The 66,126-nt window shown below is 43.2% G+C and overlaps 2 protein-coding genes across 2 annotated transcripts; one reads left to right on the top strand and one right to left on the bottom strand.

Annotated features, from left to right (window-relative positions):
• The first annotated feature begins 20,455 nt into the window (after positions 1-20,455).
• On the top strand, positions 20,456-42,849 carry LRRN4 (leucine rich repeat neuronal 4). Its single transcript, XM_027976826.3, has 5 exons — positions 20,456-20,689; positions 21,783-22,449; positions 23,615-23,819; positions 34,375-34,512; positions 36,344-42,849. The coding sequence occupies exons 2-5, from the start codon at positions 21,792-21,794 to the stop codon at positions 37,557-37,559; spliced, it is 2,217 nt and encodes a 738-aa protein (XP_027832627.2). The 5' UTR covers positions 20,456-20,689; positions 21,783-21,791; the 3' UTR covers positions 37,560-42,849.
• Positions 40,769-63,343, bottom strand: CRLS1 (cardiolipin synthase 1). The gene is made up of 7 exons (XM_012188698.5): positions 62,870-63,343; positions 60,142-60,279; positions 55,557-55,686; positions 46,410-46,495; positions 45,348-45,416; positions 43,707-43,798; positions 40,769-41,765 (listed from the first exon to the last, which is right to left on the bottom strand). The coding sequence occupies exons 1-7, from the start codon at positions 63,173-63,175 to the stop codon at positions 41,678-41,680; spliced, it is 909 nt and encodes a 302-aa protein (XP_012044088.3). The 5' UTR covers positions 63,176-63,343; the 3' UTR covers positions 40,769-41,677.
• Positions 63,344-66,126: the final 2,783 nt, after the last annotated feature.

The following is a 66,126-nucleotide window of genomic DNA, read 5'->3' as shown; positions in this document are numbered from 1 at the left end:
GAGAAGAAGCAGCAAAATCATGTGAAATAATGAAATATACATGAAATACATTCTTTCATTTTCCCACACAAACACATGATTTTTATAAAATCACAGGAGATGATCATGTGAGATAATGACATATACGACTTTCATTCTTTACCCACACAGCATGTGGTTTCCTACTTCCTCCTCATCCCTTGCTATCACCCCTGAATCTCTCTAGATGGTAAGGGTGGGAGAAAGCTGCCTCTTTTTCTTTTTCACCCCCTTTCCCCTCTTCAGGCCCCTTACCTCCAAGAGCCATTGGACCCTGAAAATCCTAGAAAAGCTGACAGTCCCCACATAGCCCTTCCTTGTATTCAAGTTTCCCTATCCCATTTCTCAAGAGCGCATTCCTCCCTGAAGCCAAGGGGAAATACTGAGCTCCAGCAAAGAGAACAAAACCTGCCTGTGGGTTCTCCCTCCTCACAAATGCCTGCACTGCCCTCAACTCTTGCTGGCCTTGGGGTGATGGATTCTCAGATTTCTTCAGAGCAGAAATCTTCTGAGTGAAAGGTCAGATTCCAATAAGCCACCCTGGAGCCCAGAGCTCCCAGAAGCCACTTCACATGACACTAGGCCAGAAGATTTAGAGAGAGCCTCCAGGAGCCTCCCTACGTTTGCCCAGACATGCATGTTGCGTGAAGACCCAGCTCCCTCAGAGCAGCCCTTCTGTGAACAGAATGTAAACAGAATGGGAATGTGAGGTTTCTCTTCAGATTTGCTCATGCTCCTCACTAACAACTGTCAAAAGAGATCTTCAACTAAATGAATTTCCTTCCTCTGACTCGCCACTGTGTGTGTGACCTTGCAGGCCTCAGTTTCTCCAGTCATTACAGAGAGAAAATCCTACAGTCCCTCCTGTACAGAGGACCTCAAATGACAGTGCTGTCCACGACCCAGCAGGGGGTTATTTCTCTTCTCCTCCCTTGAAAGTTGGGAGGCAAGCCTCTGGCTGCTCTCTGAGATCCCCAGAGGCAGGAATGTGCCAGGGGAGGAGGAGAGCCCTTTGTGAGGGGACCCAGGGCCTCAGGGGAGAGCAGGGTCCAAAGCCCCAAGCCTGCATCCTTGTTGGCCCCAAACAGGGCCCATAACAGCGAAGCAAGGTTGGCAAATGAGGTCCTGAAAGAGGGAAAGAATTGTATATCTTTGAGAAAAGAAGGGATGGGGAATGCAACAGAGCCTGGGGGCCCAGGCCCCACACATAGGGGTTGGTGGTGGAGTGGCTGGTTTGGGCCCAGCACCTGCCTTATAAAGGAAGCCCTGACTTGTGCCCACTGTGACTGTTGGGAGAGAACAAGGACGCTCTTTCAGGCAGCATAGTGGAGAGTGGGAAAGCCAGTGCTGAAATAGTGAGGTCTTCCAGGAACGGGTGAGGCTCAGGGATGGAGGTCTGATGGAGGGGCTTACAAAGGGGCTCAGATACCTGCTGCTGCTGCTGCTGCTGCTGCTGCTGCTGCTGCTGCTGCTGCTGCTGCTGCTGCTGCTGCTGCTGCTGCTGCTGAAGTCACTTCAGTCGTGTCCGACTCTGTGCGACCCCATAGACGGCAGCCCACCAGGCTCCCCCGTCCCTGGGATTCTCCAGGCAAGAACACTGGAGTGGGTTGCCATTTCCTTCTCCAATGCATGAAAGTGAAAAATGAAAGTGAAGTCGCTCAGTCGTGTCCAACTCTGTGTGATCCCATGGACTGTAGCCCACCAGGCTCCTCCATCCATGAGATTTTCCAGGCAAGAGTACTGGAGTGGGGTGCCATTGCCTTCTCCCAGATACCTGCAGTGTTCCCCAAAAATTAATATTAGCAGCCAGGTCAGTCCACATGACCCAGCAGAACCTGTGTTTTCTTTTCTAGGACTTAGCCCACACACTCAGCTTCAAAATGGAAAAGCACGCTCTTTGCTATTGAGGGTCGGATACTGAGCACGAAACCCACATACACTGCAGCTTGCGTGCATAAGTGCTAAGTCACTTCAGTTTTGTCCAACTGTGCAACCCCATGTACTGTAGCCTGCCGGACACCTCTGCCCATGGGGATTCTCCAGGCAAGAATACTGGTGAAAGTGTATTGTTGGATCCACAACACTGGTTAGAGACGCCAGATCCATAGGGCCGGGAACAGGGTGAAGCAAGCAAGTCACCCGGGGCACAGTTAAGGAGGTCCTCACCACCAGGGCCTCCCTTATCTCATCCTTATCCCAGCTCCAAGGCCCACCCTGACCTCTTGAATTTTAACAAGACCTTCAAGTGATATGTGTACACAGCAAAGTCTGAGAAGCTCTGGCCTAAGACACATGGCATGGATTTGGCGGAGAGGACATCAAACCCTGAGGCATCATAAACACAAATACCATAAAACCTACTTGCCAGTATATGGGTTGGCTAGTTTTCCCCCAAAACTTCATGTTTACCCAGAACCAGTGAATGTAACCTAATTGGAAATAAAGTCTTTGAAGATGTAATCAGGTTAGGATGAGGTGCACTAAATTAGGGTGGCCCCTAAATCCAGTATGACTGGGGGCTTTATAAGAAGAGAGAAGACAGGTAGAGACAGGGAGAAAGAAGGCCCTGTGGTGACTGAGACAAAGATTAGAGCGGTGTAGCTGCAAGCCAGGACTTCCCAGGTGGCACTAGTGGTAAAGAAGCCACTTGCCAATGTAGGAGACGTAAGAGACGCAGGTTTGATCCCTGGCTTGGGAATGACAACCCACTTCAATATTCTTCCCTGGAGACTCCCATGGACAGAGGAGCCTGGCAGTTGATAGGGTCGCATAGACTTGGACGTGACTGAAGCAACTTACCACGCACGCACACATGCAACTACAAGTCAAGGACTGCTGGCAACCACAAGGGCAAGAACACATTATTCCCAAGACCCTTCAGAGAGATCACAGTCCAGCTGACGTCTTAATTTTAGACATTTAGATTCCAGAACTGCAAAAGAACAAATTTCTATTTGAAGCCAGCAGGCCTATGGTAAAATTTTATGGCAGTTCTAGGAAAATAATGCAGCCAGAATTTTGACATCTTTAAAAATGGGGGTGCTGCTTTCCCCACTGAATCACTGGGTTACTGGAAAGAATATATGACAGAATGACTGCAAAGATGTTTCAAAAACTATAAAATGCAGAGATTTCCCTGGTAGTCCAGTGGCTAAGAGTCCATACTCCCAACTCAGAAGGCCGGAGTTCAATCCCTGGTCAGGGAACTAGATCCCACATGCGTCAACTAAAGATCCCACGTGCCACAACCAAGACCTGGTGCAGCCAAACAAATAAATGTTAATGAAAAAAACTATAAAATGCAATTCAAAGATGACACATTATTTTTTTTGTATTTTTAAATCTTTATTTTTGATCATGCTGTGTGGCATATGGGATCTTAGTTCCCCGACCGGGGATCAAACCCTCAGCCCCTGCATTCAGAACACAGAGACTTAACCACTGGACCACGAGGGAGGTGCCAACATTATTATTTTTAATGAGGACATACTTTCAGTTATAAAATATTTATGTACTTATTTTCAAAGAAGTTTGTGTAATAATTTGCCCCCTCCTCCCAGGGGTTGGTAGTGCATACCTCTTGCCCCATTGTGTGGATTTGGCCATATGACTTCCTTTGGGCAATCAGATGTTAGTTAGTGATTGATGTGAGCAGAGGCCCTCATGTCCTTGTACAGTTTGACTGCCCTTTTGCACTCCCGTCATCCACTGTGAGAACAGGTCCCCCAGATAATCACCTGGGCCACAGAATGGAACATAATGCTTCACTTTTAAGACATTTTTTTTCCCTTTTTTTCTCACCATCTTCACCTATTTCTTCCATTCTCCACTCCCCACTTCTGGAAACCACCAGTTTGTTCTGTTTCTAGGGGTTCAGTTTTTCTAGATTCCACATATAAATGTGATTATACAGTATTTATTAATATCTTTTTCTGACTTATTTCACTTGCCATAAAACCATCCAGGTCCATCCATGTTGTTACAAATAGCAGCATTTCCTTCTTTTATGGCTAATATTCCACTGTGTAGATATATCCATTCATCTGTCAATGGACACTTGAATTGTTTCCACGTCTTAGCTATTGCGAATGATGCTGCAGTGAACATGAAAGGTACAGTTACTGCTTCTAGAAAGTGGTTTTCATTTCCTTCAGATAAATACCCAGAAGTGGAATTGCTTGATCATCTGGTAATTCTATTTATACTATTTATCATTTTTTTTAGGAACCTCCATACTATTTTCCACAGTGGCAACACCAGTTTATATTCCTATTTTAAGATATTTTCCTGCTTGCTTTTCTGATCCCATTTAGAAAATTCTCTTACAGAGTCTGAATTTGATCATTTTTTCACCATAATCAAAAGCTAAAAGCATCAACCTGGTCAAAAAGGAAACTGGAAAAACAATGGTAGAGGAAGACCAAGCCTTGATCTAAGAGTATCTGTCTCCTCAGCTGAAAGGCAAGGGGTAAAGACTGGGTGGTTTCTTGTAGCCCCTTATATCCCAGGTTTTGGTAATTATTGTCCATTCCCCCCACCTCCTCAGTCATGTCCAGGTGCATCCCCGACTCCAGTGTAACACTCCAAGCCTTTCTACCATACGTTTGCCTTTCTCTCAAAACTATCATCATTCTGCCAACACAACCGAGTTATCTGTGTCAGGCCCTATTGTTATATAACTCAAATTTCAGGGTAGGATGACAAGCTGCTGTGGCAGTCAAATATGCCTGAGGGGCCAAAGGAATACTGAGAGGTTAAATGGCTCAGCCATCTTAGAGCCAGTAAAGTCAGCTTCTGCCTCCCCAAAGAGCAGTCTCTACAGTAACATTGCTAATGATCCAAGGCTAAAAGAATTAGGAAACCAACACGTATTAGCGGCTATCACTTGTGCTTCCCACAAGGTCATTCCCTTCATCCTCTGGGTGAGGTAGGTATTATCAACCCCATTATACAGATTTGGAAAAGTACAGGGAGTCCTGGTAAATTTTTAATAACTCCATGGGCAGGAGGGAGCCCCAGTTTGCCAGTTTCCCTGGTTTAAAGATGCCTACCACAGCCAACATGACCCAAGATGACATCAGAGTTGGGAAGAGATTCAAATACCTGGCTTTCTGAGAAGACTCCAGCACTCACCATAACTGTGTACAGAGAGGTCAAGCAACTAATCAAGGTCACCCAGCTAAAATGTGGAAAGCGAGGATGTGAACCCAGACCTCTGACTTTAGTACAGCTCTTGATATTCCCATGTGAATGGCAAGTCCTTGTGAGCAGAGAGCCCTAGACTGTCTTCATACGTAATAATACACCCCTGAGGTGATTTTTCCCAGAACATAATAGGTCAGACCTATAAAACTCCATGGACATTTTTTCCTCCCAATTACATCACATCAGATTTCCAACAACAAAATGATGAAAATTTCTTCTAAAAAAAATCTTAGACCTAACTGCTGACCTACTTGTTCAATATGACATTTGACTGCAAATGGGACAGAGGCGGAGTTTAGGAGGGGAAAGAATTCTGCCTTCTTCCCAATAGCTCGAACACCCAACGGTGACCAGAGACAACCCTACCCACTCCCACTCCACCCCACACAGGGTTGGCCCAGTTCCCGCCATTGCATGTAAATGATTGATGCCAATTCCACCAGAGAGAGGTGACCTTTCCTCAGGGACTGAGCGCCGTTTTCAGAGGCTGAGTGAAATGTTTTCATTCTAACCTTTGCCTCCCTTTATAGATGGTTCTTTGAAACCAGTAGACATCAGGAGAACAAATGGGTAGTCAAACACTCTGTAAGAAGCTGTTGAATAATCAATTGTTTATAACCCAGCAGAGTCCACTCTAGGACTTTGCAACTCCATGGACTGTAGTCCACCAGGCTCCTCTGTTCATGGGATTTCACAGGCAAAAATACTGGAGGGGGTTGTCATTTCCTTCTCCAGGGGATCTTCCTGATCCAAGGATCGAACCTGTGTCTCCTACATTGGCAGGCAGATTCTTTACCACTGAGTCATTGGAAAACAACACTCTAGGATAAGGGGGTGTAAATGCAAGTACATTCAGGGGCAGACAATGTGCATAGTCACAGCCAGTCATGTGAAACCACAGGGCTTCTCGAAGCTTGCCCTGTCTAGTATGCACATATCTTTAAAATATGTGAATATGTGTCTCATGTATCTGAGAATGTGATGCAGCCACTGGGCCGAGAGTTTTCAAGCCTTGCTGTGATTCAGTCAATCATAATTCAACCAATGTAGTTAAATCACACACACACAGTTTTTACATATTTCAGTTAGAATCATAAAGCTATAAGTGACAGAAAACCCAAAATAATAGTGACTCATAAACAAGCAAGGTTTTTCTCTTCCACCTAAAACTCTCAAGGCAAGCCTAGACCAAAAAGGCATTATGTTTGTACCATGTCAGAGACCCACATCCTTTTAACCTTTTCCTCTGCCATCTCATGGTGTGACTTTGCTGTCATCTCTTTGGTAGCTGCTTTAGCTTCAGGCATTATGTCGCACAGCTTCAATTAGCTACAAGGGAGATTGAAATATTTGGTCTTTATTCAAAGTAACCATGAACTCAATTCAAAATCAGCATTCTGGGACTTCCCTAATGGTCCAGTGGCTAAGAGTTTGCATTTTCAATACAGGGAGCCAGGGAATGATCCCTGGTCAGGAAACTAGATCCCACCTGCCACAACAGAGAGTTCACATGTGCAACTAAAAAGGCCTCGCGCATCATAACTAAGACCCAGTGCAACCAAATAAAGAAATAAATGTTTTTAAAAATAGGTTTTTAAAACTAACTTTGCTAGTTGAGGGGGTGGAAACCCAGTTGATTAATAAATATAAAGAATACTGGATGGAGAGAAGGCATAGATAATAATCAGTGGACACAGACGAGTTTTGTTTGGGTGAGCCTAATATCTCAATCACTCCTGGTACAGTGTAATTCTATGAAGTATGTGTGGATCTTTGCAATGGTGGTGCATCATCAAAACTCCCCTTTGGAAATTCTTAGCAAAGCCTCATTCACCTTATTTGGGATATCCTGACTGGATGAATCTTCATTGTTTTCATGGACATTCAGCTTTTGGAAATATCTAAAACTAAACAAGGTGAGTTATGAGATTTTGATAAAATATTTTTGTGAATGCTCTAGTAAATAAAAGAAATTCTGTTGATTATTTTCTGTGCATATCATAGTCCTTCTAAAAGCAATTCCACAACAAGAAACACAAATGTTTTCAACTATGAAAGCATCCTTTACAAAAGGACACCACCTACCAAGTCACTTCACTCAAGACAAACTCTTGCCAGATTTTCTTTTTTAATTACACTCAGGAGTTGGTGATCCAAACATCCTCTTAAATAAAACAGGCAGGTATTTTTCATTTTCTCCATACTCCTAAAAAAAGAAATGATGTCAGAGTTCTAATCTTGGGTTCTTCCTCAGACTTAATTTATGAAATTAATCCTAATTCCCCCAAGCAATAAAACAGAAACAGCAAATGCCTCCCATCGAAAGGAAGGTGGTGAACAAGAATTGGTCATCAACTTCCTAGAATTTAGTGTATCTCTCCTAGTTTACATAAATACTTGACATAATTAATGCTCACCAGTAAAATGGTTTTGTTATTAATATATTATTCAGGATTGATCATCAGATACTTAGGGCTTCCCAGGTAGTGCAGTGGTAAAGAATCTGCCTGCCAAACGCAGGAGACACAGGTTCAATCCCTGGGTCAGGAAGAGCCCCTGGAGTAGGAAATGGCATAGTATTCTTGTCTGGAAGATTCTATGGACAGAAGAGGCTGGCGGGCCACAGTCCATGGGGTCACAAAGAGTATTATCTATATTCTTTTTGGCAATAATAGAAAGGCAGCTCTGTTAAAATCAGCTTTTCAAACAAGTACCTAGTGTTCCCACTTTCTGAAATCACTGTGCTGTACAGCTTGCTGTACAGCTTTTTCTCAATCCTCCTTAGCACCTACCCTTAGCTCATGATTTGTAATGTAATGACCTGTACATTACTGGGCACAGTGAAGTCATCAGAGGGGAGCAGTCTCATGTTTTGACTCCAAATCCTTCCTCACACGTTCTTCTTCCCTCCTGTCCTGGTGAGAACAGTGCTCAGTCTTGAGCCTTTGAGTATTGTCCCCTTGTGACCTGCGAAGGACTTGATTCCTACAGTTTGCTCTTCTCTCTTTCACATCATTCACCTCTCCCTATCTCACGGTGCACTCTCACCCAGCCTGCAAACATGTTCTGATCTGTGGGGATTTAAAACACAGCTGCAAATTCTATGACTGTCCTTCCACCAAAGGGCAGGAACTATGTCCCAACCTTTAATCTGGTTGGGCTTCCGGCTAGATTGATCAATAGAGTACAGCCAAAGTGATAGTCTTTGACTCCTAAACATTAGTCATAAAAGTCCAGGTAGCTTCTATCTTGTCATGGGGCACTCCCTCTTGAGCTCTGAGGCCATCATACTAGAGAGGCCACAAGCAGGCACTCTAGCTGACAGGCAAGTGGAGCTCATACCCACCAGATGCCAGACCTGTGAGTGAAGCCATCTTGAACCCTCAAAACCAACCTCTTCAACAGCCGAATACTACTGATGACTCCAGTTAATACAAACTGGAGCAAAAGAATCATCCAGCCAACCTCTGACCAAATTTCTGGCCCACAGTAATCATGGAATAGAATATAAGGATTATTGCTTAAAGCCACTATTTATAGGGTACTTGCTAGGCAGCCATTGAAAACTACAATATTTCCAACTTTAAAAATTTTGAATTCCACCTTACCCCATTTTTCTGCTCCTTCTCACAGCAAAATTTCTTCCAAGTGTTAAGAAAGCTAAAACTCTCTTTCTTGCACCTTAACTGTTTCCTCTCTGGCTTCTGTTCCCTTGCTCACCACCTCAAACTCTGCTCTCGCCCAGGTCTTGTCCTCCCCTTTATTCGGTCTCTCCAAGCCTGACTGGTCATGCCCTCCTTACCAAAACTCTGATAATACCAAACTTTCCTGAGTTTTCTTCCCCTCCCTTGCTGATCCTTCTCAGCCAGCTAGGTTGCCTCCACCTTCACGTGCTGGTAACTGCGTCCCCTCCTTTTCTCTCTGCACACATTCCCTGGGACGCCTCAACCAGGCTGCTGGCTTTAAGCACTATCTCTATGTGGTGACATTTCCAGAGTGTAGCTCTCCCGCTTTGCCCTCCCCTCAGAATTCCATAGTCGGATATCTGCTTATCTCCTCAACAGCTCTGAAAATCCAGCAGATATCTCAAACAGTATGGCCCAAACAGAGCCTGTGATTTTCCTACCCTGAATCTGTTGATCTTCTCTGAGTCTTCTCTTTCCCAGTAAATGGCATCTCAATCCATTCAGTCCTCAAGCCAAAAGCCTGCATGCATGCTAAGTCGCTTCAGTCATGTCCGACTCTGTGTGACCCTATGGACTGCAGCCCTCCAGGCTCCTCTGTCCAGGGGATTCTCTAGGCAAAAATACTGGAGTGGGCTTCCACGCCCTCCTCCAGGGGATCTTCCCGACCCGGGGATAGAACCCACATCTCTTACATCTCCTAGATTTCCAGGCAGGTCCTTTACCACTAGCACCACCTGCAGATCATCCTTAATACCTTCTTTTCTCTCCCTCATTTGTCAGTTTCCTTCAGCTACTATAACAGATTGCCACAACCTCAGTGATTTAGGAGAAGGCAATAGCAACCCGCTCCAGTACTCTTGCCTGGAGAATACCATGGACGGAGGAGCCTGGAAGGCTGTAGTCCATGGAGTCGCTGAGGGTTGGACACGACTGAAGTGACTTAGCAGCAGTGATTTAACACAACACATGTAATATTCAGCTATAAAAAGGAATGAAATTTTTTAAAAAGGAATGAAATTTTGATATATGTTACAACATGATGGACCTTGAAGACGCTATGCTTTAGTGAGATAAGCCAGAATAGAAGGACAAATATTGTATGACTCCACTTACAGGAAGTATCTAGAATAGACAAATACAGAGACAAAAAGTAGAACAGAGGTCACCAGGAGTTGGGGAGAGGGGGAATGAGGAGTTATTATTTAATGGGTTCAGAGTTTTTTACTGAGATGATGAAGTTTTTTAAGCCAAAGATAGTGGTGATGGTTATACAACACTGTTAATGTATTTAATGCTACTGGTTTGTAAACTTAATGAATAGTTAAATTGATACATTTTAAATTATGTAAATTTTACCACCATAAAAAAATAACATATACATGTGTTCCCTCAGAATTCTTGAGGTGAGAATTCTGAAGTCAGAGTCACTGAGCCAAAATCAAAGTGTCAGCTGGACCGTGCTCCTCCAGAGCAATTAGGAGAGGATCCACTCCCTTGCCTTTTCCAGCCTCTAAAGCTGCGTTCCTCAAGCCAGCAGTGGAGCATCCTTCTTCAGTCTCCACTTTGCATTCTTCTTTGCGGCAAAATCTCTCTCTGCCTCCTTCTGAATAGATAAATAAAAATACTTGTGATTACATTCAGGGCCCATCCACATAATCCAGGATAATCTCATCTTCAAGATCCATTACCTTAACCACACTTGCAAAGTTCCTTTTGCTATATAAAGTAACATCTATAGGTTCCAGGGATTAAGACATGGATATTTTTGAGGGCAATTATTCAGCCTACCATTCCTCACTTTCAATCCACTAACAAATTCTGTGGCTTCTACCTCATACATATCAAAGATGTATCCTTGGCTCCACTTTTATTATCAACACTCTCAAGCCAATATCATCACCCTACTAATGTAACTCCTTAGCTTTGTTGCAGGAAGGGGGACCCCTTCTAGGGCTCAAGATTGGACTTTTATCCAAGGAGACATACATGCTGACAAAGCTAGAGACTTTATTGGAAAGGGGAGCCCAGGCGGAAAGCAGCAGAGTAATGGAACCCAAGAGAACTGCTCTGCCACCTGGCTCAGTCTCAGATTTTATGGTGATGGGGTTAGTTTCCAGGCTGTCTCTGACTAATCATCTTGCTTGGCCCATAGTCTGACTCAGGGTCATTCCTAGTAGCGTGCACATCTCTCAGCCAAGATGGATTCTGGCAATAAGGATTCTGGGAGATTGGTCATCTTCTCCCTCCTTTTGGCCCCTCCTGAATTCTACTGGTTAGTCTTCCAGTGGCAGCATCAAGTTCCTTATTGGGACCTCCTGTTCTGAGACAATTCAAGCAAGCAGTTATCATTGTAACCCTAACCCTGGCCACAGACAGCATTTTGGGCAACAGTTCCCTAGCAACTTTGCTCTTGCCTACAACAAAGCAAAGACAGTGACCTTTCAACACACCAAGCATGCCATGTGCAATTTATTTGCAACATACTGTCCCTGCCTTCCTCTCCCCTCCCCTACATTCCTACAGACACAAAGATCTACTTTCTGCAACTCAGACCCAACAGGTCCTTTCCTGGAGGCTTTTCCCTGGAACATTATTCCTGTGGCTCTTGGCATGACAGCTCCCTCTCATCCTTGGGTCTCAGTTCAAATGAAGCAATCCCTCTTGATGTCCATCTCCACTCTCCTTCCTGATTCCTTTACATTGTAAAGGAATGTAACAGTCACTAGCCTGTTTATTTCCTTTACAGCTCTTACTGCAATCTGTAATTACCTTATCCATGAATTTGCTTGTCTTCTATACTCCCCAATAGGATGAAAGTTTCCAAAATAAGAGACTATATCTGTTCCAGCATTTTGAATAGTAGTTAGTGTAGAGCAGAAGGTCAGTGTGTTGAACGAATTAATGTACAAATGAAATTGACATCGTAACCAAGGTCTGTATCAACCAAAATAGATAAAAATATGCTGCAGTAGTAACAAGCAACCTAAAACTACAAAGTTTATTTCTCACACTATATATGTTCAACCTCAAGAGAACTCTGGTCTTCCTAGGGGCCAGGCTAATGGAGCAGCCACCTCCCAAACAGTGTCAGCTGCAAGAGTGGAAGAGAGAACTCCTTGAAAGTTCTCACTATAGCAGTTAACGACAGAGGATGAGATGGTTGGATGGCATCACTGACTCAATGGACATGGGTTTGGGTGGACTCCAGGAGCTGGTGATGGACAGGGAGGCCTGGCATGCTGCAGTTCACAGGGTCGCAAAGAGTCGGCCATGACTGAGAGACTGAACTGAACTGATAGCAGTTAAATGCATTGCCTAGAAGTGACGCACATTGCTTCCTGTTACAACCCACTGACTGGAATAAAACATGGAAACATGGTCCCACTCAACCACAATGGGCCAGGAGTAAAATCTTACCAAGTGGCCAGAGGGAGAGAACCTGAAATATGTGGCTAATAGCATTAATGGCTACAAGCCTTGTCAAAACTCCATTTCTTTGTACATACTGAGCCCTCTGCCTGGGATGTTCTTCAGAGTTAACTGCTATAGGCCATCATATGACTATACCATGATTTATGTATCTATTCTCCATTTGTGTGTGTATCACAACAAACTGTGGAAAATTCTTCAAGAGATGGAAATACCAGACCACTTTTCCTGCCTCCTGAGAAATCTGTATGCAGGTCAAGAAGCAACAATTAGAACTGGACATTGGAACAGCAGACTGGTTCCAAATCAGGAAAGTACATCAAGGCTACATATTGTCACCCTGCTTATTTAACTGATACCCAGAGTACAATCATGCAAAATGTCGGGCTGGATGAAGCACAAGCTGGAATCAACATTGCCAGGAGAAATATCAATAACCTCAGATGTGCAGATGACACCATCCTTATGGCAGAAAGCAAAGAAGAGCCTCTTGATGAAAGTGAAAGAGAGTGAAAAAATTGGCTTAAAACTCAACATTCAGAAAACTAAGACCATGGGATCCGGTCCCATCACTTTATGGCAAATAGAAGGGGAAACAATGGAAACAGTTGCAGACTTTATTTTGGGGGGTTCCAAAATCATTGCAGATGGTGACTGCAGCCATGAAATTAAAAGAAGCTTGCTCCTTGGAAGAAAAGCTATGACCAACCTAGACAGCATATTTAAAACTATGATTTTCCGAGTTGGACTATAAAGAAAGCTGAGCACTGAAGAATTGATGCTTTTGAACTGTGGTGTTGGAGAAGACTCTTGAGAGTCCCTTGGACTGCAAGGAGATCCAACCAGTCTGTCCTAGAGGAAATCAGTCCTGAATATTCACTGGAAAGACTGATGCTGAGGCTGAAACTCCAATACTTTGGCCACCTGATGTGAAGGACTGACTCATTGGAAAAGACTCTGTTGCTGGGAAAGTTTGAAGGTGGAAGGAGGAGGGGACGACAGAGGATGAGATGGTTGGATGGCATCACCAATTCAGTGGACATGAGTTTGAGCAAGCTCCAGGAGTTGGTGATGGACAGGGAAGCCTGGTGTGCTGGCAGTCCATGGGGTCACAAAGAGCTGGACATGACTGAGCGACTGAACTGAACTGAACTTTCTTATTTGTGTCATTTGGGCTATTTTCAGTTCAGGGCTTTTGAATAAAGCTGTTATATACATTCTTTTGGTGGATATATACACTCATTTCTCTTTCATATTAACCCAAGATTGCAACTGCTGAGTCACCAGGTAGATGTACACTTGACATTCACAGATGGATAGTGCCAGTTTTCCAAAATAGCTGTACCACCTTACACTCTCATCTGCAGAGTTCTAGCTGCTCCACATCTTCCCCACAACTTGGTACCATCAATCTATTTCATTTTGGCCATCCTGGTGGGTGCCTACTAGTATCTCATTGTAGCTTAAATTTGTGTTTCCATGGTGACTAATGATGTTGAGCATACACTCATATACTTACTGGATGGCATGCATTACTTCATTCCACAAAATGGTACTGAACATCCACACTGCATGTGTATATGGCTATAGCAATGGGAATAAATAACATTCAGGCTCCATGAAATCGTATATCATTGCCTTGTTTGTGCAACTTGAACATTGTTGCTTCTGAAAGAATTTTATTCAACATATTAAAAATCTAAATAAATATACAGGCAAACCCTGACAGTCCTTCTATGGAAAATCCTAAATTAGGAAATATGACTGATCAGAAACAGAAGGAGATGCAGTTAATAAACCCTTATTCATTCAGCAAATATTTCTTAAGCATATATGTGCGCAGGTACTGCCAGACCCTGAAAACAGCAAGGAACAGGCTGGACACCTCCAGAGCTAACAGAGCTTGCAGCTCAGCCCTTTGTGACAGGATGGTGCACTCACACTATGCAGGACTGTGTTCTGTCCTCTGCCCTTTCTAGTCTGGGGACTGCGTGAAGACAGAGTCCCATGTCCTGTTCATCTCTGAGTCACCATTTTACATCCTGAGCACCTCAGGCAAATGCTGCCATGTTCTGAGGACTGTTTTTGTTGTTGTTCAATCACTAAGTTGTGTCTGACTCTTTGCGACCCCGTGGACTGCAGCACACCAGGCTTCCCTGTCCTTCACCATCTCAAACATGTGTTGAATTGCAAAGCCTGAACCAATTGATTCACTTAAAAATATGAGACAGGGTCTTCCCTGGTGACCATGGTAAAAGAATCCTCCTGCCAATGCAAGGGACATGGGTTTGATCCCTGATCCCAGGAGATCCCACATGCCACAGAGCAACTAATCCTGTGTACCACAACTATTGAGCACGTGCTCTAGAGCCTGGGAGCCACAGCTGAGCCCATATGCCCTAGAACTTGTGCTCTGCAACAAGAGAAACCACTGCAATAAGATGCGGGTGCACTGTAATGAAGAGTAGCCCCTGCAACTAGAGAAAACCTGTGCAGCAACAAAGACCCAGCACAACCAAAAGTAAATAAACAAATAAAATTCAGCATTGGGAGTAGAAAGAAAATATACGAGACAAGTAGAAGCTTCAGGATGCAGACATTGTACCCAATCAAAGATTAGCTCTGTTATGATGCAAACCCAGTATCCTGTCCCACTTTAAAGAACTTTGTATTTGTGTACTGCCTCTGAAAGTGAAAAAAGTGAAAGTGTTAGTCACTCAGTCGTGTCCAACTCTTTGCAATCTCATGGACTGTAGCTTGTCAGGCTCTTCTATCCATGGAATTCTCCAGGCAAGAACACTGGAGTGGGTAACCATTCCCTTCTCCAGGGGATCTTCCTGACCCAGAGATCGAACCCAGGTCTCCTGTATTGCAGGCAGATTCTTTACCATCTGAATTACCAGGGAACCTCATGCCTCTGAGATGTGGTAAATTCCAGAATGTGTTTTATAAAAGCAGCCTAGGGATTTCCCTGGTGGGTCTAGTGGTTAAGAATTCACCTTGACATCCCATGTGCTGCAACAAAGACCCTAGTGCAGACAAATTAATTAATTTAAAAAACAAACAGCCTACTTACTACCTTATCCCACTTCCTACAGCCACATACAAAATAAAGTGCCAGATTAGAGTCTCACTTTTCAATTTTTTCTCTTCCACTAAAAATTTTAACAGGATCTCAAATGGTAATTTTTTTTTTCATTCTAAGCATCCTATAAATCCTCACGTTAAAACTTCACTGTCACTGAGTGATGTGTCAATAGAAAAATAAACATGAGTCCCAACCTGTTACTATTTCATTCTGTCAAGCTCAGATCAGCCGCATGAGTGGAGCCCCGACCTCTGCTCTGCATACCATTCCGTGAGAGCTGCTGCCTGGAGACTTGACAACCTGGTACCATCTCCTCCCACTATCACCCTCCCATTCCTCCAGCTTATCTCTGGTGTCAGAGAAGAATGAGCCTCAAACTTGTACATTCCAACTCCAGCCCTTGGGGGAAGAACCCTTGGCACAGCCATTTGGCATCTGGAGGCAGGATGGGGAAGCTGGCTGCCCAGTCACCCATCACATAAGCCAGGCCCCTCACTGCACCCAGGCTGGCAGAACCATGCACAGAGCTAGACAGGGTCCCTTTGGAAAGCACCAAATCTGAGTCTCTGGGGCAGCCCCATATAGTCTCGGGGTATTTATCTCTGGCGTACTGGGAATGGTATCAGGACCACAGCGGTCAGCACCCCTAGAAACTCTGCCAGTCTCCTGACTCTCGTCAGGTGTGTTCCATGAGTCACGCCTATGGAGAAAGGCCCACCGTGCTAATGCCAGGGCAGATGAGACCTGGCTGGCTATGCAAACAAGCCCAGAGCCCAAAACAGAACAGTGAGAATTGGGTCAACCCTTCCTTCTCACTGGACTATTGGGACTCAACTATGTAACCCCAGACAAGCCAGTGTTCCTCAAAGGGGTCAGTTCTCTCCCTCTAAAACAGACAGGGAGGGGGTGGAACCAGGCAAGTCACATCTAAGGCCAAGGATCCATGACTCTGATTTCAAGCTAAATCCAGAAAAAAACATGTAGCCAGGTGTGTAATTACTGATTTACTGTTTTTCTTCTGAAGGCTCTGGGTTTACTAACATCTAACCTTGTGATTTTCTTCCAAGAGAACTTTCCCCCCAGTACCCCTAGCTGTACTCGGGAAAAGGATTGGAAACTTCTCTGGGACTCAGTTCTCTCCTTCTATTCCTACCTCCACCACCTCCACCTATACCCACCATGCCCACTCAACCTTCACCTGAGCTCTTCTCAAGGCTGGGATGCTGGCAGACCAGGGATGTAAGTCTCAGGCACTTGCATTTTATAAAATATTCTTTATTTGGCTGTGCTGGGTCTTAGTTGCAGCATGTGGGATCTTTTATTTGTAGCATGTGAACTCTTAATTTCAGCATTTTAGATACAGTCCCATGACCAGGGATTGAACCCTGGGCCCCTGCATTGTGAGTGCAGTCTTAGCCACTAGACCACTAGGGAAGTCCCAAGCACTTTCATGTAACATTCGCTGTTTTGAGTCCTGCCCCATCCACTCCTGGGCCCCTTGGGGGGAATTCTAACTCATTTCTCATCCTGTGTGCCAGCCTATATCCTGGGCACCTGGGCTCAAAAGAAGAATGATGTGTCCCATACTCAGGGAGTTGACTCTTAAATTAGGGAGGCACCACATCAGTCCACAGGACAGCAGTTAACCCCAGGTCCACCTGGGAGAGAACACCAAGTGAAAGCCTGCCTGGGCAAAACCTTGAAGGTGCTAGGCAGATGCTGTCAGTGCCTACCCATCCCCATAGCCCTCCTTAGAGTTCGCAGGGCAAAGCAGATGTGCTGGGCAGTTAGAGCCATAGGAAGAACCCTTGAGCCAACAAGCAGCAGAGGCTGAGGGGGTAAACACCCCACCTCCTCGCCACGGGATGAAATAATCCCAAGGCAGCTGGACACAGGCTCCCAGGAGGGCTGAGTGACCTGCTTGTAGTTAACACAGCTGCAGTACCTGCCCTTCTGGGTCTCACTTCCTTACTCCCTCTCCATGCCTCTCAGGATGGTCTCTGGGGTAAATTACCTGCATGCAAGTCCTTACCTAAAGGCCAACTTCTGAGGGAAGCCACGGGAGGTCTGGAAGAGTGAGCTGGATTGGAGAGTAAGGTGGTCCTGAGGAGGGCACCCAGACAGAAAGCCCACTTTGGAAGACCCCCTGGGGGTGGCATGCAGCCTGGCACACTTGTTGGCTCCAGGACTTTGTCATTGGACCTTAGCATCCTTGTCCAAAGAGGGCAAACACTTGAGTCATCTTTTCCAGAGGTGGTGCTGGGGGAGGAGAAGGGGCAGGAAAAGATGACCAGGGGCTTCCTGAGAGGTGCCCAGTGACCCTGCCCACCCATCTGCCTCAGTCCTGGGGCCACAAGAGCCCAGAAAGTCATTCTTTGGAGAATGAGCTGCTCAACTATGAAAGGAAATACCCCATCTGTCCTGGCTTTTAGAGTGATTTGGGTCCAAGTATTTGGAAGTTTCTCTTGTGCTTACAAAGGATATTACAGTGTGAAATCCTGAAGCCTGTGGAAGGCAATATAAAGCAGTGGGTAAGCCAGGCAGAAACTAGTAGTGTGCTCCAAAGCCTAGAAAGCCTCTGAGAGCCTCAGTTTCCTTACCTGTAGCATGGGAAAAATCTTACCCAGTGAGGATTTGAGTGTGGATTCAAAAAGAATCCACATGCATCCCAATGCATATGGCATTGGGCTCTGAGTATAGTAAGTGCTCAGTTTTAAAAGGTGGAGGGAGGGGGCCAGGATGCTGGTAACAAGCGGAGTGCACCCACTGAGGCAAGGCTAACATACCACCTGGGTGAGACCCCTGAACAAATGCTGCCATTAAGGATCTGCCTCCAGACTCCCTGGCTTAAAGGCCCAACTGGGTAGCCCACCAAGAGTATCTCTGCTTGAGTTGCTGCTGCTGCTGCTAAGTCACTTCAGTTGTGTCCAACTCTTAGTGATCCCATGGACTACAGCCTACCAGGCTCCTCCATCCATGGGATTTTCCAGGCAAGAGTACTGGAATGGGTTGCCATTGCCTTCTCTGGTCTGCTTGGGTTGGGTATGACCAAAGCAACAGAGCAGAGGGCCGAGCTCAGATATTGGGTCCACCTCACCTGGCCAGGCCCTTGCTGCCACTGGTGGGCTACCCAGCAAAAGCAGGAATGAGAAGGTGGCTCAGAGGGCTTGGGGCTCCGGCAAGTGTCAGACAATGACCTCAGGGGGCTCCTCGAATAGGGCCTGTCCAGGCCTCTTGCCCCACTGGTGTCCAGAGGAGCAGGCCAACATCACTCCCTGGTGTCCTCTTTACAGGTCTCCAAGGACAGCCACTTCCTCCTCAGGGTCTCCATTCAAATGGGCATGTTTCAGTGGATTCAGCTCCCCCTCATCTGGGCACCCCAGCCTGAACACCCCAAACCTCTGCTGCCCTCAGGTTGCTGGTCACCTTGAGAGCAGACCCAGCTGGTTATTCTCTGGAAGAAGCTGAGTTGTGGTTGACCTGCTGGGTGCTCTCTGGCATGAGAACCAAGCAAAGGTAGAGGTAAGGGCCTCACCTCAGGCTGCCCACTGACCCCCACACCGGTCCTTTCACTCTTCCCATCTTTCCCTGATCCCTCCTCCCTCTTGACCTCATGTCATTTATGACACAGCATTTCTACCTCTGGGGCCTGAGCCTCAGGCTCCTTGGGTAGTGAATGCAATGCCCTAAACAGTGCTGCACAGAACAGGCATCTCCCTGCCCTCTCGTGTCGCTGATGGAGGTATACTTCTGAGCAGCAAGGCTCCAGGCTAGCACTTAGCTGAAAGGATATTTTTGAGGCTTTAGGTAAAGAAGGCCTCAAAAGAGATGCCCAGGAATTTGCAATTATCCAGTTAAACATGCCAATCCCCAGAGGTCCTGGAGTTCCTCAGGGCTGTTCAGATAAGGACTGACAGGAGGAGGGATGAAATTCTGGTCTCAGAAGTCTGTGTACACAGCGCTGGGAATGATTAACCCCTGGCCGGGGGTAGGGGGTGGGGTGTGCAGATCAAAGACCCTAGATGAACAAACAGTCTTGGAATTCTGGAGAAGAAAGGCACTGACGGCTCTAAACAAATATGCTCAAAGGAACGCACACTTAACATCCCCACAGCTTCGGGAAGACCTGGGCTTGTGGTAACCAGGACTGATCACCCCAGCCATGGGGTGGGAATGATCCTTCTGCACTTCTGCCTTCTTTATTGATTCCCACCCCTTATGAGAGACAAACATTCGTACTTTCACCAAAGTGGGTCCCGGAGAACCCAAGCCATGGGGCTTCCCTGGTGGCTCAGTGGTAAAGAATCTGCCTGCCAATGCAGGAGACACGGGTTTGATCTCTGAGCCAGGAAGATCCCACATGCTGAGGAGCAACTAAGCCCCTGAGCCACAACTATTGAGCCTGTGGTGTAGAGCTCGGGAGTCACAACTACGGAAGCCTGCGTGCCCCAGAGCCTGTGCTCAGTAACAAGAGAAGCCACCGCAGTGAGAAGCCCACGTACCTCAACTAACAGTAGCCCCCACTTACCACAACTAGAGAAAAGCCCAACAACAAAGCCCCAGCACATCCAAAAATAAATAAGTAAATTATTATTTTTTAAAAGGAAACAAAACCAGTCCTTCTCGATTTGCCCCATGCCTGCCCCTGCTCTCACACTCCTCTGAGGATGCCCCTCCTGCCGCTTTTTCTTTCCTGTGGACTGGGGTGCCTTCCTCTTCTGGGAAGGGGGCTTCCTCGTCATACCAGCTCACCATGCAGCCTCCAGGAAATAGGAACCACCTGGCAGGAGGATTACATTCCTGGGAGGTGACGGGGCTGCCTCTGCCCCTCTGCAGCTGTCAGCCCTCAGCACTCACATTGGCCCAGAAGAGCTGACTCCCTCCATCTCAGGCCCCAGAAAGGTGGTTGGCTTGGTGGTTAACTGGCTGGCATGGGGCCAGGTGAAGATGGGGGAGGGCTGAAAGGAGGTGCCATGCCTGGAAAGGGGCAGGGGCCGGCCTAGGTCCAGAGCAGGCAGAGGAGACAGGCAGTGAGGGTGCTGGCTGAAGACCACAGTGTCTCAGTAGGGAAGAGGGGGTGTGGGAGCTGGGGTATCCAAGGCTCCCTGGTGGGTGGGGCCAGGGCCAGGGGCATCTGGGAAACAGACCTCCTGAAATTCAAAGTTGAGCTTCTAGCCACTGGCTCCTGGAATCTACAAGACAAAACTGAAGACTGCATACAGGGGCACCCAGGGCTGCCACACTCCGAAAGGACAGCTTCTGAGTGAGTATGACATACTGCTGGACACGTGGACTCCTAGACTCAGTTTCCAGGATTTTTCTCATTACCTTGACCCGCAACTAGCAAGAGGAGGCCCTTTCCCTGGATCCAGGGTGGTTGCTCAGGGACTTAGCAGTCAACAGAGACAGCAGAGCAGAAACACACACCTGCAGAAATGAGGGGATGTCAAGCAGTGACCTCAAGGCCAGGACCTAGTTGGAAATAGCTTTGCCACTCCCGCACCAGCCCACTGCTGCCTTATCTACCCCAATTTGATCTCCCAGCTGCCTGTGTAATCCTGGGTACTCCAGAAACTCCACACTGAGCAGCTCTCGGCCATCTCTTGCCGGCAGGGCTGACTTCAGGAGTTTTTGTTGAGACCAACCTGGGATGAGAGAATGCTTTTCTCCAGGTTCCCAAGCCCTACAACTGTCTAGAGGCTCCTTTCTTCCCTGAAGGCAACCCTGAGCCTTCCCAAGAAAGAGATCCCAGAACCTGAAGTGTAACCCTCAAAAAAGATCAGAGGCATACCAGACTCACCTGTGGCTGGGCAGTTCTAAGGATAAAAAGTGGGACAACCAATGTCGTTGAAACTAACAAAATCTCCCTCAAGTCCCATGTTTTTACCCCAGTGGAGCTTCCTCCCTATGGAAGCCTCCCATTCAAGTGTTATTAATATATATTTATGCAGCAACGTCTGCGCTCTTGGGGAAGAGTTTACAAAAAGACCACGTTCCCTTCTCTCCAGAAGCTCATGGGATGAAGACAAGCAAAGGGAGCTTTCTGGGTTCAGAGCCAAATGAGGGAGGCCTTCAGCAAAAGACTCCCTATGGGTGGTAACCCTTGAGTTAATTAGAGGGAAGGGGAAAGATTGGGGAAGGAAGGGCAGAAGGTGCCCCGGCGTACATGCAGGAAATGATGGGGAAGCAGGCAGGGGCCAAGTCACTACACATCCCCGACGCAGGGATCAACCCCCGCCCTTCAGGGAACATCCAGGGCTAGGTTCTCCTGGGAAAGGGGCAGCGAGGTGGGGACATTTGCCCCTTCTTTCGGGGTTTCCGCTGCATTTAATGAGCTGTCCCGCTGTTCTCTCCAGACACCCGCCATGTGGTGGGCCCTACTGCTGCTGCTGCCTTTCACGATAGCGCCGCGACCCAGCCGGGCGCGGCCGCTCCAGAACACCCTTGTTTTCCGGCTCACTCAACAGGGCCCCTGGGGGAGCGGGGCCGGTAACTCCACGGTCTCGCCCTGCGAATGGCTCCCAGTCGCGGGGGTCACGACCCTGACTTTCGTGAACCGTGGCCTAGAGCGCCTGCCCGGCTGCCTGCCCCGCGCGCTGCGCAGCCTCGACGGCAGCCACAACCTGCTGCGCGCCTTGAGCGCTCCGGAGTTGGGCCACCTGCCACAGTTACAGGTGCTGACACTGCGCCACAACCGCATCGCTGCGCTGCGCTGGGGCCCCGGAGCGCCCGCGGGGCTGCACTCCCTCGACCTCAGCTACAACCTGCTGGCCACCCTGCCGCCGTGCACCGGGCCCGCCCTGCCCGGTCTCCGCGCGCTGGCGCTGGCCGGGAACCCGCTGCGGGCTCTGCAGCCCGGGGCCTTCGCCTGTTTTCCGGAGCTGCGCCTGCTCAACCTGTCCTACACCGAGCTGGGCCGCGGCGACCACGAGGACATCGCCGACGCTACCTTTGTGGGGGTGGGCGGCGCGCCCCTGGCCGCCCTCCAGGTGCTGGATCTCAGTGGCACATTCCTCCCCCGCGGTGAGTGCCGGCACCGAGCGTCTAAGCCTGCGGGGTGGACGATCCCGGGAGGGAGGGCTGTGAACTTCCTCGAGGGGCGCTGCCCCCCGGGCGTCTTCTTGCAGGAAGGCTCAAAGAGACCCCAGAGATTCCCTGAGCCTAGGGCACCCTGTTCGAAGCGCCTCACTGGTCTGCAATCCTGGAGTCCCAAGAGCTGGGGGCTATCACCTTTGCTCTGCCTGTGAGGAAACCAGGGCACAGAAAGGAGAATGCTGGCCTGCAGACTCCCAGCTCCTTAGCGGTGCCTCCACGTCTGAACTGTGGCGTTCTGGGTCCAGAGCCCACAGGTTTAACCTCTGTTCTGCTCCCCAGCAGAATGGAGAATGGGGAGTGGACGCAGTGCTTTGGGGCTGATGAATGGGCAAACCTGGTATCAAACATTTTAACATGAAGCACCTGATGTTCAGAGGATGCTTTCATTGATTTCTATTAATACTTAGTTGGCTAAAATTCTTTCTGTGAATGTTAAATCCTTCAAACAAGACACAGAAGAGAGGTGGGAATATCTATTCTCCTGTACTTGGGTATTCTGACTCTGATTTACAAGCTTGGTTTTATTGTTTAAAAACGCTTCACATGCTGATAATCACCTGTTCCACCACCACCAAGAGAATAAAAAGCAAGAAGGGAAGCAGAGAAGGGGCACGTTCTCCATTTACTAGGAGAGCGATGAAATGAGATTTCTCAGCCTCCTCCTGCCCCACTCCTCCTCTGAGCCTCCTTCCTTACATTCCTCAAAGATTTCCCCTGCTCGTGGTAGCCATCACACTGAAGCCTGGGGCTTCTGTGTGGGGTTTAACAAGAGGGTGGGACAACAGCGTACTTGGAGACAGTGTCCTAGAGTCAGGCTCAGCCTTGTTCCTTCCTTGTTGTGTGGCCTTTAGCCAGTCATCATCCTCTGGGACCTCAGCTGTCTGGGGCTGGAAAGGGAAGGACTGGTCTTCTCTGAAGGCCCTTCCAGCTGAAGTGGCCCATGCTCCTGAGATTCCTGAAGCTGCCCACTGTCCCCATGCTCAGCAATGACCTTTACCACTCACCTGTCACTCTCACTGTTTCCTTAATGCTGTGCCAGCCTTATGGGTTCATGCCTTCCAGGATAGTGGGCAGTGTCCCATCTGTATTTCAGTTCAGTTGGGATGGATCAGAAACCTGCCGCAGCTCACATCCCTCTACCTGAGGAAGATGCCAAGGCTGAGGAGTCTAGAGGGGGACATTTTCAAGATGACCCCTGACCTGCAGCATCTGGATTGTCAAGATTCGCCAGCACTTACTTCTGTCCATACATATATCTTTCAAGACACGCCTCACCTACGGGTCCTTCATTTCCAGAAGTAAGTGTTTCTAAAACACATGACTGATTTTTGTCCATTACACTAAATTGAATAGTCATAACTATTTTATAGAATAAACTAGACCTTCCTTTTCCTCCCATTGCTCTTTCAAGTCCTCGTTGGGGTCTTGTTCCTCCTTATGCTTTGGAGGATATGGTAAGCACATCCCAGAGAGTCCTTCTGGCCTAAAAACCAACCAACTCAGTGCTGTCCACAGTAATGTTAAAACTTCAAACTCTCACACATGTCAAGTTTCCTTCAAGTCCAGGATGAGAAATTTGCAGTGGGAAGAGGGCATCAGGGTCTTCTCTATTTCTCCTTCCACCTGCTTCCCCATGTGTTTATGCACATCAGCAGCCCCTTCCAGGGCTTGAGCAGCTCCTACTTGCACTGGGACCCAGCGGTGGTTCCCTCTGGGCCAGGGGTTATCCCGAGTCTCACCATATCCACCCTCCTTCCCAAGAGCAACTACTATCCTGACTTCTAGCAGGAAGGGAAGTATACCTTTGAAGATGATCTCAAGCCACCCCCTTTCCTGGGAGCCCACAGCTAGGCCCTGGGAGGCAAGCACCATTGCCCTGCCATCACTCTTAATGTTGCCTTCTCTTTTTTCTTGACTAGCTCCAGAGTACTCACCTTGGGGTTTATCATGAGGGGAAAGGAGATAGAACACACAGAGCACTTAGCTCAGTGCCTGGCGCATTGTGTGCTCTGCAACGTTAGTGAAGATCATGGTGGTTGTGATGATGGTGAGATTATGTTGACAGTGATGGTGATAATGGTGTCTCATGATGATGGTGGTGGTTATGAATGGTGACAGGATGGTCATGGTGGTGATGATGATGGTGGTGATGATATGGATGGGAGAGATATCATCTCTGGCTTAGACTCCTCTTTTGAGTTTCAGACTGATGAAGCATTGTTTATCAGATGTGGAACCAAACTGCTTGGACTCAATCCTGACTCCACTCACCACTTCCTAGCTATGTGAGTTAGGGCAAGTTAACCTATGTTTTGCGGCTCAGTTTCCTCATCTATAAAATGGGAATAATGATCTGATCCTCCCCTACTGCATTGTTGTGAGAGGAACTGCTTTGATATGTATCTAGAACAGTGCCTGGCACAGAACAGGAGGTTTGTGTAATCACTACTGGGCATCTCCACTGGATGTCTCACAGGTCTTTCAGCATCTAGGACATACCTAGATACATGAGCCTAGAGCTCATGGGAACTCTGGGCTGGAGATTCCTAAATGAGCATCCTCAGCACAGAGGTAGTTGAGAAAGCATGAAGTGATGGCAGTGATGATGCTGATGGGGATAGCAGGGAAGACACCAGTAGCAGTGATGGTGTTGACGGCCATGAGATGGTGATGGTGATGATGAGAGCATGGCCTCTGCTTCCAGGGAGTGCACAGTTCTGTAGGGAGAAGACATCTGTCAATTGTCATGATATATTGGGATCAGTAACAGAGGCACATGCCACGTACCATGTCATAAGGCAAGTAGGGTCCGTGATGTCATAAGGCAAGTAGGGTCAGTGATCAGCTTCAGCAGGCTGGAAGAAAAACATAATTGCTCCATATCTTCAAAGGTGAGTCTAAACTCCCCAGGTGGAGAAAGGCAACTGAGACTCCTAGAAAAGCAGGCATCCCTGGATCAGAAGTGGGGGCTGCTTCCTCTTATCCCTACATTTCTCAGTTTGCTGCAGTCTGACCACCCACTTCAGCTTCATGGTTGAATTGAACCAGTGGCATTTCAGCTGCTATGTCCAGTGGACACTTCTCTATCCTCTAAGCCCCTTCTTGAGTCCTTCCTCCCTCTTGACACTCTCTCTTCTCATCCTTAGGATACTGCTCTGGTGCTTCTCCAGGTTTTCTGGATAGGCCTTCTTAAGGCCCTTGACTATTTCCTCTTCTTAAAACTTTTCTGCATGTCATTACTCATCCTACATGCTTCCTCTAGCACTGTTTCCACCCACTTTTCCAATGCCATAGGATTTGACAAAATGTGGGGTGTTGGTGATGTTCACTCTCAATGGAGCCAGAATGAAGTGGGATGAAGAGTCAGTGTAGGTGCAGACAGCTCTGAAGGTTTGCTCCCTGGTCACCAGGTCCAGCCTGGTCTCCATTCCCAATGGCTCTGTGATCAGCCCTTCCCACCCGCCCTGCAGGGTAGTTTGAGGTCAAGTTCTCATCATTCCCTACCCAGCTAACCAAAAGCCTTCTAAACCATGACCTTCAGGAGTACACAGGTTAGTGCAGGGAGTCTTAAACACTCTTGTGCCATGGACTTCTGTGGCAGTAGCTGAAGCCTGTGGGCCTTTCTCAGAAGTACATTCTCATATACCTAATATCCAGTCCCATCACTTCATGGCAAATAGATGGGGAAAATGTGGAAACAGTAATAGATTTTACTTTTTGAGGCTCAAAAATCACTGCAGATGGTGAGTGCAGTCATGAAATTAAAAGATTTTCCTTGGAAGAAAAGCTGTGACAAACCTAGACAGTGTATTAAAAAGCAGAGGCATTTACTTTGCTGGAAAGGTCTGCGTAGTCAAAATTACGGTTTTTCCAGTAGTCATGTATGGAAGTGAGAGTTGGACCATAAAGAAGGCTGCATGCCAAAGAATTGATGCTTTTCAACTGTGGTGTTGGAGAAGACTTTTGAGAGTCCCTTGGACAGCAAGGAGATCAAACCAGTCAATCCTAGAGGAAATCAATCCTGAATATTCATTTAAAGGGCTGATGCTGAAGCTGATGCTTCAGTGCTTTGGCCACCTGATGCAAAGAGCCAGCTTATTAGAAAAGACCCTACTGGTGGGAAAGATGGAGTACAGGAGGAGAAGGGGACGACAGAGGATGAGATGGTTGTATGGCATCACTGATTTAGAGAGGTTCCCTGGCTCAGGTGATAAACAATCTGCCTACAGTGCAGGAGACTTGAGTTTGATCCCTGGATTGGGAAGATCCCCTGGAGAAGGGAATGACAATCTATTCCAGTATTGCTGCCTGGAGAATCCCATAGACAGAGGAGCCTGATGGGCAATAGTCCATGGGGTCGCAAAGAGTTGGACTTGACTGACTAACACTTTTCACTGACTCCATGAACATGAGTTTGAGCAAGCTCCAAGAGATGGTGAAGGACAGGGAAGCCTGGTGTGCTTCAGTCCATGGGGTCAAAAAGAGTTGGATATGAGTGAGTGAGCAACAAAGAAACCAATTATAGTTATCAAAATATTTTTAAGTATGTGTTTCAGGACTATGTATGTGTGGTGTGCGTCTATTTTGTTGTTGTTGTTGTTGTTCAGTCGCTCAGTCATGTCCAACTCTTACAGACCCCATGGTTTCCCTGTCCTTTACTATTTCCCAGAGTTTGCTCAAACTTATGTTCATTGAGTCAGAGATGTTATCCAGCCATCTCATCCTCTGTGGCCCCTTTCTCCTGCCTTCAATCTTTCCAAGCATCAGGGTCTTTTCCAATGAGTTGGCTCTTTGCATCAGGTGGCCAAAGGATTGGAGCTCAAGTTTCAGCAATTCAGGGTTGATTTCTTTCCTTTAGGATTGACTGGTTTTATCTTCTTGCTGTCCAAGGGGCTCTCAAGAGTCCTCTACAGCACCACAGTTTGAAAACATCAATTTTTGGGTGCTCAACCGTCTTTTTGGTCCAACTCTCACATCCATACGTGACTACTGAGAAAACCATAGCTGTGACTATGCTGACCTTTGTCGGCAAAGTGATGTCTCTGTTTTTTAGTACACTGTCTAGGTTTGTCATAGCTTGTCTTCCAAGGAGCAAGCATCTTTTAACTTCATGGCCGGAGTCACCATCTGCAGTGATTTTGGAGCCCAGTAAAATAGAGTCTCTCCCTGTTTCCACACTTTCCCCATCTATTTGCCATCTGTTTGAAGTGATAGGACCAGATGCTATGATCTTCATTTTTTGAATGTTGAGTTTTAAGCCAACTTTTTCACTCTCCTCTTTCACCTTTATCAAGAGACCCTTCAGATCCTCTATGCTTTCTTCCATAACGGTGGTGTCATCTGCATATCTGAGGTTATTGATATTTCTCCTGGCAATCTTGATTCTGGCTTGAGCTTCATTCAGGCTGGCATTTCTCATGACGTAATCTACATATAAATTAAATAATCAAAGTGACAATATACAGCCTTGACGTACTCCTTTCCCAATTTGAACCAGTTAATTGTTCCAGTCCATTCTAACTATTGCTTCTTGATCTGCATACAAATTTCTTAGGAGACAGGTAAGGTGGTCTGATATTTCCATATCTTTAAGAATTTTCCACAGTTTGTTGTGATCTACAGTCACAGGCTTTAGCATAGTCAATGAAGAAGAAGTACATCTTTTCCTGGAATTCACTTGCCTTTTCTATGATCCAACGGATGTTGGCAATTTGCTCTCTGATTCCTCTGCCTTTTCTAAATACTGCTTGTATATCTGGAAGTTCTGGGTTCATGTACTGTTGAAGCCTAGCTTGAAGGATTTTGAGCATAACCTTGCTAGCATGCAATATGAGTGCAATTGTGAGGTAATTTGCACATTCTTTGGCTTTGCCCTTCTTTGGGATTGGAATTTAAACTGACCTTTTCCAGTGCTGCAGCTACTCCTTAAATTTAAAAAATCCAGCAAGAGGTCCAATAACTTCAACAGTTTTGATGATCATTAGGTTCAGCTCAGTCACTCAGTCGTGACCGACTCTTTGTGACCCCATGGACTGCAGTACGCCAGGCTTCCCTGTCCATCACCAGCTCCTGAGGCTTACTCAAACTCATGTCCATCGAGTCGGTGATGCTATCCAACCATCTCATCCTCTGTTGTTCCCTTCTCCTCCCACCTTCAATCTTTCCCAGCATCAAGGTTTGTTCCAATGAGTCAGTTCTTTGCATCAGGTGGCCAAAGTATTGGAATTTCAGCTTCTGCATCAGTCCTTCTGGATTATTTGGGACTGATTTCCTTTAGGATGGACTGGTTGGATCTCCTTGCAGTCCAAGGGACTCTCAAGAGTCTCCCCCAACACCACAGTTCAAAATCATCACATCTTAGGCACTCAGCTTCCTTTATAGTCCAACTCTTACATCCATACGTGACTATTGGGAAAACCATAGCTTTGACTAGATGGACCTTTGTTGGCAAAGTAATGTCTCTGCTTTTTAATATGCTGTCTAGGTTGGTCATAGCTTTTCTTCCAAGGAGCAAGCTTCTTTTAATTCCGCGGCTGCATTCACCATCTGCAGTGATTTTGGAGCCCCCCAAAATAAAGTCTGCCACTATTTCCCCATCTATTTGCCATGAAATGATGGGACCAGATGCCATGATCTTAGTTTTCTGAATGTTGAGTTTTAAGCCAACTTTTTCATCCTCCTCTTTCACTTTCATCAAGAGGCTCTTCAGTTCTTCTTCACTTTCTGCCATAAGGGCGGTGTCATCTGCGTATCTGAGGTTATTGATATTTCTCCTGGCAATCTTGATTCCAGCTTGTGCTTCATCCAGCCCAGCATTTTGCATGATGTAATCTGTATGTAAGTTAAATAAGCAGGGTGACAATATACAGCCTTGACGTATTCCTCTCCCTATTTGAACCAGTCTGTTGTTCCAATGTTCAGTTCTAACTGTTGCTTCTTGACCAGCATACAGATTTCTCAAGAAGCAGGTCAGGTGGTCTGGTATTCTCATCTCTTTAAGAATTTTCCATAGTTTGTTGTGATCCATGCAATAACTTTGGCATAGTCAATATAGCAGAAGTAGATGTTTTTCTGGAACTCTCTTGCTTTTTCTATGATCCAATGGATGTTGGCAATTTGATCTCTGGTTCCTCTTCCTTTTCTGAATCTAGCTTGAATATCTGGAAGTTCATGGTTCACATACTGTTGAAGCCTGGCTTGGAGAATTTTCAGCATTACTTTGCTAGTGTGTGAGATGAGGGCAATTGTGAGGAACTTTGAACATTCTTTGGGTTTGCCTTTCTTTGGGATTGGAATAAAAACTGACCTTTTCCAGTGCTGTGGCCACTGCTGAGTTTTCCAAATTTGCTGACATATTGAGTACTATACTTTACCAGCATCATCTTTTAGGATTTTAAATAGCTCAACTGGCGTTCCATCGCCTCCACTAGCTTTGTTTGTAGTGATGCTTCCTAAGGCCCACTGGACTTCACATTCCAGGAGGTCTGGCTCTAGGTGAGTAATCACACCATTGTGGTTATCTGGGTCATGAAGATCTTTTTTGTATAGTTCTTCTGTGTGTTGTTGCCACCTCTTCTTAATATCTTCTGCTTCTGTTAGGTCCATACCATTTCTGTCCTTTATTGTGCCCATCTTTGCATGAAATATTCCCTTGGTATCTCTAATTGTCTTGAAGAGATCTCTAGTCTTTCCCATTCTATTGGTTTCCTCTATTTCTTTGCATTGATCACTGAGGAAGGCTTTCTTATATCTCTTTGCTATTCTTTGGAACTCTGCATTCAAATGAGTATATCTTTCCTTTTCTCCTTTACCTTTAACTTCTCTTCTCAGCTATTTGTAAGGCCTCCTCAGACAACCTTTCTGCCTTTTTGCATTTCTTTTTCTTGGGAGTGGTCTTGATCACTGCCTCCTGTACAATGTCATGAACCTCTGTCCATAGTTCTTCAGGCACTCTATCAAATCTAATCCCTTGAATCTGTTTATCACTTCCACTGTATAATTGTAAGGGATTTGATTTAGGTCATAACTGAATGGTCTAGTGTTTTTCCCTATTTTCTTCAATTTAAGTCTGAATTTGGCAATAAGGAGTTCATGCATTAAGTGATTAAAGTGAAAGTCACTTAGTTGTGTCCTACTGTTTGTGACCCCATGAACTATACAGTCCATGGAATTCTCCAAGCCAGAATACTGGAGTAGGTAGCCTTTCCCGTCTCTGGGGAATCTTCCCAACCCAGGGATCTAACCAGGAACTCCTGCATTGCAGGCAGATTCTTTACTAACTGAGATATCAGGGAAGCCCTTTGATGATCATAAATGACAGAAAACTACTGAAAAGTGATTTCAAAATATGTGTTTTGTTGGTGATTCACCTGTGGTTTGTTGCCTTCATTCGTCACTGAAACAAATGGTGAATTTCAGTTAGAGATTTGTGAAAGAGAGCTCTATCCAAGTTCATATACCCTGTCTCCAAGGACCTCTGGTTGAGAACCCCTGTAATCGAGTCACCATATTCAGCCAGGAGATCTGTCTAAATTATAATCTGATTGAGTTTTAAGACAAATGAAAACTCTTCCATAGTTGGAGGAGGAGGTTTACCTCTTTGGCTGGCTCATCCCTGGACTCCACTGCACGACCAACCCCGCCCCCAACCCCGTGCTCCATCTGGGGAAGGAGCCACTTCCTCTCTGGGAGTTCTCAAGCCTCTGAAGCTCATCTCCCCTGTCATCTCCCCTGTGGCACCCTCTTCCCTTTTTCTCAAGCCCGCCTTGCTCTTGACTCTCCTTACCTCACCCAAAGCCTCCCCTGGGACATTATCTGTGATAGATGCTGGCAACATGTTGGTTCCTTGGCACAGCCAGCACTCTCTGGAGAGGAGGTAGCACCCTCCTGGCTTCTCTGCCAAACTGGCACACCCAATGTCTTTCACCGTCCCCTCTGACAATGCTACATGCAGGAGGGAGAGGCCTTTGGCAATATTTCAGCAAAAAAAGAAAACAGGGATTATTTAGAAGATAAGTAGAAACTTCTTCCATGTTAAGGTTCTGTCAGTTGAGATGCAGAGAATACCCAGACGTGGACACGCCTCAGGACATGAAGCAGGCTCTCCCACCCTTGGCATGTGAAGGGAATGCAACATGTCTTTATCATGTGCAAGTTGCAATGTGTGGCAGAAAGAGCCCCCAGAGAAGGAAAAGACTCCTTTTCCTTATATATAAAAATGAATGAAATATTGGAAATTCTAGTAGTTACTCGGCAGTTTCACTCCCAGGGGCCCAGGTTGAGTCCCTGGTCAGGAAACTAAAATCCCATAAGCTGCCAGGTTGGCCAAAAACAATAAATAAATAAAAAATAAGTGAGTGAAATATTACCTACCTCATGATCTGACATAATGATATCAATGAGATAATGTTATTATCTGAAATACTAAGCAGTGTTGTGTGTGTTCAGTCACTCAGTTGTGTCCAATTCTTTGCAATCCTCTGGACTGTAATTCAACCAGGCTTCTCTGTCCATGGGATTTTCCAGGAAAGAATATTGAAATAGGTTAACATTTCCTTCTCCTAAGTAATGTTAGTTAGTTAAGTCGCTCAGTCGTGTCTGACTCTTCGCGACCCCGTGGGCTGTAGCCCACCAGGCTCCACCGTCCATGGGATTCTCCAGGCAAGAATACTGGAGTGGGTTGCCATTTCCTTCTCCAGGGGATCTTCCCAACCCGGGGATCAAACCCAGGTCTCCTGCATTGCAGGCAGATGCTTTAACCTCTGAGCCACTTACCCCAAAATATGGTGATCTTTTCTTCTCCCACTTCAGGCAAAAAAAAAAAAAAAATTTCTTTGCAAAATTAAGTGTTAAGTAAACTCCCTTCTAAGATTTCCACTCTAGCTCTGTGAAACCTGCTAAAAGCAAGCATTTGCATATATATGTGTGTGTGTGTATATATATGTGTATATATATAGACACATACATACATTCATACACACACATATATGGGGCTTCCCAGGTGGTGCTAGAAGTAAAGAACCCACTTGTCAATACAAGAGATGTAAAAGATGTGAGTTTAATCCCTGAGTCCAGAAGATACCCTGGAGAAGGGCCTGGCAATCCACTCCAGTGTTCTTGCCCAGAGAATCCCACGGACAGAGGAGACTGGTGGGGAATCTATAGCTTTGCAAAGAGTCAGACACAACTGAAGTGACTTAGCATGCACTCATGCATACACAGAAGGCAGCAATGGCACCCCACTCCAGTACTCTTGCCTGGAAAATCCCATGGACGGAGGAGCCTGGTAGGCTGCAGTCCATGGGGTCACTGGTCGGACATGACTGAACAACTTCACTTTCACTTTTCACTTTCATGCATTGGAGAAGGAAATGGCAAGCCACTTCAGTGTTCTTGCCTGGAGAATCCCAGGGATGGCGGAGCCTGGTAGGCTGCTGTCTGTGCGGTTGCACAGAGCAGGACACGACTGACAGGACTTAGCAGCAGCAGCAGCAGCAACATGCATACACATATATGTGGGTTCCACTTAAGTGTCAATATAATGGCACACACATATGTTCAGTGCTCCGCAGGGGACAACTGTCAGGTGCCCACCAGCCAGGAGTGTTAGAGCAGATCTGGGTGGTGGGTCCTTCCTTGCCCAGAACATCTGCATCTCCCCCAGAGCAATAGAAGAAGGTTCCCAGGTAGATGGACAAAAGCTAGTCTTCGGTTAGAAGAGGCCTGTGGATACAGTGCAGTTCCTGTTGCTCACGATTCTCAGATTGTAACTAGAATGTGTACAAGAGGCTGGGAGGCTCTAGGAGTTGAGGCGGTTGAGGCCAAACACTTTGGGCAGAAAGAACAGAAAACCAGGAGGGAGCCTGCCATTGCTAGGTGTGGTATATTGTTGGCAAATATGGCCCCAGTAATTCCTCCCCTCATCCCTGTATACATAGCCCTTTGCAGATGTGACTTTGCAGCTGTTCCCACTATGAAGTAGAGTCTCTTTTCCACCTCTTAAAGCTGGGCATAGCCCTGTGACATGTTTAGGCCAAAGGGACATTAGCAAATGTGAGGTAAGCAGAGACTTGAAAGTAGTTAAGCAAACTGGGGCTCACCCTCTCTTGCTGGTAAGACTGGCACACTGACATGTGCACAAGCCTCTGGGTGATGAAAGACACAGGCAGAGAAGCCCTGGCAAACCAGTGGAGACTCCATATAGGTGAGGCAGTCCTAGATCTTTCCAGCCCAGGTGAGCCGGCCCAGACCACGAGAACCACTGAGTCAACCCATAGAATCATGAAAAAGAATAAACATGTATTGTTTTAAGTTAAGCTAGTAAGAGCTAACTGATACACTTCAGTGAGGCATCTTCCAAAGGACTGGTGTGGAATGCCATCAGCTATAGTCCAACTGCAGTAGTATACAGAGTGTTCTCATTAAGAACATATGGATACCTACGGCTGACTCTTGTTGATGTTTGACAGAAAACAACAAAATACTGTAAAGCAATTATCCTTCAATTAAAAAATAAATTTTAAAAAATTTCTGCACTTTCTTCATTAGTCTATAATAACAATATCATACTTTAATGTAGAGATCTACATTTATAAGTTCTTTTATAATCACAGACTCTTTTTTATATAGCCAGCAGGGAGAATTGTCTCCATTTGTTATGAGAGGTGATACTGACTAGGTTATGTTGGTATTGCCACAGATTTTTAAAAAAATCCAAAGTTAATCTGTTAATAGTTTTCTCAAAGCAAACTAGCCCCTAACAGAATGGTTTTCCCATGACGCTACTGTGGCTCTCTGGGTTTAGTGTTGACCTAATTGTACAACCCTGCGTTAATTAATTTTTGTGTATTTCAGCTGCAACTTGAGTACCTTCCATCCTTGGAACTTGCATTCCTCCCAGGTTCTGTCCATCAACCTCTTCGGCAACCCTCTCGCTTGCAGTTGTGAGTTGTCCTGGCTCCTCATGGATGCAAAGAGAATTGTCCTAAGCAGGTAACACATTTAAAAAGCAGATGACTGAGGGGTGAGGATCAAGTCTCTGGGCCTGAAGTTCTCACAGTTTGTATCCTGCTCATGTAACAATGCTGGGCAGGTTGTCAGTGCTAGGTGGGGCAACTGTTCCCCCTGTAGTCACAGTCAGGGACCCAGGAGATGAAGGCTCTGCCTCCATCCCAGCAAGCCTGAGGAGCAAAGAGCTGGAAGGAGCCCACTCAGGAGGCTTTAAAGGGCCAGGCCATCACTTTCATCCACATCCCATTGGTCAGATTAACTTAGCAGGTCATGCCTACTGCATTGGTGGCTGGGAAATGTAGTGTAGCTGTGTGCCCACTAGGAAAGCAAAATGGGCTATGTAAACAGCTAACTCTTTCTCCTAAAGTGGAGTTATCGTTGCTCATTTTACAAACAAGCGAACTGGGGCAAAAAGAGGAAGGTACTTGCTTAGATTCATGAAGCCACTGGGTGGAGGAGGCAGGATCTACTGTCTTCCAAAATTCTGCTCTTGGGACTTCCCTGGCTGTCTGGTCATTAAGACTCTGCTTCCAATGCAGGGGACCCCGGTTCCATCCCTTGTTGGGGAACTAAGATCCCATGTGTGGCAAAAAAAAAAAAAAAAAAAAGACACAAAACTGTGTTCCACTGAGTTCCCAGCACAGAGCCTGGCTTTCTGTAGCATTCAGTCCAGTGTCAGTGGGCTTATAGAGCTCTCATGGGACAGAAGCCTGACTATCAAGTGGGGCTCAGTCTGCCACCCCTCACCCCTTCATCTTGCCTATAGCACCAGTCTCTTTGCAGTGAATGAAAAGGTTGAGAGTTCAAGCTCTTCACACCACTTACTACTATTGATTTTGGTTGTTACTTAATCTCTTTGTGCCTCTACCTCCTCATCTGTAAAATGGGTATAATAGTGCCTATCTCATGAGGTCAGTCAGTCAGTCAGTTCAGTCGCTCAGTGTGTCCAACTCTTTGTGACCCCATAGCACACCAGGCCTCCCTGTCCATCATCAACTCCCGGAGTTCACTCAGACCCACGTCCATCGAGTCAGTGATGCCATCCAGCCATCTCATCCTCTGTCGTCCCCTTCTCCTCCTGCCCCCAATCCCTCCCAGCATCAGAGTCTTTTCCAATGAGTCAACTCTTCGCATGAGGTGGCCGAAGTATTGGAGTTTCAGCTTTAGCATCATTCCTTCCAAAGAAATCCCAGGGCTGATCTCCTTCAGAATGGACTGGTTGGATCTCCTTGCAGTCCAAGGGACTCTCAAGAGTCCTCTCCAACATCATAGTTCAAAGGCATCAATTCTTCGGCACTCAGCCTTCTTCACTGTCCAACTCTCACATCCATACATGACCACAGGAAAAACCATAGCCATCTCATGAGGTAGTGGAGATTAAATTGGGTTCTACATAAAAGTGTTAGCAATTGTCCCTAGCATGTAACAAAGTACTCAAAAAAATTTTAGCTAGTATGAGTGTTGTTACTAATACTCACCACCAGGAAGCAGAGAGGTGAGAATAAAATGACAGACCACACTTAGAGCATCTGGACTGCCCTTCACCATGCTCACCCTGGGCTTAGGCTCTGCATTTGCTAGCCATGCTATCTTGGGCAGTTAGTTCCTCTTTCTGAATTCCCATTTCCTTCTCTGTCCAATGGGACTTACAAGGGGAGCCTCCTTGAAGGTCACTGAGGTGACCCATGTTGAATGTGTACCATGTGGTATCTGGCAGATGTGTTAAACAAGGCTTGGGAGAGGGATTATCTGCCCTAAGCACTCAAAGCCCAGCACAGAAGCAGCCCCTCTAACTGACTGACCTCTCCTCTAGGGCGGCAGACATTGTGTGCAAACCAGCTGCAGGATCCAGTGGCACCTTCTCAGCGCCTCTTTTGCTGTCCCAGCTGCCAAGTGTGTGCCATTCAGATCAAAACACCACCCTCCTTGATTCCAACCCACCCTTCTCGGCCATCTCCACCCACACGCCATCTGCTCAGGGTTCCTCCACCTTGCAGAGCACAACACCCTCCACACATGCGGGAGGCCAACAGAGCGTCACCAAGTTTCCCTCCCTCCCTGTGGATTCCCCGACAGGAGCCGCCGCAGGGCTGCGGCACAGCATTACCAAGGATGGGGCCGCTCCCTCCACTACTGTCTCTCCAACAGGTTCGAGCAACTCTGGGGACCCACCTAAGGCTGTGAGCACGGCCTGGACAGAGCACCAAGAATATGCTACCGGGCTTATCCTGGAGCCTAATATCTCAGTGGCCTCCATCCCATGGGCCAGCAGACACCCTGGTCTCTCCCCTGCCTCCCGGGACTCAGTAAGCCTGCCCCAGCCCGCCTGGGAGACACGAGCCACCGCGCAGGCTCCCCACCCGCCTCCTTCCGAGCGCGGGATTCCTGTCCTGCTGCAGGATGACTCCAGGGAGGAGGAGGAAGAGGAGAGTGGAAAGGAGGAGGTAGGGGCGCCAGCCTGGGATGTACCCTGCGATTACCACCCCTGCAGGCACTTCCAGACACCGTGCGCAGAGCTTCAGCGACGCTGGCGGTGCCGGTGCCCCGGCCTCAGCGGAGAAGACACCCTGCCAGACCCTCCCAAGCTGCAGGCGGTGGCGGAGACCACCGACAAGTCGGCACTCGTGCGCTGGTGCGCCCCCAACTCAGTGGTGCGCGCCTACCAAATCCGCTACGCACCGGAGGGCTGGCCAGGGAACCAGTCGGTGGTGGGGGACGTATGTGCCACCGCGCGCCAGCACACCCTGCACGGGCTGTTACCAGCCACCGCCTACCGGGTGTGCGTCCTGGCGGCCAATGGCGCGGGGCTGAGCCGGCGCGGGGCGTGCATCGCCTTCACCACCGGGCAGAGCCCGGTGCTTGTCACAGCGGGGCTGGGCTCCGCTGGCGGCCTGCTGCTAGTCAGTACAGCGCTGCTGGCCACCGGTCTCTGCCGCCGGGGCCGGACGCCACGCACCCCACCCTGCCACACGCAGCTGCTGGCCTACCGCAACCCCGCCTTCGTCCCTGTGCCCGCAGCCCCGCTCTGACAGGCAGGTGTTCACTGAGCATCCACCACCAGCGTGGAGAAGGCGGTCCCGGGGTCTGGAAAGACCCGTCTGCCTATTGCTTCCTCAAGGCTTGCGCTCCTTGGGCACATCCGTGGCACTGGTCGAGCTGGGATCCTCAGCCCCGGAACCTCTGCCTTCCCTTCTTGCTTCTTCTCTCTGTTCCCACAAAAGTTATGGGTCGCCTTGCTGGGCACCCTGTGTCCCTCAGCATCCAGCCACTACTGTCCTGTTGGAAGCGACATCTTCAAGTCATTTCCGTAAAGTTCCCTCAAGGTCAAACTCTGGCTAAGGCTCTCCGGCTAGAGATCGACTCCAGCGGATTCTCTCCCGGGCTCCCTGTTCCACACACCCTGACCGCCCCCCTCCCAATACTCCCCCTCCCCCCGGACCCCTGCCAGTGGATTCTTAACCTGAGAACCAGTTATGCTCCCTGAAGCCTTCTGTTCATTTCAGGGTATGGCAGCATGTGTACTTCTAGCTTTAAACTGCAGTCTTCTCAGAACATCTGTGAAACACAGGCAGGGGGAAGGCTGTCCTTTCAAACTCAGTTAATGCATTTCACTTAAGACCAGCTGGGTAGAGGAACCATGAACTGCTTTTTGAAGGAAGCATGTTCAAGAACTTTTCTGAGAGAAAAAATGAACAAAAGGAAATCCTCAAGGCTCTAGCTAAATGCCAAAGCACTTCTCTGCTCAAATTGCATCAAACTTTCTTCTATACAAACTTAGGAAGGAAAGTGATTTTATTAAATTAAAATTGGGTCATAGTTCTAGATTTCAGTTTTCTACATTATCATTTATGTAAGTTTCCTGTAGCAGCCGTAACAGACTACCACAAACTTGGTTGTGTCAAACAACTGAAGTTTATTCTCTTACAGGTTAGGCCAGAAGTCCAGAGTCAAGGCATCAACAAGGTTGGTTCCTTCTGGAGACTAAGGGAAAACTGTTCCATTCCTCCCCTCTCCACTGGGGTGGGGGTGGGGGGCGGGGAGGGATGGCAGGGAGCCAGCAATACTTGGGTTTCTGGGCTTGCAGGTTCCTTATCCATGCCTCCTTGTCTTCTGACAGTCTCTAAATCCTGCCCCCCTTTTTTTCCATTATCTTTTCTCCAGTCTTGAGATATAACTGAGGTATAACATTGTTTAAGGTGTACCATGCAACAATTTGAGACTCCTATGTATTGAGAGATAATTACAATGACGTTAGTGAATACATCTGCCATGTCATACCGTTATCTTTGTGTACATGTGAGATAAGAACTTTTAAGATCTTAGCTACTTTCCAATATACAGTACTAACTGTAGTCATAATGAACTTTCTTGTACCATTTGACCACCTTCACCCATTCCCCATCCCACCTCCCACCTCTAGGAACCAACACTCTAACTCTTGAATTGGTTTTGTTAGATTTCACATATGTGATCATGATGAATTTGTCTTTGTCTTATTTCAGTTAGTATAATGCCCTCAGGATCCATCCATTTTGTTCCAAATTGCAGCACTTCCCTCTTTTTATGGTTGAATAATATTCTGTCATATATATTTTTTCTTTATCCACTCATCCATTGACATTTAGGTTATTTCCATGTCTTGATTACTGTAAATAACACTACAATGAACATGGGGAGTGAAGATATCTTGAGATAATGATCTTACTTCCTTTGGATATGTACCCAGAAGTCAAATTTCCCTCTTCTTGTAAGAACACCAGGTATTGGCTTAAGGCCCAGCCAAATCCAGTATGACCATCCTAATTTTGATTACATATGCAAAGACCCTATCCCTATACCCAAATAAAGTCACTTTCATAGGTACCGGGGGTTAGAATCTGAAAAATATCTTTCTGAGGCACAGTTCAACCCCAAACAGAATTTACTTCTAAGAAAAAAAAATTAAATTTGATTCTCATGGTATCTTTTGTTTCTATAACATGCTGCAGCACAGAAACTGTGCTGCAGAAACTAAGCATATCCAAGTTTGATCTGGATAATGGAATTGTACTACATATTTCTAGATGTTTGAAGTTTTAAAAAAGCTTCCCAAAATTCTAAGGTGGGTCCCTAGTTTTATCACATATGTAACCAAGAAAAATGGATTGATTTAAAAGATCTACCAGCTCCAAATTTAAAGCTGTAAGGCAAAAGCCCAAAATGTGACTAATATAAAAGCCCTCAGGCATGTAATTAAATTATCCCAGTGCCTTTTAAAGTTTAATATCAAGATTGAATCTGTTAGGTAGAGGCACCAAAATGAATGTCATGCTTGGAGTCTGTATGCATGACTCAAATATACCTAATACAATTCCAGTGTTTTATAAACCAGCAGAATTTGTTTTATAGCAATTCAGTACCCAAAAACCTACAGGCTGTTGGGGGCGGGGGAGTATATTAACAAGAATGAGATTAAGACTTGACTACTAAAGAGACTACTAAAGATCCAACTATAAGTCACTCCAAATAGTACCAATGCTAGACCACAAGTCAGCATAACAAAAAATAAAATTTTAATTCCCCCCCTACTTTATTTCAAGTTCTCCCTTTTAAAAACATTTTCACGTGCTTATATTTTGCTAGTACTGAGACATGTTCAATGTGCCTCTTGGGTAGTCCAGCAATCTGACTTCCACTTCTCACTGCCACCCAGGCCATTAAGAGACATTAAAGGAGGTTCCAGAAGGGGAGAATGACTAGCCTCACACAGCCCTTCTCTCACCCACTTCCACTGGAGTCCATAGCAGTGTCCCTGGCTGCAGGCTTCCGTACTTTTCAAGCCAGGGGTGACTCAGCAGCTAATCTGGGAACAAGGAAGCCAGGTCCAACAGGCAACAAAGGACACACTGATCCAAGGTTGCCACAACTGAGGCATGGATTTGGCTTATAACTCCTTATAATTTTTAACACAGCTTAACAGGCTACATTTAGATAACCTCACAGTATGAGGCTATATTACAAGGCCTCCACTCTGAAGAGGAAGCAGCCGGCACTAGCCACATGTCTTCCTCTCCTTGTACCTTCCATTCTCTTAAACATGACAGTGTAGTAAGAAAAGGACTTTTAAATCAGATGATCCTAAATCAATTATTTTTACAATGTAAGTGCAAGTGACACAGCTAAATGGACTTTATGAATCATAAAACTTCCACAACAGCAGATGACCATAGGATGCTATACAAACAACCCAAGTTGAGGGTCACTTTTTTCCCAGCTCTTTTATTCCTTTAACATCTTAACAAAAGAACATTCCTCAAGTTTAAAAAAAGAAAAAAACTTTGAAAAATATACAGTTTCGTATTATTTACATAACATACAAGTACAGGTCCCAGTATCATACAAACATATGTTAGAGATATAGTGGGAAGGTACAATATAACTCACTGCCTCCTGAATGGCTAGGGTAACGGACAGGTTTGCATTTTCCAACTACCTTTGTCACTTATTATCCTGATGCAAGGCACCTGAGAGGTTGGAAGACTTCTGAATGGAAACTTCAATAGCTTCCATTTTGATCTTATTGACTTCAAAATCGACTACATTTTAAATCTCTTTACAAGTTTATTTTATCCAAAACTAAGCTACCTTTATAGTCATTATCCTAGATAATCAAATATTAATGACATGTACTGTTAATACACACACAGATCTAAAAGTCAAACATACAACTGTGCACCTAAGTTATACAGGATTTTATATGTAACCCCAGGACACTCTCTAGTGCTTTGTGAGCAATCTAAATTTATTAAAGTGACAACTCTTCAGTTTCCATGCTCTCAGCTGGCTTTTTCAATGTATTTTTTTAAATGGCTTTTAAAAAAAGACTGAAAATAACTAGAATTGCTACTTATAAATTAATCAAGAAACCTAAGATAAAAAAATCCTAAATTATAGTTTTATTTGTATTTAAAAATATGTTGGAAATTCTGTATATGCCCATGATCAAGCTTATTGTCAATGCACATTACTTAAAATTTTGATGACATGGTTTGTTCTGACAAGTCCTCCTTCAAGCTGAACACGAAAATGAGGGAACTCCTGTAGACTTCCACTGGCCCTGCCATTGTTGATGTGTACTGCTTCCTTGTTAACAATAATGGATGACTTTTCATCTGCCTTTTATCACCTGGACAGTTTTCCGGCCATAATGATAATAACTGTAAGCTGATGCAGCTGTGGTAAAAGCTGTAAAACACCTTTTATGGAAGAAAAGAAAATTTAGTTTAAATGGTAACTATAAATATACATAAAGAATACACATAATATATACTAAAGAATACATTTAAAAGAGTTGTTTAAAAGTAAAAAAGGCTGTTAGTATAATTTTTTTTAACAAGAATCTAAATATATCGCTTTTCCTTAAGACTTCATTTGAATCAATAATGTCAAACAGAATTAATCTAGTTAACGAATCTGAAAAAATAACAGCAATTGTCATTTTTACCCAGACATTTTTGTATGACAGGTGGTTTTATTTTCACAGCCTCACCTTCCAGAGGAGACACTGCCCCAGAGAGCTTGCTCAGGGCCACAGAACTATGAGTCTGGCCTGGTTCCAACTCTAGAGCACTTGTGCTTCTCCCACTGTTCCATGCTGCTTAGAGTATTAGTATTAGAAGCTATTTCTTGCACGTTTGGGGAATTCTAATAATCTGAGTCATTTTTAATACAATTCATCTTTCTTTACTTAAAATTAATAGAAATTAATCATATTCTCTTTGAAACGACATGTGTGACGCTCAGGGCTCGCTGACTGTATGCAGCTAATAGGTTCGTTTTTATGCACATATGAGCTTCTGCTTCTGCCAGGTGAGGTGCAGGTTGATCAAGACCATTTTTGTTTGACCCCAAACCTGTTTATGCCAGTTTAATATCCTAAATTCACACATAAATTTAATGAAATATACATGTAGGACGAGTTGCTATTTCTGAGAATTAAGCTAGAAGCCTTGGAAAGGCAAGGCAATCTGCTAAACACTACTGTTGAAGTAAGTAGACAATATGGGCTTCCCTGCTGGCTCAGTGTAAAGAATCTGCCTACCAATGCAGGAGACACAGGTTTGACCCTGGGTTGGGAAGATCCCCTGGTGAAGGAAATGGCAACCCACTCTAGTACTCTTGCCTGGGAAATCCCATGGACAGAAGGAACCTAGCAGACTACTATAGTCCACAGGGTGGCAAAGGAGTTCAATGCAACTTAGTGTCTAAACAACAAGTAGACAATATAACTGCTAAAATACTGGAGAAAATAATAAAAATCTACAAAGTTTCTATACTCTACTCCATAAATGTCTTACATTCTTATATCATTTGAAAAGAAAAGAAAATGAAAATCAGAGTTTGTATTATGGATGCAGTTTTTTTGCAAGAAAGAAAAAATATCCTACTGATGAGCCTATAATCAAAGAAAATGAGTTGGGCTTATACCAGAAGATATAGGACGAATGAGAGTACAATTTATATTCTAACAAATAAAATGTTCAGCATGTGTATCATTTTTAAAGCTTCTTAGCTTAGCTGACTTTAGTTAACCATTTTCTGGCTCAGACTGCATCAAGCAATGCTTTAATTATTAAGTTAGAAATATAGTTAAAATATAGAGCTTTAGTATCGGTGTGATGTACATGGACTCAAAGTATGAATCTGACACATTTTCAAGGCTACACATAATCTTAACAAAATAAAATTCAAACTCCTTTCTCCAAGTTTCTTCCCCACTCTGCCCCCTCATTAGGCCGGGTGCACTTCCTTTTACCCACTCTCCTATACATCTGAGTTTGCCAGGGTCTGTCCTTCACCAGAAAGGCTTCCCCTCAGTCTCTCTCCAACTGGACTTCATGGCTCAAATGCCACTCCTCCCTGCAGCTTTTCCTCCTCTTCCTACTTGGAACATTTTTCTCTTCTCCAAAACCCCAACATAATATCTCTCATCCCTTATAACTTGCAGGAAAGCCCCTATAACTTCTACATCCTATAATTGATAGTAAGCTTCTTAAAAATGGTATCAATCAAAAAATATAGCTCCTACAGCTTTACCCAGTGTTTAAGAAACATGATTAAGGACTAAGTAATTCTAGGATTGTCACAATAAGCCATTTTGTTGATGTCCTCAGAGAGTAATTCTAAGTTAAGCTTACCACAGGATCTGAAGGTAAATGCTGTCAGCATAATTGAAAACTGGAGCTGCCAAAGAAGCCGCCACCAAGATTAACTGGACTGCTGTGTTTACCTTTAAAAAAAGAAGTCACAAATGAACAGTGCCAACCCAGCCATGTTTCAAGCTCATGAGAGAAAGGCATAACCCATCACAGTATAACACAACAGACTCTCAGCATGCCTGATGTTGTAACATCTCTGCCAAAAAAGCTGGCATTCACACAAAAGGCTGAACTTCACTAACTGGCTCATCTGTCTGCACAGCTGCCCTTTGCAAAAGGTGGGGAAGGGCAACTATCAGAAAACACCATTATCTTGAATTTTCATAGCAATTCAGTAACATTGTAAAGTTCTTTGCCTTTTTCTCATTTACCCATTAAAACAGACCTGAGAATATGGAAATAGTGAGGCTACTCTTCACAGGTGAAAAGGTCATGAGTTAAGTGACTTGCCTACAGTCTAGCAGGTTACAGATCCAAACTGAGAACCCAGATTTCCCAGCACTTCATTTAATGCTCCTTTCACTAGCAGTAGGTTAGATATGCAAGTTAGAAAGTTGAAGTGCATTCATCTCCATGAGAGAGGCTCTCAGGAGGAAATGAGTAGGTTTCCCTACCCTAAAAGACAGTATGGTGGAGAAAAGGAAGACGACAAAACCACTGGAGATTTTCTCTACTCATCTATAGATAAACATTCTGGGAAAGTAGCTGATATGTTGAAGGAAGCACCAATGTTCTCTCATCCATTCTGCAGCCAGATTACAAGGATTTCACTCCATTTTTAAAAAGAAGTAATAAAAATTGTCTGAAGAACTTCTTGTAAGACCAAGGAGTTGAGGCATTTGTTCCTAGCACCTCTTTAAGCCACTTTCCATATGGTGCTATACTTCAATTGCTATACTTGATACATATAAAAGTCACAGAAATAAATAAATAGGTAAATAAACAAATAACCAACCAACCAATCCATATTTGTAGGTAAAAATTAACCCCAGGGAGTCTCTGGTATAAGAGTAATCATCCTTTTGTCCCAAAGATGACTGGCATTCCTAACCTGTTAAACCTCTATCACACGGATGGAGCAAAATAATTACAGCAAACTTAAGTGCCTCAATAGGCATTAACAGTGTCCTCTCTGTGTGCAAAGACTAGCATGCAGTTATTGTCCTGAAAAGGGCTCAGGACAACAGATAGATAACTAAGAGCAGGAGTTGTTTATTAGTGAATAAAACTTTCTCCTATCTCTTTCCATGTAATTGCATGGATATTGCACCTGGGAGGGGTGGATAATGAAAGCAGAAAGAAATCTTCATACTCTCTTCGTGTCTCAATCAATATGCAATCATACTTCTACTTTCTCCACCTCCCCTATGTGATGGCCCTAATACTTCATTCAGAGACTTGAATTCTTAGACCACCAGACTACTATCATGAAACATACATGTATACTAGAGCTCCAGAGAGCCTGGAGGACAAAAGAACAGGGTTGATGCCTCCACTCTATCCACTATGGTCAATGCATTAAAATCTATCTTATTTTCAGCTGCTCCAGACTGAGGTTTATACTCATTCTAATAATCCACAAGGGAATAATAACTTAAAAGGATGTTGTGTGTCTCTTACCTTACTGATGAAGGTTGGTTTTAACCTAGCAGTGGCATAACAAGGATTGAAATATTTAGAAAGTGTTCGCTGGCAGAGGACAAAAAAAAAAGGATAAACTTTATTCAATGTATTAAGTTTAAAATAAATATATTGCTATTATTAATATATGTAACAGTTACTGAGTGTATACCACATGCCTGGCTATATGCTAGATCTATCACAAAGTCTGGCTGATGACATCTTTTTACTAAACAAATCTCCCTCATCACTGTTTTTCCTTTATAGATTAAAAAATCAAAATGAATAAAATGTTGACATTTTCACTGGACTGGGAATCAAAAGATGAGGCTGTTATGCTCATGTAGTGATTATTAGCTAAGTTATGCTTATCTGCTCAAATATTTGTAAAGCCAATGAACAAAAGTGCAAACAAATTATCCTATGCTTATAAAACTGTAATTTTTAAAAACCAGTTCTAGAGAATCCATAGTAGAAGCTAAGTTACACAGGAAAGGGTGCTTAGTCACACAAAACACTCTTAAGAAGGGACTTCCCTGGTGGTCCAGTGGCTGAGACTCTGAGTTCCCAATGCAAGGGGTCGGGGTTCAATCCCTGGTCAGAGAACTAGATCCCACATGCCACAACTAACAGAGCCTACAAGCTGCAATGAAGATTGAAGACCCTGCATACCACAACTAAGGGCAGCACAACCAAATAAATATTAAAAAACAAAAAAACAAAAAACATTCCTAAAAGAGTTTGCTGCTAGGGACAGGACTAGTTGGCCTGAGTTTTATGGGCTATCAACTAAAACGACTTGGACTTAAAATAAAAACATGCTTTAAAAAAATGTATTAGTCACATGTTCACTGAACAGCTACTATAACGGTGATTCAAAAGCAAGATGATAGTCTGTTTTCTTTAAATTCCTAGTAAATGGATTAAATACATAATTGTCATAAATTATTCCCATAAAATCCCATAAAATTCTCATGAAAATCAGTACACTATAGTGTTTTTTTTTCCTTTTGCCTTAAGATACAAATACTACTAAAAAACATTTTTTTGAAACAAACTCACCGGTGTTGGAAGAGTTCGATACCTGACATAAAACACAGCAGCAATCAACATTACATCTCTTGAAATTATCATATAAGTAAGTGGAACTGAAAATCAAATATAAGATAATTTTGATTGGAATTCTGAAAATTATTTAGACATTACACATAACATAAAGCCTTACCATTAACTGGTGTTTCACCTAAGTAAAAATTTTATAATAAACATTTATTGATGCCTGTCTAGGGTCCTTACCATGAACCAGTAATTTTTATATTCTTTTACCTGCCTTCAGAACAAGGTGAAAGACAGATTATGTTTTTAAGTTGTAATTATCAGTGTCAGCTCTACTCAGCCACCACCATTTCCTTGTTACTTCTCAGCTTTATAAGCTTGGAAAAAGATAACCTCACTATAATTACATGGAATGAGACTGTAAACAGGTTGGAAAAGATGTCAGGACTCAAGCCATTCTGACTTTCAAGAACTGACTGTTTGCTTCTGTAGTCTAGATTATTTTATGGGTAGTCTAGATTATTTTATGAACAGCAAATTTTGCTATATGTACCACTTGTGGAGAAACAATATCTTCAATTTTGCCTGGCCAGTTCCTATCCAAGCAATTTCCATTTTTCCTTCTGCTCATTCAGTCAATGAATTCTAACTAAACATGAACTCAACTTGTTTTCTCATTATTCCTAAGATCCTACAGGATGGCCCCAGAGCCAGAAGAAGGACATTTTAAATGGACACCGAAGGAACTCCTCCTGCTCCCCTGTTCAGTGAGAATGGGGGGGCAGAGGTCTTGTTTCACTTAACATCCTTCCACATCAAAGGAAGTTTTAACCATGACTATAAATCACATTTTATTAAAAAGAAATATTTTTTAAAGGAAAAAATCTTGAGGCTAACACTCAGTTCAAATTGTTTCATTTAGTAAAATAAAAGGATCATGCATAGCCCTTCCATAATACCTTCAAACAGCTCTTCTTGAATTACCTTTAAGGCTATCCTTATGGTCTGCTCCAATTCTGACATTCTATTGGTTCAGCAACTTAAGAACAATCTCACTAATTAATTACAAATTTAAAACTTAAATCTCTGCTGGTTGTGGCTGTTATATACATATAAATGTTGATCTATGGTGTAGTACTTCATGACAAGATGATTCTAAAGAGAAAATGCTTATCCACTCAAATCACGGCATTTAAAGCATAAAAAAGACTCCACTGTATGAACCAAATAAAAAAACAATCCAGTCATGATTTTTAGCAGGGTTTTTGTGCCTGTAAACCCAACTTTTCTATATAGCAATAATCAGCTGCAAAATCAAATAACAGAGTTTAAAATGCAGCAAACTCATGCAAATTATATATAGTAAACACAACATTACAGGAAAATAAACATCTGTTATTGTAGTTCATCACCACAAGTGGAAAAGAATATAAATAAGAGGTTTCTACAGAAGAACAGATGAGGTGATTCAATATACTGCAAAGCAGTGGGTTCTAGTTTTCTTAACTACCAAAATTACCATTTATTGAGCATCTGGCACAATTTAAGCATTATATACATATTATGTCATTTAATCTACATATCATCTCCATGAAATGTGAACCATCATTATCTCCATTTTACCAATAGGAAAACAAGCCTCAGGCAGATTATATATCCTGGCCAAGGTCACCAGTTAGTCAGTGGTACTGCAAAATGCATCTCTGGACTCAGTTCACCATCTGTCAATCTGTCTGACAGAGGAAAGGACTGCTTAAAAAACCAAGTGTTCCCCAAACTAACTACTCATCACAGAATCACCTCATAAAAGTTTTGTAAAAGCATAGATGAAAGCTCCCTGGGGGTTCTCAATACAGCCAGACTGAGACCGGGGCTGCAAGGCCTCTGCCAACTGACAGCCTGTATACTGTACATACAGGCTCTTATCTTTCATTCGAAGGGCAACTTTGTCCAGTTCCCTGGTTTTTGAATCTCCTAACTGTTCTTGCCTTCTTTCTCAGTCTTCCCTTCCGTTTTCTTCCAGGGCTAAAGCAGCTTTCCCTTTGTCTATTAGAGTACGACAGCATGTTAGTGGAGGTGTAAAATGTGTCAGGGAATGCTCCAAGGTTTTCTTCTCTATTTGCTAATTCTGTCTGAAATACAGTTTCTGCAACAAGGAAGTACATCATGGGCAAATTTATTAGTGTTAACAGGGAAATAATAAAATCAAGTCACTTTTACACACAAAGTGATCATTATCAATAGCATATACTGTTGCACTGAAAATTTAACACACAGCCACACTCATTTGTTTATGTATTTTCTATGCTATTTTCACACTACAATAGCAGACTTGAGTAGAAGCAACAAAGACCACATGACCCACAAAATTGGAAATATTTATTCACTATCTGGCCTTGACTGAAAAAGTCTGCCAACATTTGTTCTACATGCTAACCTCTAAATCAGGACCTCCACAATCTCTAAGGAGCAGATACAGAGCTCCTATCTACAGAACAGACTTACAAGTACTGAAAATTCAGGGCCATGTCTGGTCCCTCCATGTCTGTTCACCCTGGAGGGAATGATACCACTCCATGAATTCCACCAAAGCTCAGAGAGCACCCAGTTAACATTTTACGAAGTGAGTAGCCAAGGATCAGTAGCCATTTTAACAAAGCCTCCATCATAAAAGAGAGACCAAAACAAACAGGAAAAAAGAAAGAGTACACACACACACACACACACACATAAACAGAAGATATCCTGAAATGATGATATTCACCTATGATGTAAGAAAAGGACTTTAAAAAAAAAAAAAAAGAACACATAGAACAAGAGCTCTTGGAAATTAAAAATGACATCAATAAAAATGTCAATAAAGGGATAAATGACAAAGTTGAAGAAATCTCCCAGAAAGAGAATAAAAGAGAGTTTCCAATAAGAGAATCTAGAGAGAAATGTTTAGAACTGAAGAATAAGCTTTCAGACTGAAGGGGCCTTCTCATTACCCAGCACAATGGAAGACAGACTCTAGAACATAGACTATTGTAAACTCTCAGGCCAACAAGGTTAAAAAAAAAAGGTCCTCAGGTTCAGCTTCTGTTAATATCTGAGTAGGTAGTAATTCTCCTGCTAACACAACTAAAGACCATTTTTTAAAAAAACTTGAAAGTGAAAAGCTTATAGGATGCTAAGAAAGTATCACAATGAGAACTTGAGAAAATAAGCCTAGGCACTCAGAGCCACTGTCTGTGACCCTAGAGAAGTAAGCAACAAAACCAAATAAAACAAAGGGGTTTTGGCAGCTTTATGTGACGGCGGAACCGTAGTCAAAGCCCAGAGTCCTCAGGTTGGGCAGTGACAAACCACTTCCTAGCTTTAAGCTAGGATCTGAACAAATACTCCCACAGAGTTGAGAGAGGAGTTGGCCCTAAGTAAACTAAACCTTAAAAGAATGTTTTATCTGGCCATCTAGGTAGTCCCAGACTATCAGCATTCCTAGACACCTGGCAGAACTGAACAAAAATTTTCTTCCAGAGAGTGATGCCATCATCCTATACATCAAAATATTTCTCCAAATTATTTTAAAATATTAATACAGTGTCTAACAGTTTAAAAATACCAAAGACGTAAGATACCATGAGTAAAAATCAATAGAAACAGACACACGAAAGAGACTCTCAAAAGATATTATAAAATTAAAGCTTACTATGTTCAGAGGGCTATATATAAAAATTAAAGGGACATACATGAAAATTTCAGCAGGAAACTGGAAACTATAAAAGATGATTTGCTAAGTTTGAAGAAGAATAAAATAGACAGTCTATAACAAAAAAATACAATAGAAGAGTTAAATGAATTTGGCTCAGCTGACAAGAGACGCAGTGCAATGAAAGAGTGTGCTTCAGCTTCATTAGTCATCACCTAGAATGGAGTTTAGAAAAATAAAATGAGTAGGTAACATGCAGAAAAGAGGCTCAGACACTTAAAGAATACAGTGAGATCTAACACAGATACACTGCAGTCCCAAAAGGAGAAAAACAGGCAACAATACCTGAAGACTGGGCCTCAGAATTTTTTACAACTGATTAAAGATATCAATCTATACATTAAAAAGCCCAACAAATCACAAGCAGGATAAATAAAAAAGAAAAATCACACCAAATACTTTGAAACTATGAAAAACCAAAGAGAAAGAAGAAATCTTAAAAGCAGCCAGAGTTTAAAAATATCTTGGAAAATGAAATGAGTTAACAGTTGATTTCTTATTACCAACAACAGAAATGAGTAGACAATTGCACGGTATTCTTGTGGGGAAAGTAAGATCCCACACACCATGGAGCAACTAAGCCCATACGTAACTAGAGAGTCCACGTGCCACAACCTAAGATCCCACATGACGCAACTAACGTGACACAGCCAAACAAATATTCAGACTGTATATAGACAAAAGCAGGACCGAACATATGGGTCAAATGAAACACAGAGTAAAATGGAAGACTGCTACACAAATAGCAGTAATCATAGTAAATGGATTAAATGTTCCAGTTGAGAGAGAAAATATTTTTAGACTGGCTATATTAAAAGCCTATTATATGTTATTTACAACCAATACCTAAAATAGACGTAGACAAGTTGAAAGTGAAAGATTTATTTATCATGCAAACACTGGCCAGAGATAAGCTAGTGTAGCTAAGGTAATATTAAAAAAAAAACAGACAAAAGCAAAAATCATTTCTAAAGATACAGAAGGTCACTTCAAAATAAAATATTCAATTCACCAAGAAGACATAACAATTTTACTTTATATGTACTTAACAGCATAACTTCAAGAGACACAAAACAAAAGTCAGAGCTCAAAAGAAAAACTAATGGAAAACTAGACACAGCAGGAAACTTCACTCTCTCAGTAACTGACAGAAAAGCAGACTAAATGTAAAAAATGTCAGTAAAGAAATAAAAGTAAAATAAAAAAAGAAATAAAAGTAATTTATTAGCACTAAAAATTTGATGAAATGGACACACATAGACCATCACACCCAATGATCACAGAATATACATTCACTCAAAAAATGCCTAAAAATTTTGTTTATAAGATTTTACTGTATACTGGACTGAGGGGCTGAAAATCACAGAGCATGTTCTTTGAATACAGGTAATTATGCCCAAAATCAGTAACAACAAAAATTGTTAGAAAATCCCACAAATTGAGAAATAAATTTTTATTAACTCCACAGGCCAAAGAAAAATCATAATAGAAACAGATTACTCTGAATTCAGATAATGATAAGAACACAAATATCAACATATGAGAAACAGTGAAAAGGAAAATGCAAAATGCCTTAAATGGAAACATTAAAAAAGTAAAGCTGAGGGAATTCCCTGGTAGTCCAGTGGTTAGCACTCCATGATTCCACTTAGGGGGTACAGTTTCGATTCCTAAGCAGGGAACAAAGATCCCACCAGCCATACAGCATGGTCAAAAAAAAGAATGAGTTAAACATTCATCTACAGCTGCACTGTTCAATACAATAGCCAGCAGCTACATACATAAAGCCCTTGAAATGTGTCTAGTCTGAACTGAGATGCTGTAAGTACAAACCGCACGCTGGCTTTTGAAGACAGGGTATCAAAAAAAAAATCTCATGAATGATTTTTATCGTTTATACAAAGAAATGACTATTTTTGATCTAGTGGATTGAATAAAATGTTATTAAGGGGAGGGGGTAGCACAGGCAGCAATGCATGTGCAGAACATGCTGTCTCCACTGCAGCAGAACAATCACACACACACACACACACACACACACACACATACACACACACACATTTCACCTGTTTCCCTTCACTATGAATATAACTACTAAAAAAATTTTAATTAAATCTATGGTTCCCATTATATCTCTACGAGATAGGACTGATCTAAAGGATTTAGAAAAGAACATCGGAGAAAAGCCAAAGGATGACACAGAAATAAATCAGAGAAATTTGACAAAGCTCAAAGTTGGTTCTTTGTAAAGATTCACAAAACTGACAAACCTCTGGCAAGACAAGTCAAAGAAAAATAGGGCAAATAACTAATAATTAGAATGAAAGGGGGGACACTACATACCCTACAGACATCAAAAAGTTAATGTGGATAACTTTAACTTATAAATAGCTTATGGTAATTTTTTTAAATGTCACTGAAATGAATCAAGTTCCTAGAAAAACATCATAACTAACAAGACAAACAAAAGATGAACCAGAAAAAACTGAACATATATATATTTTTAAAAGTGAATCAATTATTTTAAAGTGTTTTCCCAAAGAAAACTCCAGGAAGCAATGGCTTCAACAAGTTCTACCAACATTCAAAGGAATAACTGAAATCTCACACAAACATTTCCCAAGAATGGGGGGTCGGGGAGGAAGTACACTCCCTAAAATTCATTTTATGAGATTAGTATAAAACTTGATATTAAAACCTAACAAGGGCATTTTTAGGAAAGAATGTTAAGCCAATTTTATGAATCTAGATATGAACTGACAAAATATCAGTAGTAAACCAAATACAGCAATATCTTCAAAACATACCATGATCAAGTTGGATTTATAACAGGAATGTCATCAGGTTGATTTAATTTAGAAAATCAATAATGTAATTCACCATACATTAAGCTAAAAGGGAAAAAATATAACTACCATAATACATGAAGAAAAAGAAATTTCATAAAATTCAATATCCAACATAAAAAAAACTTCTGAGCAAACTCCCTGTAGAAGTGAACTTTACCCTTACAAAGGGGTTCTACAAAACTCTACAGGAAATGTCATATTTAATACTGAAATATTGAAATCTTTCCTTCTGAGGCTGAAAATAAGACATAGACACCACTCTTAGTCAACACTGCACTGTGTACTATAGTGAGGCAAAATTTTAAAAAGATAAAAGTGCTGATGAAGAAACACACTGTCATCAATTATAGACAATACATAATTGAGGATGCAGAAACTCCAAGAGAATATACATTTATATTATTAGAATAAGAGTTCAGCTTTTGCTAGACACAAAAATTAACATTAGAAATGGATCTTATAAATAAGCAGCTATGACAAAATGAAATATTAACAGAGCTACATTTACAAAAGAATCAAGAATTATCAGTTACCTAGGAATAAATCTAATAATTACTGATTACTTCTCAAGAAATAACTAACATTTTGACATATTAACAACCTAAATAGAGTATATACAATATGTTTGCGGACTAGAAGACAGCATTATAAAAACGTCAATTCGTCTAAATAAATCTGTAAATTCAATGTATCCCAATAAAATCCCAACAAGTTTTTTTCTGGGAAACTTGAAAGCTGATTCTAAATCAAAATGCCAAGAGGTAAGAATATCAAGATAGAAAAACTTGTTCTATCATATATGGAGACTTTAAGCAAAGTAGTAGTAATTAGGGACAGTCCTGAAACAAAGACAGACAAATCAATGGGGAATAAACTAGACAACCCAGAAAAGGATTCATGTATATATGTAAATGGTTTTTTAATAAAAAGTGCTGGGATGGATAATTGAGTGTCCAAAGAAGCAGTTAGAAAATTAATCTGAGAGAATTTTTTTAAACCATCAACTAAGAATAATGTTAAAAAAAGAATCTTAAAAGTTTCTAATTCAAAACATAATCACATATAAAGGAAAAGGTATCAGAATGGCATGAGACTCCTCAACAGCAAGATGAAATCTGGAAACCTATAGAACAAGGTCTTCAAAATTCTGAGCGAAAACAATCTGCAACTGAAAATTATACCCCTTTTGAATTTCAATCAAGTATGGAGGGTAGAATAAAGACATTTTAGACATCTGCAGAATAAAGCCACGGTATGCCTCTAAAAGCTTGCTGCCATGCTGCATCCGAGCACAAGAAACAACCGGAGACTGCACTCCACACGGGAGCCATGGGAGCCATGGGAAACACAGACCCGACACAGGAGACTGAGAACGGAAGCGCCCAGAATGATAATCAGTGACAGTGAAGGCTTGAAAAGCAACCTACACCAATTACACCAACATTATCCATAATGCCAAAACCTAGAAACAGTCTCTACTTTCCACAGGAAAATACCTGGCTAACCTTTGTGTAAAACAATACAACAAAATACAAAGTAACTCTGAAAAAGCTTCATGGGAAGCATGAAAATACACACACCACACAATAATCTTAATTACGAATGTTAACAGAATGCTCCTTAGGATCTTTTTTCCTACAAATTATCTATATTATTATAGCATACTCCTGCCCATTCAATACTCCCAACCATATACACACCATAATCATGACTTTCAAAGAAGCACACAAACAGTTTAATTCATTTTTAAATTTGGTCATGCAGATTTAAAAGCCTAATGATGGAGGAGAAAAAGAATCTCTAGATTGAGAAGAATGTACTAGACTGAAACACCACTACACTTCTTCCTATCAAATGTCAGTAACAGCATGGTACTGAAGGAGCAAGTGGCAGTTTCTTTGTTTTCAATCCTATTTCTAACTCAGAAATAAACAGTTTAATCTGCACCAAAGGATAAAAACAGAAACACAGCTGAAGCAGAAAATGAACAACCCAAAAAGCAGTACAAAATACAAAAGATCATAAAAGTTTGTTACAAAGAGTATTCAGACTATGTACAAACTACATGATAATTGAAATTGCATAATAGTGTCTAGTAATAATAATAACAAAGTGAAATTTTATAGACATCTCTAGGCCTTCAGAACTCTCATTTATTAAACTGTACTTAGTAAATAAGATGACTCAGGAAAACTTTAAATTCTCAGCTACACACTGAGAAAATTTAATAGTTTCAAAAGATTCTAGGATAATGTAAATTGGCACTGTGAAATATGTGCTCAATTTTAATTTTAAACAATTTTACTAAGGAAACAGATTCTACTAGCATATACAAAGTCATAAATTTGAAAGTAAAACAAACAGCATGGCAAGCAAAACAGTTCAATAGTTTAAAATTAGGGAAACAAAAAAATAAAATTAGGGAAACACTTTAAAGTTGAAAAACATATTTTTGGAACAAAAATTATTTGTCTGTTAATCAAGAGAAATCCTAAGCTGACTAATGTCACTCTTCCCTGTACTATTTAAAAGCACACATGACGGCGCTCTTACCTGGAATAAGATCTGCATAGGTCAAGCTAATATATAAGATACTGATAAGTATTTTATCAGCAAGTGGATCAAGAGCACTTCCCAAAGCTGATTTCTGACTGGCCCAGTTTCGAGCAATAAATCCATCCAACTGAAAATAGAAGTGTTTTTTTTTAAATAAATGTCATAATGGGTACAGAGTAGGTATCTTGAAGATTAAAAGGTACCAGAATAACTATACTTTCATAAAATGTAGATAAAACCTCTCCTGTTTCTTACTCCCAAATCTCCTGTTTTACTGGTATACATTTAACTTTTAAATTACCAATTGGTTAGAAAATAATTTTACTTTCCTACAGTACTTTTCTTTTTCAAGGCCTTCAGCTATTTCTCAATGTTTCCACAATGCCCCTTTGAGGGATGAACCCAGACACAAATTTAGAGATTCAAAGAACCCAAATAAAACTCAAAGAAAGCATGACTGACAAAGCATAGACTAGGCACCCCCTACTCTCAAATCCTCGGCTATTTCACTACACCCAAAATAGCTGCTTTTACTTGCAAGGGTTACTCTTTAACGGCAAAATCTCCTAACTCCCACTCCTACCTACTTTTCTATAACAGTATCCAATTCTCTAAGTTTTAGCTGTTATTATGTTTAACTGTTATCATCAATATTTTTTGTCTAGTGCCACTGTTAATTCCATGGCTGACTAGATTTGCATGACTTGTACCTGAATAAAATATTCAATCCTTTGTATTTGGCCTACTTAAAATTTGATTTTCACTACTCTTGGAAACAAATTATATTTTACAGCAGAGGTCATACTTGGTTTCCTGGGAGCCAAGGGGCCTGCAGGCTGGTTTTGTTTGAACTGCCCAGAGGTTTTCAAAATATAAATTAGTTGCCAATATTTAAATATTCAAAGTCTTACCTCAAAAAATCCACATCTCCAAGCTCACTTGAGGAATGGGAAGAAAATTGACTGAAACCAAGTACTGCCTATTTTCATTAAACAACGTAGCTATTTTCTGATTTTCCAAGTCCCTACCTGGCTTTTATTCATTTTATTTAACTTCAAGCTTCAACAAATGTTTGAATTTTCTAGTCCTATTTCCAAGGAAAAAGATCAAATTACTTTAGACACAATTTAACATGGTACATTTTAAAGGATAAGTCCTCCAATTCTCAAGTATTCCAATAACTTAGAGACAGTTGTCATACAGGATAACGGTTAAGAACTTAGTCTTCACAGCAGAATGTAAGCACTCGCTCTCCTACTCACTTAACTGTGTAACTCTGGGCACAACATTTGGCCTAAGCCGAAACTGAGGCTTAGGCCTTTCCTTTTCTTTCCTTTCCTTTCCTTTCCTTCCTGTAAAAGAGAGATAATGCTACCTACCTCAAAGGGTAGGATGTCTCAGTACATAACATGATTAAAATCTATTTAGCACTCAGCACTCCGTAAATCCTCAAAAATATCTGTTATCAACTATTACTACCTCAACTGAAAACAATCTATTTTCCTAAGTATACTAGAGATAACACTAACAGAAAGAGCCTAGACCTGGGAGTTAGGGCCTCGGAAGATTCAGGTGCCAGTTCAGTTTCTGATCTCAATCTCCCATTTTTTCACCGTCATCTTCTCACTCTCATTGCTCCTCTACCCACACTGGATTCCAAGGTCATCAACACCACTTTTTCTTTGTAAATCTCTGTAACTCCCTATTCCACTCTCTCTCAATACTACTTAAATACATCTATCATGTACTTTAAGCTGATACCCAAACAGCTGAACACCCAAAAACACCTAAATGAGCTGATCAGTCTCACTTTTACATGACCACAAATCTCCTGTGGGCACTCAATACTGCCTGGTAAACCTACACCTGCTTACTATGTTGGCCTTCTCCTTTCAGCCTGCCCTTGCCACAAACTGACTCCATCCCTCCCAAAGCCTCTCTCTAGCTCATGATCATGTCCGTATTTCCTCAAAAAGTAAAAGCAGATTGTCAGCACTCCCTCATATTCCCACCTCTGAATCCCACCACCCACCAGTATCTAGGCACATTGATCTCTATTATCCTGATCCCTGACCCCAGGTCCTCTTACCTTCTGTGAGTTTCCCCCACCTCCCGAGCATCATCACTCTCTCTCTTCTTAGTCAGTTATTTAATTAATTAGTTAATTAATAACAAAAATTTCCCCAGTATATATTTCTTTATAAACTACGCTTCCTTGACTTTATTCCCCTGTGAAGCAAAGTGACATCTATTGCCATCACTACCTCACATATGCTCACCAACTCACTCTGACTGCCCCATCCTCTAGAGATGGTACTCATAAAGGTCACCAACCTATCCTCAACGCAACTGAAGCACCTTCTTAATATCCAAGACAACTTACTGCTCAATTTTCTTCGTTTCTAACCAGTTTTTCCTTTTCAGTGTCCTTTACCAGCTCCTTCTCCATTTCTCCACTTACTGCTCTTTTCTCTGACCCATTCTCTTCTTTTACCACAGCTTAGATGATTTCATCCAGACTTGACCATCTACATAATAACTCTTAAATCTGTCTCTAACCACGACTTCCTCCAACTTCAAACTATTGTATTCAAATACCCAATTGTTACCTCCATCTGAACAGGCGTAACAACTCTTTTCCCACAAACTCTGTCCTACTCTGAGTGTTAACCATCATAGAAAATGTAAACCTCCATGCATCTGCTTGTTGAAAAAAAAAAAGAAACTGCCTAGCACTCATATTTAATTCCTTTCTTTCATCCCACATATCCAATCCATTAACCTATTAATTCTGTCTTCAAAACAACTCTCAACCCACTACCCTAGATTATTGCATGCCCTCTAACCAGCTTCTCTGTTCTACTCTTGCATTCCTATAATTCCCTTCCCATACACAACAGAAATCAGGCTTTGTCATTCCCCTGCTTAAACTCTCCATGAGTCTAACCATCTGCCCAGTGGCCATTCTAGAGGCATCAAAACCTCCATGGAGTATAAGTGTAAAACCATGCCAGTTGTCCTCTATATTTAGAAAAGTGTAAATGAGGCCTCTTCCACTTAATGAACATTTCAATCTCATGTGGCAACTAAAGAAAACGTATAAACCAAAAAAAACAAAAAGCAAATTCAGCAACCAAAAAAGATCTTGTCTATTACCAAAAAAAAAAAAAAAAATTCCATTGTCAGTATAATGGTCTTTGACAGACCTGGAGACCATTTTAATAAATAGAGGTTTTCACACTTCAGAGATAAAAGTAGGGACAAACGAAGAGGTTGTGTGCATGGGGAGAAATTGTGACAAACAGGAGCTAAATTCTTGAAAAAGAGAGGAGGTAGCCACTTTGAGAGACTGTATTTGATGCACATTTGGGAATGTCATATAACAATGCAAACACCCTCCTTTGTTTATCCTGCAAAACCTTCAGATAATTCTATACCGCTCAACAATGGTACTGGGCAGGTGGACTTTTGTTTCCATGAATCTCAAAGGGAATAGCTGATGTTACAAAGGAAGATATTATACAAACTGCATTAACAGAAAATAAGTTTCTCTTTATTCTCACTAAATACTGAGCATAACTTTTCAAACATACATCAGTTTAAAGAGGCACCAAATTACTATTGCTTGTCTGGGTGCTTACTTGGATCTCAGACCAGCCTTGTACAAGAATATATAATATATATACACAACATCTGTTTCTACACGCTTTTGTCCTGATTTAAAATTTTTCCTCTACCATTTCCCCACTTCCTTCAATTTTGTTTTTGCAGGACATGTTTTATAAGCTATTTCTATTTTTTATGCAACAGGTGGGTGTTAAATAGAAATAACGTCACACATGACAATGACTGGCCAGTCCACAAAAGCCTATATAACACATAGTGCAGCTTTCTGTTATTAAATTATTTTCCAAGTTCTAACTTGGGAAATAACCTGAACTAATCTTTCCCTCCCTCTAAGCTGACACAGTGGTGTCAAAGTATTCTCTTCTCCTCTGTCCATCTACTGGGAGAGTGGAAGGAAGGAAGTATGCCTAATGTCCACCTAGGTCAGGGTCTTCTGGAAGATAGTCAGAGGGGTATGGAGCAGGAATCAAGGACCAAACCTGTGGGGAGCCTATGGCCTCCTGCCAGCATACACCTGAGCAGAGATCTGGCCTCTACAAGCTCTGGTCACAACAACTGGCCCACTACTTCCCTCTCCATCAGTAAAACCAACTGTTGCTGCAGATCAGATATTTCTCTCTGCTACATAAGCAGAAAAAAACAGTCTCAGCTTCTCTCCTTTATTTATATCCCTAAAGCAAGTAGTTGGCCCTTTTGAGAATTTCTAAGGCTTTTTTCTTTCATGAAGAAGTTCTCCAGTGCCTCCCTACAACCTTTACTTCCTTCCTTAGATAATACAAAGAATAACAGAGTCCCACATAGATGCTAATGACAAGCCTTTATAAAAGTACTAGGTGAAATGCATCTTTGAGGATTTTCTTCCAAGGAAAAGCAAACTGAAGCTGCATTATTTCAGTGTAGTGGAGACTGGGATTTAGAAGGGGAGCAGAACAAGGGGAGAGCCTTTACAACTTACCAAGTCAGTTAGCCCAGCTAAAGCAAAAACTCCTAATGCAATATTAAAATCTTCTTCAATAATCAAATAGCCCAAAACTGGGGCCAAGCCAATCCTCGTCATTGACAACATATTTGGGATTGTCCATGGGTTTTCATACTGAAACATAAAGACAACAAAATTTAAATTAAATACTATAAATTCATACTTTAAATAACTATATACACTGGAAAATACACACCAGCAACTTATAGGTATGTCACGTACCCAAACACAGACTGAAGTACTGACTATATATAGATTTTCTTACTAGAGAGAAGGTATAAAAATATCATATAAGTCAAGATTGTAATACACGACTTCACAATTAGAATTCAACACTAAAAACATACTGCTTTTAAAAATGAAACTTCAACACTGCAAATCAACTATATCCAATAAAATTTTTTTTAAAGGCTTACTTTCCCTTTATACAAAATAAAAAATTTTTAGAAGTGAAACTTCAGGAAAATCTTATACTTCAAGTAGACAAACAGTCTAGAAAGTGTCAGAAAAAAAGCCAAATTATCAACCATGGGCATTCTGGCTAAAAAACATTTATTGCAAATAACCTCTCCTCACTCTTCTATACATACCCATTAAAAGACTGCTAAATGCCATACACAGTGTTTGGAGATATGAATGAAGAGGGGTTAAAAACACCTAACTCCATAACATCATCACTAAACTGGAAAGTTGCTGGAAGAAAATGGAACAAGGAATAGTGACTGAAATCCTTGGGAAATCTGTTCAAAATAGCCACAGCAATGTTAAGATCCCCAACCAGAAGCTTAGGGCTTTCACAACTTCCCTATGGGAGCTTCATGATTCCTTGAAACTTCATTGGGAGGCAAGGTGTCTGAAGCTGGCACCAACAAAAGGGCACCGTGGCAGCTGCTCTAAAGAACATTACTTTCTTGCCAAAACAAAATCTGTTTCACGAAAGGGTACTTCAACTTTAAAGAACTAAGACACATTGCACAAAACTGGGTACAGAAATAATACAGAGAAAATGTCATTTCCTAAAGGTTAGTTTCTCCACTGAGTCAAGACTGCCAGTTTTATCTCATGGGACTATCTCCTCACAAGATAACCCTATTTAACCTCTTTCTCAATTTGTCTGAATCTTAATCTTTTAGAAAATAACAGCATCCACTTCTAAAGACCTGTTTTAAAATACCTTGAACCGTTCTGTAAGAAAAGGCAATTCTCTAATGATACTAAGCTTGTGTTTATAAACAGAACCTGGCAAGAAATGTTCACCTCAGCATGGAAGGATAATGGGGTTTTGGGGGTCAGGGAGCAGAATACTGTCACTAAAGCTACAGAAAAATTCAAATTTTCTGGGAAACAATCAGCACTACAAACCTCTACTGGAGGACCTTTTATTGAAGGTAAACAATATTAATTAAATGGACTCATTCTTGAAACATTCCAAACTCAAGTTCAAAGGTCCAAGTGTTCAGAGTCCAGAAAAAAAAGATAAGTCTGTTGACGATACTGCAGTACAGATAAATCAAACACTGATCCAGTATAATAGCAACTCACTGAGGAGGGAAGGGGAGGGTACAGTTCATGATTGAGAAAAGGGAAACACAAAGCAAAAGGTCAGAATACAGAGGGCCAAAATTCATAACAGAGATGCCCATGGGACAAAATTAAAGACACAGCTGCAAACAACCACATCATTTCATTTGGTGAATTAATAAACCAGACTGAATGTTCCTGGAACTATGAAAAGGATTCTTTTTAGCTCCACACAAAATATTTCAGTTAAAATACCTCATTAATTTCTAATTATTAAATTTGCAAACGTTTCTAAACTAAAATTAAGAGAGCTAATCTCAGATTACCCAACCAGATAACCTGTGGCATACTCGACCAACTACTGCCGTTCTGGGAAGGACTTCAGCCAGGATATGGCAACCTCAAAGCATCCAGCATTCAAACCCCAACATGCTTTAGCTATTAATGGAGCTGAGACCCCTGCCAGGATGTGGCCAACCCAACCCATGCTGTACAACTGATGAAAGCAGCACAGGGGCCCACTGAAGACATAACAATTGAAGATGTAATAATTGCATGAGTCTTGCTACATGACATCAAAAGCTCTCCCACACTCATGCTCTAATGTCTTCTGTTTGGTCAGTATTTCAACAGGTGAGCAGACAAATATTTTCCTCCTTTACCTCAGAAAGTCTTAATCTTTTTCTATAATTAGAGGTTAAAAGATCTTTTAATAACGATCTAAATTAGTTATCCTTCATTCTACACAATGTTTAAAGTTACCAAAGGTCAAATGGTAGTTAACCAAACCTGCACAAGCAAACAAAGGCCTGTATATATTTTTGAAGACGCTCACAGACTTGCCTTAAACAGTGGGGATTCGCTTCATAAAATTTAAAATGGGCTTTTAAAAAGATAAGTGAAGGCTATTTTTACCAATGCAATATCCAGAGGAGCGTCCAGCTACAGGTGAGGATAGAGGGGGAGGAGAGGATTCTAACTTGACCACTGAGACGCAAAGAGGATCAGGCTGGTACCGCTGATACTCGTCCCGACCAAATGACCTACCCGTAACTTCTCTTCAGGGAACGGTTTAAAAGTTCTGAAATGGAAGCATCGGACCTGACCAGCCAGGGCACGTTATTCGTGTCCGGGACCGAACCCGCCGGAGCCGTCGCCTCTCCGTCTCCTCCTTGGTACGTACCAGGTTGGAGGCGCTCGTCGGGCCCCACTGGCCACGTCGGGCCTCAACAGCAGCGTCCTCTCCGGTCGCGGGCCCGGAGGCTGCCTTCTCCGTGCCCGAGCAGTGGGCTCGCGGGCTAGCCCCAGGCAGCCGCAAGCCGAGCGCAGCCGGGCGCAGCCACCAGCGCTCAGCCAGGAAGCCCAGGCAGCCGGACGCGGGCGGCAGCAGAGCCCCGCGGGCGCGCCCCTTTCCCGGCCGCGCTCCCGGTGCCCACGCGGCGACGCGCAGGGCCCCCCAAGAGGCGCGCGCCATCCGCGAAGCCAGCATGACCGTGTTGGCGCTCGAGGGGGGACGCAGTCGGCGAGAGCTCAGCAATCTAGGGCACTGGCGAACCGCTTCCTCATCAACTCCCCGCAATATTGGAGAAGATCGACGGCCTCCATCCTGGTTCTCAAACCCCAACACGCTATCTTATACAGGTGGCCTCGGATCGCCAAGGACGGAAGCCTTCGCGACGCTTTTGCGACACCGTCGCCGCTGGGCTTACGAGCGCCCCCGGCGGCGGCGGCACTCGGGCGCCGTTAGGCCTCGCGGGCTGAGAAGGAGGTTTTTCGTGCAGCCACTGTCAGCCCGCCCACCGGCTTCGGGGTGGGTGGGAAGGCGAGGGGAGGAGCGCGCAAACCCGACGACCGCGCGGCAGTTGTGGCTGGTATAGGGCAGAAGTCGTCTCCGGTCCTGCCCCGAAACCAAAGGTGTGCGCGGCTCTGGAAGGAGGCGTTGGGGGGTGGGGCGCTTCGTGAGAGGTATAAATATTACTGAAATACCTAGTACGGAGGAAATATTTAATACTAGCTGTCTGTTCTTTTCCCTCTTTTGAGCTGTCCATATGCCAAAGATACGGGTATTAGAAACTGTCAATAATAGCAATTATTATTCGTTTCCTGAAAAAAAGTAGCCAAGCTAGAGTGCATCATCCTGTTTAATTCAACAACTTTAAGATGGCACTAATTACTAGTTAATATAGAAATTATACATTATACTGATTCAGTTCAGTTCAGTTCAGTTCGGTCGCTCAGTCGTGTCCGACTCTTTGCGACCCCATGAATCGCAGCACGCCAGGCCTCCCTGTCCATCACATCACCATCTCCCGGAGTTCACTCAGACTCACGGCCATCGAGTCCGTGATGCCATCCAGCTATCTCATCCTCTGTCGTCCCCTTCTCCTCCTGCCCCCAATCCCTCCCAGCATCAGAGTTTTTTCCAGTGAGTCAACTCTTCGCATGAGTTGGCCAAAGTACTGGAGCTTCAGCTTTAGCATCATTCCTTAACAAGAAATCCCAGGGTTGATCTCCTTCAGAATGGACTGGTTGGATCTCCTTGCAGTCCAAGGGACTCTCAAGAGTCTTCTCCAACACCACAGTTCAAAAGCATCAATTCTTCGGCGCTCAGCCTTCTTCACAGTCCCACTGTCACATCCATACATGACCACTGGAAAAACCATAGCCTTGACTAGACGGACCTTAGTCAGCAAAGTAATGTCTCTGCTTTTGAATATACTGTCTAGGTTGGTCATAACTTTTCTTCCAAGGAGTAAGCGTCTTTTAATTTCATGGCTGCAGTCACCATCTGCAGTGATTCTGGAGCCCAAAAAACTAAAGTCTGACACTGTTTCCACTGTTTCCCCATCTATTTCCCATGAAGTGATGGGACCGGATGCCATGATCTTCGTTTTCTGAATGTTGAGCTTTAAGCCAACTTTTTCGCTCTCCTCTTTCACTTTCATCAAGAGGCTTTTTAGTTCCTCTTCACTTTCGTGCCATAAGGGTGGTGTCATCTGCATATCTGAGATTACTGATATTTCTCCCAGCAATCTTTATTCCAGCTTGTGTTTCTTGCAGTCCAGGGTTTCTCATGATGTACTCTGCATATAAGTTAAATAAGCAGGTGACAATATACAGCCTTGACATACTCCTTTTCCTATTTGGAACCAGTCTGTTGTTCCATGTCCAGTTCTAACTGTTGCTTCCTGACCTGCATACAGATTTCTCAAGAGGCAGGTCAGGTGGTCTGTATTCCCATCTCTTTCAGAATTTTCCACAGTTTATTGTGATCCACACAGTCAAAGGCTTTGGCATAGTCAATAAAGCAGAAATAGATGTTTTTCTGGAACTCTCTTGCTTTTCAATGATCCAGCGGATGTTGGCAATTTGATCTCCTCTGCCTTTTCTAAAACCAGCTTGAACATCAGGGAGTTCACGGTTCATGTATTGCTGAAGCCTGGCTTGGAGAATTTTGAGCATTACTTTACTAGCATGTGAGATGAGTGCAATTGTACAGTAGTTTGAGCATTCTTTGGCATTGCCTTTCTTTGGAATTAGGATGAAAACTGACCTTTTCCAGTCCTGTGGCCACTGCTGAGTTTTCCAAATTTGCTGGCATATTGAGTGCAGCACTTTCACACCATCATCTTTCAGGATTTGAAACAGCTCCACTGAATAGTGATGTTTTCTAAGGCCCACTTGACTTCACTTTCCAAGATGTCTGGCTCTAGATTAGTGATCACATCATCATGATTATCTTGGTCGTGAAGATCTTTTTTGTACAGTTCTTCCATGTATTCTTGCCACCTCTTCTTAATATCTTCTGCTTCTGTTAGGTCCATTCCATTTCTGCCCTTTATCGAACCCATCTTTGTATGAAATGTTCCCTTGGTATCTCTAATTTTCTTGAAGAGATCTCTAGTCTTTCCCATTCTGTTGTTTTCCTCTCTTTCTTTGCATTGATTGCTAAAGAAGGCTTTCTTATCTCTTCTTGCTATTCTTTGGAACTCTGCATTCAGATGCTTATATCTTTCCTTTCCTCCTTTGCTGTTCGCCTCTCTTCTTTTCACAGCTATTTGTAAGGCCTCCCCAGACAGCCATTTTGCTTTTTTGCATTTCTTTTCCATGAGGATGGTCTTGATCCCTGTCTCCTCTACTATGTCACGAACCTCATTCCATAGTTCATCAGGCACTCTATCAGATCTAGGCCCTTAAATCTATCTCTCACTTCCACTGTATAATTATAAGAGATTTGATTTAGGTCATACCTGAATGGTCTAGCGGTTTTCCCTATTTTCTTCAATTTGAGTCTGAATTTAATAATAAGGAGTTCATGATCTGAGCCACAGTCATCTCCTGGTCTTGTTTTTGTTGACTGTATAGAGCTTCTCCATCTTTGGCTGCAAAGAATATAATCAATCTGATTTCAGTGTTGACCATCTGGTGATGTCCATGTGT

The sequence above is a fragment of the Ovis aries genome, chromosome 13 (genome assembly GCF_016772045.2).
Source record: "Ovis aries strain OAR_USU_Benz2616 breed Rambouillet chromosome 13, ARS-UI_Ramb_v3.0, whole genome shotgun sequence".
Classification (NCBI taxonomy): Eukaryota; Metazoa; Chordata; class Mammalia; order Artiodactyla; family Bovidae; genus Ovis; species Ovis aries.
The sequence above is the reverse complement of the archived record's forward strand: the minus strand, read 5'-3'. Positions and strand labels throughout refer to the sequence as shown.

Coding starts and splice junctions, on each gene's coding strand:
- LRRN4 (XM_027976826.3), top strand. CDS start 21,792: ATGTGGTGGGCCCTACTGCTGCTGCTGCCTTTCACGATAGCGCCGCGA. Junction 22,450..23,614: donor TGGCACATTCCTCCCCCGCG/GTGAGTGCCGGC, acceptor TCTGTATTTCAG/TTCAGTTGGGATGGATCAGA. Junction 23,820..34,374: donor CGGGTCCTTCATTTCCAGAA/GTAAGTGTTTCT, acceptor TGTGTATTTCAG/CTGCAACTTGAGTACCTTCC.
- CRLS1 (XM_012188698.5), bottom strand. CDS start 63,175: ATGCTGGCTTCGCGGATGGCGCGCGCCTCTTGGGGGGCCCTGCGCGTC. Junction 45,417..46,409: donor ATCGAACTCTTCCAACACCG/GTGAGTTTGTTT, acceptor GTCCTCTGCCAG/CGAACACTTTCTAAATATTT. Junction 41,766..43,706: donor ATTTACCTTCAGATCCTGTG/GTAAGCTTAACT, acceptor CTTCCATAAAAG/GTGTTTTACAGCTTTTACCA.